The sequence below is a fragment of the Ixodes scapularis genome, unplaced genomic scaffold (assembly GCF_016920785.2).
Source record: "Ixodes scapularis isolate PalLabHiFi unplaced genomic scaffold, ASM1692078v2 PGA_scaffold7__128_contigs__length_106722199, whole genome shotgun sequence".
In the NCBI taxonomy this organism is placed as follows: Eukaryota; Metazoa; Arthropoda; class Arachnida; order Ixodida; family Ixodidae; genus Ixodes; species Ixodes scapularis.
In genome coordinates, this window is record NW_024609882.1 from 72,326,299 (window position 1) to 72,398,387 (window position 72,089).

The following is a 72,089-nucleotide window of genomic DNA, read 5'->3' on the forward strand; positions in this document are numbered from 1 at the left end:
ATATAATGAATTTCACATAATCTGTCATAGCCGATCCAATCAGCCATTCTTCTTAAAATAAAAATGTGTGCGCTGCTTAACAAGTTGTACGAATTGAGGGAGCTTGCAAACGGAGCTTATATAATGAACCGTCTTAGACGCCTTTTCAACGGCGTCTTCTTTTTAACAGCGTCAGCGTAAAACTTAGATGCATTTGAACTCGAGGGTGTAGTATCACTCAGGATAACGAAGTAATTACGTACCACCGTAAGTCCAACGTAGGTGGTGTAACCTGGCATGACGTAAACTGCATCCGTAGACAGCATGGGCAAAGTTCCGTGGTTGTGGATCGAAACCGAAAACCCCACGTCTAGAGTGGCAGGCAAATACTCCTCCTGCAACGCATCTAATACGATCTCCAAGCCTGAAAATGTTACAGAGACAAAATTCAGAACACTCCGCGGTGTTTTATGCGCAATGTCATGAGTAGGGATACGTATATGCGGTAAATTTTAATGAACTCCACAAATTAACCCCGAGACGGTTTTCTCAAACACGGCAAATATGCACCAAAAAAAACTAATCAGAGCTATCCCTGAATTAGAAAAACTAAAGCATCTTGGCGAAAAAAAAAGAAAATCTTCATCTAGTTTTCTTTTGTGGTTACTCGGGACAGTACAACGCACAAGCTCTCCTGTAGGTTGCTACTTACTTGAAACCACACACGTTATCTCGCTCCCGTTCCAATCGGTACGGGTACGGGTTCCCAGGATACGGATCCCGTGTATATTTTATCACGACTGCGGATTTCCTTCCCGTTTTATATATTCTTCCAAATCAGAACCGATAAACACCGATTTTCTGTTCGACACTGAGAATCGACACGGAAAGCACCGAACTTCTGGGTGAAAAAATCAACCCAAAATACACGAAACCATAGCCAAGAACGATTTGAGAACTCCTTCGGATTGTGCTGGTTATGATAAAATAGAGTTCTCTTCAAGAGAAACGTCATGCCCGGCACTTACAAGTTGCAGAGTTGCAGACATCGAGTCACCTATTAATGCAGCTTTACATTATAACGGAAGCAAATTCCTATTTCGTGAACGTAATTAGCATGGCATAGGAAAAGTGCAGAACGTGGCAGAGTTGTTTACGTCCAAATTACCTGCGCTGGATTAATCACTTAACTCGATGCTGCACCATCTCAAATTGTGCATCCCCTATGTCCTCGAAAAAAGCAGGTGGGTCGGCTTCTTACCTCGTATGCGTCGTGCTTCTTACCTCGTAAAACGCGATTTCTTGTTTTATGGTTTTATCGCCACATCCAAATACCCCTGCCAATTTTTTTCTTGTACTCTTCGGTGCAAGACAGACAGTACAAAGTATTTTCTTTATTTACCCGGCTATTCTGCATTTAAGATTAAGTCTCACTGCAGACAGTGCTACGATCAACTAAATATGCTGCCCCGAAGGGGAAGCGGAATTGTGCGTTTGATTTCCCCGCGAAGCGCAGATATATATTCGTCGAATGTGATCACGTGGTTTTAAAGCATTTACGCGCTGCATAGGAACGGAACTGTGGCTGCTCAGCGCAGCTGTACAAATGCACTGTGTTAGGCAGGAACCGCAGCCAGCTTTCAAGGGAAATCGTTGAAGCGGGGAACATTACAAAGCTAGACGATAGGTGTGTCAGCTCATCAAAGACGACGTCTAGTATAACATCTAAGAAGACGACATCAAGAACGACTTCTAGGACTTCTTTACAGACGACGTCCTTCGAAACAACGTCAAGAAAGAGGTCTAGGACAACCTCTAGGACAACCTCTAGGACGCTGTCGAGGACGACGTCAATAAAAATTTCTGGGACGACCTTTAGGACGAGTACGAGAACGACACCTTGGACGACGTGGAGGACGATGTCAAGAACGGTGTACAGGACGACCTCTGGGACTACATTAAGGACCACGCCTAAGACAGCGTCTAGGGGGGCGCGGACGAGGACGTCCTACAGGACGACGCGTAGAACGACATATGGGAGGATCTCAATAGACGTCGTCCTAGATAGACACCTAGGTCGACGCCGTCCTAGACGTCGTCCTAGGAATACTTCTAGGACGCCTAGTCGTTTAGACGTCTCCTAGGACGTCGTCTAGATGTCCTAGAAAATGACGACAACAACAACGTTTAGAACGACCTCTAGGACAACCTTAAGGACAACGTCTAAAACATTTAAGACATCAACAAAGGCGACGTCGAGGACGATTTCCTAGAAAGCGTTGTTTTTATTTTTGACGACGTCCTCTAGGACGTCGTCACGAACGACGTCTAGCACAATCTGTAGGACGATCTTAAGGACAACGTCTGGGGCGACATCAAGGACGAAGTCAAGGACGGCTTTAAAACGGCGTCGAAGACGATGTTCAGAACGGCGTCGAGGACGATGTTTAGAACGACGTCAAGGACGTAGCCAAAGACGGCGTCTAGGGCGACCTCGAGGACGACCTCAAGGTCAACGTCTAGGTTGACGTCGAGGACAAAGTCAAGGACGGCGTCTAGAACGACGTCGAGGACGATGCCAAGGACGGCGTCAAAGACAACGTATAGGACGACCTCGAGGACAACCGGCCTTACACGTCCTGCGCTTCAGCACGGGAATTAAGTACATGATCTTGATTACGTGACCTTGCACTTCAGCCACGGGCATTACGTGACATTCATTACTTAAGGTACATACGCACATTCGCTTTGGGACGCGTTTCAGTGCGTTCCGGCATCCTTGCGTTCTGGAGCGGTCGCTTGCGGAACGACGCACGCTGGGACGCAACGCTCGGTAGTGCGACGCAAGCGAGTAGAGATTCGCTCGACTTTCTGAAGCGTTGCGGTGCGTTCGACCAATCAGAAGCCGGGAAACAAGAAGGGTCAGGCGCATGCGCAAGAGCGAGCCGTGAGTCATTTTGGTCGACGAACGAAGGGTCCACGTGGGTCCACGGGTCCACTGCGTCCGGTTTTTTATTTCGTTTGGTTTGCGGAACGCAGTTTGCAGCGTGCGAGCGTGGACAGGACAGCGACGTCCGTGGCAGCGTGTGCGGATCAGGAGGCAACGGAGTAAAAGGAGCCATCACCGAAGCAGGAGCGAAGTAGATATCGCGCCCACATGTGGCAGGGATGTCGTCGACGCAGGAGGAGCATCATCCCGGCGGTGGATCGCGCAAGTAGGGGCCGATGGGGTTCGCTGCCGGCCCGTGCCCCATACCCGCGAACGTAATCGAAGGACAAATTCTACAGTTGCTCAATTTCGAGCGCTGAGATCCTCGGTGGAGACTGAAGAGTCGCCGCCATACCCGTGCTACCGCGGAACGCCGCCATGTTTGCTAGGGTTGCTCAACGGGGTCCATTGGTATTGGTTAAGAGAACACGCCGATGGCTAGCTTCTATTGGTTGTTCGCTGCAGTCGACTGCCTTGTAACGCAGCTGTGACTAAAAGCTTCGCGCGTGCGCGTACGCGCTGCGCAACGCACCGCAACACCTTTCTGCTACTGAACGCACCGCGTCGTAAAGCGGATGTATGTATGGCCCTTTAACCTTGAGCGTGGTTGGTCCTAAAATGCTACCGCTTTAAAAAAGAACTAGACTCCCTCGCATGACGTTAATTTTAGATTTGGCATTCTAGTAGATATAAAACGATCACGAAAAGTTTTTTTTTTTCTTCTGCTTTTGGCTCCTAGTTCATGAGAGTACAAAAAAGACATAGACCAAATGTGATTACACTAAAAGTTCTAGTCAGCTCTTTGTGTTTCTTTTTTTTTTTATACATGCAACCTTAGAGTGCTTGTTTTATGCGTACGCTGTTACCTTGTGAGTATGCAGATGCAGATGGGCACAGCGCCGTCTGCGTCGGCGGTGCGCCCGTCTCATGCAAACACGAAGTGTGGCTTTCCCATGAACATTTTAATGTTTATGAGTCCAAGATGGCGGACCTACGCCACACTCTGATCTTCCTTCGGGTATGCGTATAGAGGAATTCTACTATAGCAAATTAAGCAGCTCCAAATATGCTCCATCCCCGCGCTCGTCCTCGTTGAGCGTTCGCTATAAAGGGCTAAATCAAAAATGATACCTAAATGCGGTGTTATCCTGCACTTTTTTTTCCGTGACCAGTTGAATTATAAGACGCACAAGGATGTTGAGTGACGTGACGGTGCACTTTTGGCTCTGCTTTTGGAACCGCAATGGCGGTTGGACGTTTACGTAAAATGGAATATATACGGGCCCCCTCAAACCGTTTCCAAATATTTTTTGACTACGTCATTAAGAGTTTATTCATTTTACTATTTTTGTTGCCCCGTTTATTTCACCTTATTTTCCTACTCCTTTCCATTTTCGAAGTTCGTTTTTCGGCGCTTAGAAGACACTTACTGCCGACAGTTAGAGCTGGACTTCATCTCCACGTTCCGAAGACGCAGGTGGTAGACTCGACATGGCAAGCTCTCTTCCTACCGTCGCAATACGCGCATACAGATTGTCACACATCATCTTGTTTATACTGATAGACAAGTTACTTTACAGCAAAATATTATGGCGCCTTAACAAACTCATTTCGCCGCTGTGGACGATGGGTTTGTTAGTACTATACACCGCTAGCATGTAGTTTTTAGCGTACACAAAGCAATGATTGCACTGAAGCACTCCCCTACAACGCAGATCTCCATGTCTAAACCTTCAGAAATAGTACTTGAAATAAAGATTTCTAACTCAGCCGCGCAGGCTTCTGTATATCTGTAATAGTAAACTAGAATAAAAAATTGTGTGCGTGCCTGTCCCTGTGTGTACAAATGTACTACTGTGTGTGTATGAAAGACAAAATAAAAGTATAGTTTGTGTGTCTTTGAAAAATACCAACGCTCCTCCTACAGGGAAAGTAGATTCGCCATTTTTGTAGTCAGCAAAAGCGTTTTACGTGCTTTTTAAACAAACATTAAACTGCAAGCAAAACATAATATTTATATAAGAAACAAAATTTAAGGGCGCGAGGGAACTGGTGTACACTGGTGTATACTGATCTTCCTGCAGCAAGCCGAGACTGAGCAGATATGGCGGTTAACACCTAGAGAAGAAAATGAGAACGTCTCAAGCACAGCTGCACAGGTAACATTTAGATGTATTGAGACGCTCTTCTTCTGTTCTATAGGGGTCAAATTTCATATTTCTTCAGTTTCGGGATTGCTTCAAATTGTTCATTTACGCCTTCTTTTCTTTTTGGATAACATTTCTGAATATGAATTTTACCCGCTATCTCCAGTTTCTACACTTGCACCGTAAAAAGTCTTGTGTGTCAAACCTACGACTTTCTTTTTTTTTTTTGGCTTGCAGAGTTATAGGTTTTGGCTGATCCAAGAATGCACTTACCTCGCAGTCTCCGGACCCATTTACAACCATTCTCATCCCGCATGCCTAGCCAATTTGAAAAATGCAGCCTCCTATATCATGAACTTGTATCCTTCCTGTGCCGTTTTTTATGTGTTCTACTCGTGTAGCAACACACACTCGTTTTATAAAAGAGCATTATCGGCAGTGTAGATAAATGTCCTCTCTATACGTGGTCTAGACTGTGCAGCAGCGAGATACATCCCTATTTTGAAAATCATACTAAATCCAGCTGTCTAAAGATATCTACACCTTTTTTTCGGTGAGCTTAGGAAGAAGAAAACAGTAAGTCATAATAACCCTGTAAACTCTGAAGATCAATGTAGTTATTAGCACAACACGAATGTGATCTCGCCGACAAGCTTGGAATATTTACACCCAACAGTGCAACCTGTCACGAAAATCGCTCTTACGATGAGACGTGGCAACTCGTGCAAGTTGGTAATTCTGTCGAGCTGATTTTGACGAGTCGCCACCGCTTGACCTTGTTCTCCAGGAATCTCTGGAGACTAGCTTTGCTCTTTCCCGTCTTCCTGTCCTTCGGTAGAAGCATTCTTTCTGTGTTCGAGTACGCGGGTTAGATTCGGTGCCTACAGAAGATAAAATGTAAACTAATCTTTAGCCTAATCATGCGAACCACTTGCCAAAGCTACACTTCCACTGAAAGACGCCAAAGCGACTGTAACACACAAAACAACAAAGAATAAGCTTATGAGTAGGTACGAAACTGGCCATATAATTGTCACTGTGCCCCTCACAAAACCGTCGCGCCGGGGAAGCCTCAGTAGTACCAGCTGATAAAAAGAGTGAGTGTGGCTTACGGTCATCGGGCGACGAGTCCTTCCGGACAACAAAGAAGTCCGTGTTTTCATCCTCGACACATTGCAAACAATAGCAATTGGCGAAGCTCAATCGCTTGAAAAATCTGTAACAAATAAAGGATTCTTGACAACGTCGAACTGGCAACGTAATCATCCATGGCTCCTAACCAGTGTTGCAATTATTTTCATAATGACAAAAAAATTTCACTTTTTGACAAGTAAAGTTTCATGGAGCAGGTGGTCGCCAATAGAGTATCCGAAGTACCGGAGCATGCCGAACTCTCAGAGCGTCATACCTCGGCAAACCTCACTCATGAGGGCCCTCACTCACCCTCATCTTCACAGGTGAGGTGAGGGTGAGTGAGTTTCTGAACCAGGAAAATTCATGAGTGTGAGGGTGAGTGAGGGCCGTGAGGGCCGTGAGGGCTGTGAGGGCGGTGAGGGCCGTGAGGGCCGTGAGGGCCGTGAGGGCCGTGAGGGCGGTGAGGGCCGTGAGGGCCGTGAGGGCCGTGAGGGCCGTGAGGGCGGTGAGGGCGGTGAGGGCGGTGAGGGGTATGAGTTCGTGAGGGGCGTGAGGGTGGTGAGTGGCGTGAGGGCCATGAGTGCGTGAGTGGTGTGAGGGCGGTGAGTGCGTGAGGGGTGTGAGGGCCATCAGTGCGTGAGGGCAGTGAGTGGCATGAGAGGCGTGAGGGCCGTGAGGGCCGTGAGGGCGGTGAGTACATGAGGTGGTGTGAGGGCCATAAGTGCGTGAGGGCGGTGAGTGCGTGAGGCCCCCTTCAGATCGAGCATCTTTCTCAGCAATTTTGGTGGTAATGGCGGGTTGTTCTCTAGCTTTTCCTGGATCGACACGAATTGCTGAGATCGGGTCCGGCTCGAAATAATCAAGCAACTCGGAGCAATTCGAATGCGTTTGAAGCGGCTGCATCCAATCAGGGAGGCAAAATTTTCACGTGATACCTCGTGCCGGCGATGATGACACCGAAAGACTTGATTCTGGTTTGAAATCGATCGTTTTTTTTTTTTGGAAATAAACTGTTTCAGATAGGTGCATTAGTATTCTTAACGAGATTTAAATGCATAAAAACACGTTTATAACGCGTAATTGTGTCTAAATAGTGCAAGAAAAATAAAATTTTATGATGACGATAGCAAATTGCAGCAATTGGTTGCTGCGTGTGATCGCGGGCGGCACGTGTTGCTGGTGTTGCGACGTAAAGTTTCTGGCGAAATCGCCCCATCTGAAGCTGGCCTGAGTGGCGTGAGGGCCATGAGTGCGTGAGGGGCGCGAGGGGTGTGAGGGCCGCAAGGGCGGTGAGGCGCGTGAGGGCGGTGAGTGGCGTGAGGGCGGTGAGTGGCCGAAGGGCGGTGAGTTGCGTGAGGGCGGTGAGTGGCGTGAAGGCGGTGAGTGGCGTGAGGGCCGTGAGGGCGGTGAGGGCCGTGAGGGCGGTGAGGGCGGTGAGTGGCGTGAGGGCTATGAGCGCGTGAGGGCTGTGAGGGCGGTGAGGGCGGTGAGGGCCGTGAGGGCCGTGAGGGCGGTGAGGGCCGTGAGGGCGGTGAGGGGCGTGAGGGCCGTGAGGGCGGTGAGTGGCGTGAGGGCCATGAGGGCGATGAGTGCGTGAGGGCCGTGAGGTTTAGTGAGGGTGAGTGAAGGGCTGAAGGTGAGTGTGACTGTGAGGGTGAGGGTGAGTGAGGGGCTGTAGGTGAGTGAAGCTGTGAGGGTGAGGGTGAGTGAGGGGCTTAGGTGAGTGTGGCTGTGAGGGTGAGGGTGAGTGAGGGCGACCTAAAATGCCGACCTCTGCAGAGCGTAGACGTTACACTGTTATACATAAGCATGATGAGCTTACGATTGCGGATTCACCGGTAAAACAAACGACAAACACTGCATGTAAACAATCCAAGCATGCACTGTGAAGACATTTTTCGGTGCTTCGGCGTCCTCAGTACCTTCCAAAATATTTGGTTCAGGAAAAAGTACCAGGTTCTTTTGTATTGTTTCATTTCTGCAAGCAGTGTCTTTCATTGGCCCGCTTTTAATTCATTCCGAAAGGTGTGCCTCAGAAAGCATGCCATAAGAAAACGCATAATATTTATATAAGCATGCCTTAACATGAACTTTAAGTCATGTTCTAGCGCTACTGTGCAGCCATTAAAAACCTCTCAAAGCTTACCTCTTGAGCTGTTATTATGTAAAATCCAACCAGCTAGTGCAAAGCCAATTCGTCGAAGGCCACCATGCAAAGGACAACTTTCCGAATAGGGCAACTCGGCGTTGACCGATTCGCAGATAGAGACGCTTGTCAAAAGTAACAACCAGGCAAAGAATAATTGTTCACATATTGCACGTAAAAGCTATCCAGGTGAAGTTTTTGTATAATATATTCCCTCTTCGGACATCTATGCTTCGATCTTGCTTCTTTATCTTCCCTTCGTATAGAATATTTTCCAAATCACAAGGTAGTTCAATAGTGCAATAAGCTTTCATCTCGAAATTTTTAAATAAGGATACGCGTATAAAGGCGATTCAACCTAGCTGAAACCATATAACTGGTTATAATCTTGATTTAAAAAAGGGGCCACCAGTGGATTCTTTTACGGTTACTTTTCTGCAAATCGATTTAGTAGAAAAACACCTATCGCACAAAATATACTTCCGCTAGCTCCACTTCGACGATTTGGCTAAAGAGATACGACCTTTACGAATTTTTTTATCGATGAGTTTGCCGTCTACAATCTAGACTAGACATTTCTGCTTCACGACGTGGGGTACTACAGCCTGGCAGAAACCTACCGTCTGTCGCTGCAGTCTTGGTCATGAAACCGACATCCCATCAGTGTGTCCTCGAACTGATGAGCCATCGTTTCAGCCTCCGTCGGCTGTTCAGTATTCGCCAGTGCAACCCACGCCATCAAGTCATCCGTCGCGTTTTTAAGGGAACTGTCATCCAGAGTCTAGAAGAAAAAGGCTATCCCCGTTAAAAGTGTACAAATTAATAATTTTCGTAAAACATCATTGTCTTAAAGTCGTTTAAAGTGTATTGTACACACACATCCTTGGGGTGTCACGAGGCTTACATAGCCAACCGACAAAACCTTAATTTATCATTCACTTTCAGCCTTTTTTGTGTGGCCCTTCTTCATTGAGACACATGTACGTCGTACATTAGGCCCATAATTAGAAAGGGATGCGCTCGCTTTAAATGTGTATTGTTTGTGGCACTCAAATGCAGAATTGTTATTCTGGAAGCCGCGAGACACAATTATAAAAGACAACATCAAACCTTCTTTGTTCAGGGTCTTAAAAATACAATATGTTTACAGCACATTAAACAGTCCTCAACTGCCACAATCGAAGAATGATTTCTTTAAAAAAAATATGATACAATATAAGGCTTAAAACTTTGCTCTCCTCCTTCTGCCAATTGTTTATTATCCAGCAATTAGCTGGTTCTCTTATATAAACACAATTACTATGTTTTATCGGGAATTATTTTTTAAATTGTTTCTACCGGATCTTGAAAGCAGTAACGCCGAAAGGGCCAGAGGTGGAAAAGAGATAATTAAAACACACCGCTCAGGAAACTTAGCCACTAGACACAAAAAACTATATGAAAGTTTTTATTAAATTTTATTTAAATACCGGAATGCGCAAGAAAATCTTGTAATTGCCACCGTAGACGTACTTTTCATTCTTCAATTTATACATGTCCCTCTTATCGCACTCCTTGTGATGATTAAGGCTTGTAGGAGCCAGACGTTTTTAACTATTGTTTTAGCTGTTATTTCACTATTTTTGTGTTTAAGTTGAACTGTGTGAATCTTCAACAGAAACGGCGCTGACAATTCATCTAAAGAGTTAACACTTGTAAATATATACAACTCTGCAGAATTTAAAAATGGACAATAATTTAAGACACCATGTATTTTACCCTTGACTCAAAGATCTGCTCAGGAGTAGCGCCTAAGTTTAAGACATATTTATAAACGTGCCTGTATATTTTAAGACCCATATCGCCGTTAAATATATCTCTCACGCCTAAGTATGTCCAATTTAAGCAACAGATGACTAATTTTTCATTGTTCTTGTTTGTGCTGTCCAATAATAATAATATAAAATCCAGGCAAACCAATGTTTTAAAAAAATATTTGAAAGGAGACCTACGAGGTTTTCACTGCATACGTTGACGTCCATCCCGGAGTGATTGAAGGACCATGGCCCATCACCGTCGCAAAATCGTGACTTTTTGACGATATTCGCGTTGCAGAAGGTCACGTCGGGAAACTGGAAAAACTCACTGACGTGCTGATCGAACGAGACGGATACTTCGTAGTTGAAGTAGTCTCCTAGCACCGACCTCCAACCGACCACCGTGTAGAAAGCAAACGACGTCATGGCGGCTAACCAGACTAGCTTACGCCAGTAACTTATCCGCGTGTCGAAGAAGACCTCTATGCCCACCACCGGTGGAAACCTAACCAGGAGGTTTCTATAAGTTAGCGAAATAACCTTCAGAGGGCGCCGAAGCTGACTCCAAGCACGTCTCAGAATCGGCGTACGAGATAACTTCCTTAACATATTTGTTACCTCTGCCATGGCAATTTTTGTTTGTTCGAAGCGTTGAAGCTTAGATCAATCGATAATTTTTAAATGACAAAATAAACAACGTACCAACAAGTTACACCAAATCAGTTAAAATTATCAGATCACTACTGGCAACTATCCTTCCTAGTAAGCCGCAATTTATAATTAACTTCTGTTTTATTAAGCAAGACAGGCCCGCAAAAAATTTGTTATCAGAAAGGTCGGTTGGTGAATTATTTTGATAATCAAATATACACCGGACCCTCTCTATATCAGGTCAGTCACAAAAGTTTCTAGCAGTTCTTGTAAACTCTCTATATAAGCAGAGGATGTACCTGCACTAAAAACTACAACCACATCAAATTGAAGCGGAAACAAACAAACTAATATCAAAATTTCCCGGAAATGTGAACACTGCTTTGCTGAAATGGATAGAACTTCCTATCATCAATCACGAACAACGCTTTCTATGTATTATGCTTATTCCATGTTAAAGCATTAAGATTTCAGTTGGCGATATGTTTATCGCGTGAAGCCAGGACGCCTTTTTAGTGAACGCCTGCTCGGCCTTCGAGCTGGGAGTTCCAGTGAATGCACCCCAAGGAAACTAATTTGTTTCCTCCCGAAACATTGTACATACACGCTTGGCGTGCCCCCTGTGGGCGGACGACAAAGACGAAATCTAGACATAGCATGCAACGCGTTTCTCAGTTTCGATTTAACAAAGTTTCAAAACTGCGCGATTTCGTGAGTGATCTTTTTTGTTTATTAGAAACCCGTTCATGGTTGTTTCAAAATTTTGTGGTGTTGCCTTTTAGCAGCGGCGCAGGTACAGACAAGGTGGCGGGAAATCACACCATTTCAAACTCTTTCCGAAAGCTATCCAGTATCTCTGTCTGCATTAAACAGTGCTGGTACAAAACGGGAAAATTGTTCGCCCTTGTTTGTCAACCCTTTTATTTTCACTCCCACCCAATGACAGGGCAACAAGATAAAAGGTGAGAAAAAAAGAGGGAGATTAAGAAATTAAACAGAATGGAAGTCATGAAGGAAATTCTGGAAACAAAGTCCACCTTCCAGCAATATCTGGCGCTAGAAATGCTGCGCTCCTTTCTGATTTCTGATTTCTGACTTCTTCGTCAGCGTGTTTCACAGATGGCATTGTCCTCATTCTTACGACACGTGAATAAAATTTGAGCAATACCTGCACCAGCCTGTTCATGGCCTCAAACTCACATAGTGCTTTTGACACACTGTGTAAGCGAAAAGTGCGCTCATGTTATGCAAGTCAGTTTACAATGACATAAAATGTAAATTTTACGCTAGAGGCCTAGAACACACATCGGGAACCACTAGGTCATCATTATAAGCATAAATAAATAAACTGACAAGAGTAGCACGGTGACACGCCGACTTTGTTCCGAACATTGATGCTACGCACCAAACCTCTCGGAAAGACGGATGTTTGAAGCATATGAAAGAACTGCTGCTTGTTCCTGCATGCTAATTGGCTTTAGGGGAGCGCAGACCAGGTACACGTATCTGAAAATGAGGGGAAGTTAAAAGCTCAATACAAGTTGTTCCTGATGGCTGGGGTTAGCACCTTACAAGTATAAATGTGATCATTTGTAAGGAAAACCACAAAGCGTCAAGATCGTAAATTAATTATGTCTAAAGTTGTCAAAGGTACCTGTACCCGCACGTATGGCCTAACCTTCCAAAGTGCTGACAAAGCGACAGGCAGAAGGACACGGCTTTGAGTACTTCAGCAAGACTTGTTGTCTCGTCGGTTCATGGTACTGAGTAAGGGTTAATGCGCAAATACAGAGGACGAAGACGAAGGAGTGGACAAGGAAACTGCAACTTTCAACTACTTTTTTCCGCCACCAAGCGACAGGCAAAGGTTCAGAAATAGCATGTTCAGGATGTTCCTTCTGAACCTTTCACGGTCGAAACATTGACCTAAACCTTTTAAACCTTGTCTTATCGAAGCTTGGACTTTGTAGAAACCTGAAACCTGAACGTTTGAAATTTTCTATCAGCCTGAGCATGCTCCTTTCGAATCTTTAGCGGCCACTTGGTCGCAAATAAAATTAGTGTAAAGTTGTGCTTGTTTTGGCCAACTCCTTCGTGTTCGTCCTCTGTGTTTGCGAATGCACATTTACTGAGTTTTAAGGTACATATAATAATAATAAAATAATAACTTTATTCATCACCACAGATACACGTGGTGAATGGGAGGCCAGAGAAAAAGCTGCATGAGCGCAGCTTGACGAAGCTCCCAACCCCCCATTCAGCAGCTGCGACACGACACATAATGTATTTACAATGAACATTTCATTTTTTGTGCATTTATATTTGATCATAAGTAACACATGCACGATCAAGATTTAAGAAAAAAACAATTCGAGGATATAATTCTTCGAAAGCTGAAAAACATCTACATTCCGAATAAAATAATCATTTAGTAACATAGGTAATGTGTAGCTCATTTTCTGCTCACCAAATTTGGTTCTGCATTTCGGAATCTGCCAAGGCTGGCAATGTCTAGATGAGTAATGGCAACTTTTTTTCTTTTAAATCAGCAAGTTGAAAAATTATATCGTTACGTTCATGTGCCGCATACTTATACGAGAGTGTCAGTCGATAATCATGCATTTGATGTATGTTAAGAATTTTGTAAATTTTAAACGATGGTTGTGTTGGATGTATGTAAGGAACGTTTGCAATTATTCTTACAACATTTTGTTCGAGCAAATGTATTGCATTTAAATTTGACATGGATGTATTGCCCAGAACAAGTTACAATAGCATAAATGGGAATACAATAATGAATTGTATAGCACCCTTTTTACACTCGTGGGAAGAACATGTCTATGTTTATTCATAGTTCCTACTACCTTTCCAAGTTTAGCACAAAGATATTTATTGTGATCATTCCATAGCAATGTTTCAGAGAAAATAATTCCAAGCGTTTTAATACTGTGTACAAATTCAATATTTAAAGATCCAAAGTTGAGGGGTGTGGAAAGTCTCTCACCCGAACCACGTGGTCGGAACATGACTGCTTTTGTTTTTGACACATTAATGTCTAAGCAATTTATTTCTGACCATGGCCTTCAACTTTAAAAGAAATACTTTGGCTTTATTTCTTAGGCTCTCCTCACAACTGTCTGAAAACAATATGCTAGTGTCATCCGCATAGATGATATATTTGCAATTTGGATCAATGTTTACTAAGTCATTAATATATAATATAAAAAGAAGGGGCTCTAGGGATACTTCCTTGTGGAACTCCTGACAATATGTTCGAAAGGGTTAATTTTTGGTCATTAATTACCCCAAACTGAGATCGAAATTGTAGATATGAGTTTATAAGTGCAAGCGGAGGATCTCGAATATCATAAGCAAAGAGGTTTCCTAGCAAAATAGTGTGATTAATGCAATCAAAAACTTTGCTGAAATCTATAAATACTCCAAGCGTCAATTTCTCCTCTTCGAAGTTTCTAAATATACATTCTTTCTGAACTAATAATGCTGCTTCTCTAGACCAATTTCTCCGGAAGCCAAATTGATAGTCTGTTATAAGAGAATGTTTGTCACAAAAATTTACAATCCGCGAGTGAATTATTTTTTCTAAACCTTTCGAAAATACTGGAAGTATATATATAGGACGATAATTCCCTAATTCATTTTTGTTTCCAGTTTTAAACAAAGCTATAACTATCGCAACTTGCATGCTTTCCGGCAAAGTACCAGATGATAGGGCGAGGTTGTATATAAAAGTTAGTCATGGGGCAATGATATCAATTGCGTATTTTACTGGTCTAATTTGTAGATCGTCTACATCACGGCTCCGAATATTATTGATACACATGATAGAGGAAAATACCTAACTTTCATCCGTTGGGAATATAACAGACTTGGACGTAGTTCAACTACTCTACTCAAGCTACTGTAGTTTAACTACTTTTCCGAGTAACTTGGTAACTTTCAATTTCAACTTTATTTGGGTAATTAGTAGCTTAATTTAACTACATTTTTCAGGTAACATCTTCTCAAATTACCAACTACTTTCGAAATTTAATCCTGTTTTCTTTTTCATCGCAAAAGTTTGAGTGCAGAAATAAATAAGACGCTGGCAGATTAAGTGGTATTCACGAACAAGGGGCCCCCCACATTCCGTTCCCACGCACTTACACTCGGCAGCCCTAGAAACTGCATCACAGGCGTCCTTGGGCCAAGGCGGGGACGAACCGCCAAAACATAACAACGGCGCGCGCGAACGTAGGCAGAGTTGCTCAACAAGCCTTGGTCGGGTGTTGACCTTATCCGGTAATGCACGCAAGCGCCGCGCCTCCAGCTCCATCCGTGAAAGACGGGGCACTCCGAGGGCTGTTGTTGTTTTCATGTTGTGTGCCTTTAGTGAGTTCTGACTCAAGTGGTTTGCGCCACTGGAATGACCTCGCAGCTGGGCGCCTGTTCCCATCGTCGCCTCGTCGTCAGCGCATACACCCTTGTAAAGTCGGACTCCCCCGCGCACAAGCGCAGACACGGATAATCCGTTCATGGGAGCACGTTGCAACTTCCAGCTGCAACTGTACGAGCGCCGGTGCTTCGTCACGTAATCCTTCGCGGCCTTCCGACCTTCCACGCCAGGGAGACCTCCTCTTTGTTGAAAACGTTTTACTTTTCAGTCGTGTCAGGCGCGTCAGGATACCGTAGTCACCAACAAGGATTTCGAGTCACCCTTGGGAGATCCTTTTGTTGGACCAAACGTCAATGCGAAAAGCGATTCTTTTTTTTTCATTGGCGTAGTTATAACATTGCAACGAGACGCGCAGTCGTCCGGATGATCTCATCGTCGTTGCGCGAGACTTGATCCCTTGACGGTCAGGTGCACTCGCTCGGCGTAATCTCCGAACGTCGTGAGAATGAAGAGGGACCAGTCATAACAATCTCAACTTGCTGAAGAAAAAAGAAAAAAAAAGAGGAGAGTTTGTTACAAAAGACCCTCTAGCCGAGGCAAGCCTCACATGTTTCGTCATGGACACCAAAGATGCCGACACTCGCTTACCCAACCCTGCACAGCCTGTTTCTGAAATTGAACGCTGTCTTTGCATCCAGCGCCACGGTGGAACGTCTTTTTAGCTTGACCGAGGACGTCATTAGAAGGAAAAGGGGAAAACTCTCCGATAACAACTTTGAAAGACAATTGCTTCGGCGAGCGAATAAACTATTTTGGAAGTCGTAAAATGACTACATTTATTTCCAGCTCGCAGGGTTTTTTACTGATCAATACTTCTGTTCATTTTGCTCCCACAAAAACAAAAAGGAACTTCGAAAGTAACTTCAAAGTAATTCGCTACTTTTTTAGAGTAGTTAGTAGTTTACTCAATTACTATTACAATGCGTAATTTCTACTCTACTCCAACTACTTTGGCGTTGATACTCAGTAACTTAACTTCACTACCTTTTTGAGTAATTTGTACATGTCTGGAATATAAAGAGCGATTCTGGAGTTGATAAGATATTTTTTGACGCTTCTGGGTGCTGCTACCTATATTAACAAAAAAATTGTTGAATACATTTGCAAGATTCAATCCATTAAGAACTTCCCCATTATGTTCTATATTTTCAATCGGATTTAATCAGCACGAGGTAGTGAAACGCTCTTTATACGTTTCCATAGTATATCGGCCTTTTTTAGGCAGTCGGCATCAAAAATACTGGAATAATAATTTTGTTTAGTTCTTTTAATTTCCGTGGTTAATTTATTTCTGTAGTCTCTAAATTGGGCTAGCACTATTTCATCCCGAGTCGCAAGGAATAAATGATAAAGTTCGTATTTCCTACGTATTTTTTTTAAAGAGTGCCGATGTCATCCAAGGTTTCCGTCCTTTTCGAGCAAGTTTTACGGTTTTATTTGGAAAACAGTCAAAATATATATGTTTAAACTTTTCTATGAACTTGTTATAGGCACTATCCGCGTTGCCAGTATGGAATACATCTTCCGGATTTGTGTTAATTAGTTTATTTCGAAACATGCGTAGTGTGGCTGGTGTAATGTTTTGGAATGTTATTGTAGTTGTGTCTTGCTTACGTGGTTCACGTGTTGTGTTGACGATCATAAATATGGGCAAATGGTCACTTATATCTGAAGCTATTACGCCAGCCTTGACTTTTTCCTTTTTATGGTTTGTAATAAACAAATCATTTAATGTTGATGTAAAAGACGTAATGCTAGTCGGGTAAGTTATAACATTCGAGAAACTATTTGCCGCTAACAACAACATCAATTCAGCAGTGCTGGGGGTTTCCTCTAAAAGATTAATATTTAAATCTCCGCTTAAAAAGAGATAATACTTAAGTTCGTTTGCATAACATAATAACCTGTCTAGAAAAGCAAAACACTTCGCGACTTTGCCACTTGGTGGCCGATGTACAACCGAAAAAATGTGAGGATTATGTTTTACGCACAGTACTTCGTAATCATCTGTAACCAAGGTATAGTCCTCAATAATTTCACAGTCCTGGTTTGCAACTAGCATGGCGACACCACCCCCACGCCCGGATGCCCGGTTATGATAAAAATGTTGATCGTGGGGAAGAATAAAAAAATCTGCTTCGTCTTGGTATCAGGTTTTAGTGAACATTATCACGTCAAACGTGCATTGAAACGATTGAAAAAGAAACCTGAGATCGTCAGACTTAGATCTAGCCGATCTAACATTCAAGTTGAACAGTTTCAAAAAGTTACAATTCTTTTTATTTACATCCTTGCGGATATCCTCTGGTAAAAACAAGTCAGCTACTGCCATTTCGAATTATTAAAATGCAATCATACCATATCCGTGAATTTTTACTTTTAACAAATCTTCACGAGATCGTCTCCGTGTTCAATCGATACAAAGTCGGTAGTTCCTGATTTGCGGGCTAGGATCTTCCCATTTCTTACCCATGCAAATTTCCAGCCGGCATCGCGTTTCTTGGCAATAGTCTTACCAAGCAATTTCTTCAAAGTTGGGCACGAATGTTCGTTTATAAAAACGGGTGAGTCTTCGGGAAGTCCCAGGTCTTCGTTCGTGATTCGTTTTGATCGGGCCTTTGCAAGCACCCTGTCGCGCTTTTCCCTGAGCATGAATTGCACGACAATGTTTTGCTTTCCGCGCTCTCGTGTGAAGATTCGATGACAGATTTCGACGTCCGCTGTATCAATCGGTTCGCCGATTGTTTTTCCGAGCTGACGCAGCCTTTCGTTCAGATTTTTGTTTGCTATTACTGGTACTCCTTTAATTTCAAGGTTGTACGTGAGTGTTGCTCGCATTGTACAATGCTCATTTGGCTTGTTTTCATTTCTTTTTCAAGTGCTAGACACCTAGCTTTCAGCTCTTCGTTTTCTTTTTTTAGTTCGTTATCAACCATAGCTCCACTTTCAAGCTTCTTTTTGATACCTTCGAATTTGGCATTTATGAAATCCATACTGGACTTCATTTCCCGTATATCGGTAAGGAGTTCACAAATTTCATTGCGGAAGTCTCTCTCTCTAGTGTCTCTCTCATCAGTTTCAATTCGTTTTTCATTTCATCTCTAAGTTCCGCAAAAATTTTCGTAAGGTCTTTCGTCATTGTTACAATGCACACCTTGTTACAGAAAACACACAAGTGCCAGCAGCGAAGGCAGTTTTCCGAAAACACAAAGATACATCTCAGAAGTAAAATACGAACCTGCAAAGGATCGCTTTTTAAAAAGACGTGCCAGGTGCCGTCGCGGCTGCCAAATGATGCGTGTTGAAAGAACTCTTCTTCTTATAGCGCCAACGGCGGCGGGCGATACTGTAGAGCCAGCCAATCCAGGCAACGCAAACTTCCAAGCCGGGATACCGTCTAGCCGCGGAAGAGAAGCAGCACTGCCGTCCGCCGGTGACTTGCAGAACCTGCTGCTACCCAGGCAGTCGATGATCGCAGGGTAGCGGAATTATCTCGATAGATGCCGTCCAAGCAATCTGCAAAGGAGCGTTGTCTTAGGAAGACGTGCCAGGTGCCGGTGCGGCTGGCAAAGAATTGCTCCGACTCAAAAAAAGTGTATTTTACACGTGAAACCAGACCTCCAATAAACTTGTCGTAATAATTTAGATGTGAATTAATTTCTCAGACTTATAAAAGAAACTAAATTATTTCAGAACGCAGAAGATGGGATTTTTACATCGTGTCACGCGGATTATTGTGTCGCTGTTCAAAGGTTTCTGAAATCTCATTCTCATCGCAAGCTGTCTTTTATTTTCTTCAAACGTAATAAAATTCATTTTGTCATAAATACAACATAAACAAATCGAGCCTTCAGCATCAGCAGCGTTGCACAGTTTACACCAAGCGACTGTAGCCCCAATAATTATGTAAAATCAGTAGAGTGCGTGAGTTTAAAAGCGAGATAAATAACTTTAGAGACATTTAGCTTGCGGCATGATCATGGCGAATCATATAAGCTCTTATAAGAACCATATAATGATCTTTTTAAAATTCTCAAAATGTTCTTCCTTTCTATGTTGGAAATATGTTGACCGAAGCTTTAGTGTATTCGGTAAAACTACTAACTCCAGATATTCTGTGACTTGGCGCGAAATAATTAAATATATTTATAAATGTGACTTGGAAAATGTTGCGTGTGATAGGCGTGAGGTCTCAGGTACCTGCATATTTAATGCCCTGCACCAGTGTTGCGGAGTTGCCGCTCCGGAGTTGGAATGATTCCGGAATCATTCCGAATTTTCCCCACCCCGGAATGGAATGGCGGCAGCGTTGAGGGGAATGGAATGGGAATAGAATTAGATGCCTTTTGCCCGGAATGGAATGGGAATGGAATGGGCCCGAGTCGTCTGTGCGTGTGTTTGCGGTCAGCGAATTTAAGCCAGTCAGGGAGCCAGTTCCTCAGAAATAAAATGAGCGGGCGGGAAACAGCTAACCCGCGTATAGCTTAAACAGAATTATACGCAAAAAAATGCAATACAAAAAAGAAGCGTCAAAGCAAAGAGCAGAGGGGGGAGGGAAGGGGGGGGGGGGGGGGTTTGCGCGTTTCGCGCTGAAGACGGGCTTTATTGGCGTTACACGAGAGCGAGCGAAACTATACTTTGTTTCAGCTTCGGTCCGAGCGCGGCCGATGTTATGAGCCAAAGGGCCAATCAAACAGCGAAAAAGGGAGCGTCATGGCGTATTCTCTGCACTTGATAGGACTAGCCGGCGGAGGAGTACGCACAGAGAGACGGCGAATACCGGCTGGTCCTATCAACAGCAGAGAGCACGCTTTGACGTTGTGCCTCTTTCGCTGTTAGATTGGCCCTTCGGCTCATAACATTGACCGCGCTCGGACCGAAGCTGAAACGAAGTATAGAAACCAAGCACCAAGGAAAAGAAACGAAGGCATGGAGAATACACGCGCGTACAGACTGAGATCTGAGAGCGGGGGGCGACCCATAACTCGCAGAGCTCTGATAACTCGTTGAATCTCGCGCCGCCGAAAGATGATCAGTTAATAGAGAGTTTTAGCAGATCGTTTTTTCGCCCCGATAACGACACCCAATAACGATACGATGCATGCCCAAGGCCGCTGGAGGGGAGAGGAGGTATCGTTATCGGGTCCACAAAACGATCTACTAAAATTCTTTATTGTTTTCGTATAGTTCGAGGAGCGTTGTTTAGCAGGTGGCCAAACGTGCTGCCTTCCACGTTCATTCGCGCGCACTGCTATGAAGTGCGAACTGTGGGTTTGCTTCGGCAATAAAACAAAGTTAGACTCACTTCTCTTCTCCTCTTGCGCTTTGCTCCGACACTTGTTTTATTATTCTGCATTTTTACATGCAAGTTCGCCTTTTACTTGGTCTTTGTTCCGATGCTTGTTTTCCGTGTTATAAGTTTTACATTCGAGTGGGTTAGGGTTACAGGCAAGCTAGCGGATTCCCGCTCATTTCCTTCGACTTCAGACTCTGCCTACCTTGTTTCACCTTGTGATGTGCCACTGCGGACGCTACGAGTCACCCCAGGCAATCCAGCACCGTGAGGGGGACTACACGCACGGCGCGTTGCTGCGCCCCAGGGTCAAGCGACACTCAGAAAGCACTGGATTGGTTTCGATGGCTCTCGTGCTGTCAGTTGCGGTCCATCGTAAGGTGAAGTAGATTGTCGTCACCGCTCTTGTCGCGTGACCGAACTGACTGAATTTGCAGAAAGACTGTTTCGTGACATGGTGTCTCGTGCTGCGCCGCAAAGGTTGCACTTTGTCAGATCTGTTCCTTCCTCTGTGCATGGAGTCGCTTCCAGCAGCGTACTAGCCGTATTGCTATGCGGATATTCGAAGAATACAGTACTTCATATAGCTTATGTGTGCGCCACGCACGAACTCGCTATTTTATGGTCTTATCAAAGAAACACGCTGGCCGCGTGTGTCCTAGAAGACAAATGCCAAAAAAAGTTTGCCAAAAAAAATTAGTGGATTTACGTTTTGCTGTTTGTTGCGAGCAACAATGGTCGAAAGACCGATGTTTTAAGCAAGCATCGACATATCAAGGGGCTTTCTCGATGTTTCCAGTACAATGTAAACTAACACTTTGTGCCACCAGCGCTCCGCTTAGTAAAATCAGTGCTTTTTTTAGGCATTTTGCATTTTGTTGCAATTGTCTATGCGTTTGATAATGTCAGCTTTATGGTGCTTATGCCGGCAACACAATGTAGCTGTCAAGAGCCAATTTTTACGTTTAGGAATTAGAGGAATGGAATGGAACGATTCAGCCATTCCAGGAGTGGAAATGGGCCCAGTGTCCCCATTCCTAGGAGTTGAAAGGAATTGAATTATCGCAAACTCTAATTCCCCGGAATGGAATTTGAATGGAATGAGTGTGCCCATTTCGCAACACTGCCCTGCACCTACCATCATTTTAGCGGCATTTGAAAGAAATCGTCGTTTTACGAGAGTTCTGGAAATACAATTTTAGTTTACCACACACTTAACAGCACCTGATGGTGCCATTACTCAGACTTGATCTGCGCAAGTTAGGATAAAATATGGTGAACGTACGTGGGCATTTTATCTACCTCATATCTTCAACAGCCTACCATACCCTCTTTTGTACAATGTCGAGACAAAGCTTTAATATGGGATACGAAACTGAGAAAAGTGAAACTTTCTTTGTTTTTGTTTATTTTCTAGCAATCTATAATATAACGTTTCGTTGCTGCTGTTGTTATTATTTTTTTGTAATTTATAAATTTAACACACCAAAAACAAGCCCGCTTAAGCCCTGGGGCTCAAGACGGCTTGTTTCTGTGTGTTTGAAGAGCTCTACTATTTTTAAATGCATTCGACCCTTATTTCTACTGGCTGGGCTAAATTCTTTTGGACAATACAGGGTAAAGTTAGTGTAAGTTTTCCTATCGGCCCTATTTATCTATGTCATGATTGCGCGAGAGTAAACGGTCAGACCATTTTATTTACTCTCAGAGTGTCTTACCGTCCCAGATGTTTCAATTCTGTTCGTAGCTCCCATAAATCTGCATATTAAAAGCCGCAAAAAAAAAAAAAAAAAAGTCAATAGAGATAATAGGTCAAGTTAATTTCTCAAAACAGCGTCAATCGGGTTTTCAGAACGTTTTGCGTTCGGTTACCATCGAGCAAAAGCGTTGTGTTCGCGTGGAGCGCGGATTGTGCACGAGCCCGCAGAGCCCACAATCCGTAGATGCACAATGCACGTAAAGCCCCCACACTGTGGGTAAACTGTCCGTGCGTGTGTGCAATCGACATATCGGTGGTGGTGCGATAATGACTTCAAACATTCAGAATTTTAAGTTTTTTTCGTAGCTTGTCATGAGAGTTATGATTATCATGGAAGTAACTGAAGTTTATTTACATATTTAGAACACAATGTGCATACAAAAAAAAACTGTTCTTCTTTAAAACGAGGTTTAACAGAAATTATTTTTGCGCTGAACAAAGGTTCAACACATCAGTTGCGTTGTATTATGTTGAACGACGGTTCAACACAACACAAATACAATAAATGGGGTAAGTCAGAACTGTCAGATCGAGAGCTGTAGGCTAAAGAATTACAGACAAATATCAATCAACTTTTAAGTTTGCACCAAAGACTCTCGCGGCTATGATGTGCTCTTGAGCTATGAAATGGTTTGCCCAATAATATTATTTACGAAAGAAAATACGATATTTTATTTTATTAGTTACGATATGGTTTCATTCGCCTTAGGTTTTTCGGAAAAACGAATATTAAATTTCTAATTTGATATAGACATATCACTAATGAGCCATCGAAAATTCACAAAAAACTCGAAATCTATTGTGTTTTCACATATATATATATATAAATAACTCACGCAGTATTACGCATTAAGTTTTGTTTTCAACAAACAACTTTGCGCTTTTGACTACAGTTGAAATTTATAACCACATATCAGGTAACCGAGCAGGTTTTTTTTTTGAATAGACTGTTGGTTGGAGTTTAACTAACACTAAAAAGCAAGTACCAACTTCTTTACAAATTAAATCTAAGCACAAGTTATACAAGAGCCCCCCCCCCTTCCCCCCCCCCCACCCTCCCCAAATGATCAACGCCTAAATAGGAGAACAATAAGAGAAAAAGATTATTATAAGGCATTCGGATTTACTGTAAACACTAAGATATTATCCACACCAAGTTCAAAGTGACAATCAAACTGTGCACCCATTACTGTTTTTTTATTCAATTTGACAACCGCTCATGCACCTTATATGAGCCCAAAATCTTATGTTTGTTTTTACAGTTTATCAAATAGTAATTTCACAGAAACAATCGTTGTTTTTTAACACTGACACAAGCGCAATTTGACTGCAAGAACACTATCTGAAAAAAACAAAAAGACTAACGGTTTGTTTTCGGACGCGTCGAACGCCTGGTCGAACGCGAGCCCTTCCCGAAGGCTGACGCGGCCCATGTGTTCAATCTGTATTTCGGACGCGAACAAGGTAGATGACGCAAAACAGGTCCCGTCTACACACCTCGATATTTAGGTTGCGTGAAATGGTGGCGCTCAACAAATATTTAGTCATCTCTAGCCCCCTCTAAAGTAAGTTTCTTGGATACTGAGAAAAAATCAAAGCTTGCGTAAAAGAATCCGCAAGAGTAGGTGGATATGATGGGTACTTCGACCGGCAGTCCTTGGTGTTGGACGTAGAGCTTAATAGATACCTTTCGCACGAAAAAAGGAAAAAAACGACTCCCCGCAATGGTGCGTTCAGGACCAGTCAGCACCATTCTCAGATCGATGATTTTGCGAGGTATATACGTGCCCCAGAAAGTCACTTCGGAAGAACAGGCTAATTTTTGTGTACTTTTTCCTCTACCCGGTAGTGTTTTTTCGTATATTGTAACGTAATGGCACGTCATTTTTAATAACGACAGCCAGTGACGATTTAGTGAGCGTAGAAGTCCTAATCACTTATAATTTTGCTGAGGTCAACGTGATTGCAGCACTCGCTACTAAAACATCAAAATAACAAAGTTCGAAGTGAGGGTCGCGAAAATAATATGCCCCGCTTTGCATTCCTTAAACTGTTCGAGACCATAGAGAGCGTACCCGCCCTCAAGTGGCAATTGAAAATAAAATGCACTTGGTATGAAAATGTTTTAGGAAATTTGGGAATATCAATAAAATTTAGGTGAAACATCTCAACTGCCGCGTGTACACTAACGATTCATCCTAATCTGGACGGTCCGCAAAAATCGGTTTCTAAGCGTATCGTACTGGGATTTACTAAAGAGGTGTCCGAAGGTGGTGCATTTACTTATTGAGAGTAGGAATTCATAATATCTCTGGAGTAAAAAGAAATAAATAAAAAAAACTTGGTTTCCCTGTGGAAAATGTATGGCTAAGCGTTTTTTCTTAAACCCATAAAACAAATTTGGTTATTTTGGCGCTCATTAGGACTTAAAAAAATAAATAAGTAAGAAAAATATAATTAGCCTTCCGACTATTTCCTTAATTGGACTCAAGTAAATACCACAGTGACACAAAATGTTATTTAAGGGCATACATGCAAAGTATTGGTAAAACAGATTTTTGATTTTTCGTGGGTTGCTCATGTGTGTCGATCTTAACACAATTTTAGTCAGAGCTACGACTATCTAGGGCACCTCTGTAATAAATCCTGGTGCGATACATTATGCACTTGACTTATATGGACTGGCCAAAATAAGATCAAAGCGTTAGTGTTCAAGCTGTATACAGACCAACCTAGATTTCATGCAGAGCGAAATATGTTTCACAATATGTGAGAACAATCAACGTGAAACTTGAACTGGTGAAAGAATCTAACTTGTCAGCATTAGCTCTAAATATTGCAGAGATAGCCACTAATTGAGATATTAAAATTCAGGATGTGGAGAAAGTCCCCATTATATTTGTCAACTCTCATCGGTCAATGCGATTTCGAAATCGTTCAATAAAAAGCCCCCCCCCCCCCCTAAAAAAAAGAAAGAAAGCAAAGAAAGAAAGAAAATTTATGACACAAAAAGCGCCGAGATACTCATCTTAGCCACCCGTTTCTCAAGCTGTCGGTGTCTGATGTAGAGGCTGTTCATGGGACGAAATATTTTGGTGTTGTGGTTTGAAGCATATACGCTCAGAACTGGCTAACGATTATTTTCTGCCAAGAGGCAATATTTGGACACTGAGGAACGCCCGATTATTAACGTTCAAAAAGTGCCTTCCACCCAATCAGGATCCCTTTTTTTTTACAGACAATTAAACGTGGAGCTGTGGACATTGACAGGTTATTAAGACACGCAGGGCGTGCTGGTTCCTGAGCATGCTATCATCCCTTCGGGACCAGTGTGTTTTACGGCTTTATTCCATAAAAAGGACAAAGAAGGTGTCACAAAATAAAAGCTAAGGGGTGCGCAAATTTTTCTGCTTCTTGCTCAGGGGAATTGCGATTATATCAAAACTTTCAGCTCTTATAGGTCGATTGAAAACGAATAGGGGGTAGACCTCGAGGAATTTAGCATTGAGGTCTATTTACTATCCTTCCAATCAAAGCCAATCATAACTCGGCGTCATTCTGACGCCACCTCAACCTCCTGCGCACGAAGCAGACGACTTGCACTCCGCATAACGTGCTGAGTCACGCCCTGCGATTCTTACGCTCTCGGTGATTATAATTTGAGACATGCGATGCCAAAAAAACAATCAATGGTACCGCGACCCACGGACACTATTGTTCACGAACAACCATATTTATTACATCCTTATATTTAGTTTTATGTATATTTATCGAATCAATCGCACGTATAACCAGAGGCCTTCAAATGCTTTACTGGCCAAGAAACTTCTCCGTAACTCTAAGAGAGAACTTGGCAGACGACAACGCGTGGCGCTAGAGTCGAAAAAAGGGGGCTGAGAGCCGAAAATGTAGCCGGAACGACTGGAAGTCTGGAAACAAGAAAGGGAAATCGAAATTTTGAACCCATCCGGAATGAGAGAGTGGTGACGCGTTGTCGCACTGACAGCGTTTCTTGTTAATTTAAGCGTCTACAGCTCTGTACTCTTTGTCAAATTATCAAACTTTCCTTTCTGCTATAATTTTCAAAGTAATATCATTTGTCATTCCTTACTCTGCCTTAAGATGCGTTCTAACTACCACGATCCCCGCCTAAATTCAACACCTTGAGTACCCAACAAATAGAGGCACTGCGAACTCGTACATTTAATAGCCTGGGTATTATTCGCTTGCAAAACATTGTTTTCTTCTGAAAACAACAAAAGCTTTATTTGTGAGTTTTCTTGTTAGAGACCACGAAACACTATTCGGGGCTTGCATAAAGTGATCATTAACAGGCTTTACGAGGTGTCGGAGCATAAGAAATTGTCTCTCGAAAATTACTTATCGTCGCAAATTTAAGGGGGTTGACTGAGAGCGGGGTGGCCAAATGAAAATGCCCCCCGTGGGACAGTGGCGCCTCTGCGGGCAGTGTTCGACGCTGTACCTAACTTTGACTAAAGTTTCGTGACCAGTAGGGTGTTGAAGGCACCTGATATGACGTCGAGCTTTGATTTTCACTCACGTATTTCGATGTGTCAATGGCCATGTACTGGACGGCATTGTGCAATTTTGCTCCAGAGAGGAGGCAATCAGAATGCTTTATCTACAATTCGATGCAGTGACGTGAACAGTGCTAGAAAAATAATAAAACTTGAATACTGGTCCTAAACATGAACACGCGATTTGACATCTTCAAAGATTAGGCATGCGGTTAGCGGAGATCGCGAATAGCACATCGCATTTTGTTTTCTCGACATTTTAATAAAATATGTATACTGTATTTTCCTTTACAGACTAGACCTGAGTGTTTGAGTATAATTTTTCGCGTGTCTCTTGAGCGTTATGTTTTGAAAGATATATTGGGGAATTATGATGTTTCTCTACCGGTTATTACACGACACTGCTACTTAAGTTGAACGGTTCAGAACTGTCTATTATCACTATTTTAGGGACAATTTGAACGCCTTCCTTTAGAGAATCGGAGAAATAGAGGTACTACTCCCAAGCCGCTTTAACACTACAAATCAGGAGTTCTCACAGCCTTCAGAACACAGAGAGCGACGACCATCTTGCACAATATTCCACGATATATAGCACAATTGTTGTGGACGCCATCATTTCGTTTTGCCTCTTGTTAAGAGCCTCAAGTCCTAAATAGTACAAGTTAAAATAACAAAAAAACATATTGATTTTTTCAAAAAAGAATTCTTATCGGAACAGCAAATTTTGTGCAAATAATATGCAAGTTTTATACAAACTGCCGCCACGGAGGTTCTCAATAATATGCGCTAGCATTCTGCGCAGCCGTTATATACATGGTGACTGCAGTCTCTCAGCACTTTTCCGCGGAGTTAACATTCCCGAAACTCCTCTTCTCCCTTGTGCAAGCGGTTCAGGTTACTTAGCCTGTGCACGAAGGACGGCGGCGCACAGAATTACCCGGTTATAGAGAGCGACGGCGTGATATAACACCTAGAAACCAAGGTGCAGTGGTGGACAGCGGGGCTTAATCGCGAGACACATGCTTGTCAAAACCGACTGATCTGACGTGCGAACTGACGGATAAATGGCTGCTCCGACTTGCCGCACTCCACAGTTCGAGACAAACATGCTTCCGACGCGTCATTCCGTTCAGCTCCGCCCAGTTTTGGGTATCATTCTACCGGGTGGATGGATGGATGCTAATGGCTGTATTTATAACGACCTTCTGGGTTTTTTAGAACGGCTATGTTATGTTTTTAGGGGACCCAGTCTGAAAACCTAAAATACTCCCTTCGACGTTCGTGGTTGTTCTGAGTTTACAGCAAACATACTATTTTTATTATATTCTATTAAAGTGTGAGTGTCTGAAGATTTTAGGTGAGATCACTTTTCTGCGCAGCATCAGTTACTCAGGATGGACCGCAGAAAACCTTAGGAGCCATCAGAGCGATTCGAGTACTGCGTACAAATCATGTGACTACGCACCCCGCGCATTGCTGCGTCTCTCCAGATGTTCACGTGACATTCACATGACAGTGGAATGGCTCGTACACTCTAAAAAGTGCCTGCGCGTCTACTTACCCGCAAAACACTTAAGAAGCCAATTTCTGCGATCTACGAAATCAGCTCAGCGAATGATGAGGCGGAACATCTGTTTAGACCTCAAATTTAGGTCTGTGCTGTGGCATTACGCAATGCAAGCATGACACTTTGCATTGCGTAATGCCACAGCGCAGACTTCATTTTTAGGTCTAAACGGATGTTCCGTTTAGACCTCGCAGAGATTGCCTCTTTGAGTGTTTTGCGGGTACGCAGAAGCGAAGACATTTCTTAGAGTGTAGTAGCCGCTGTTGTCCATTGTAAGGTGAAACGGAGTGTAGTCGGGTTTCTACGGTCTCAATCGGTCCCAGAAGGCCTGCTTGCTATGGCGTGCAAAATCAGCAGATCGTTTTGTGTGCGCAGGAAAAGTCAATGGCGTCCGTTCCCTTCACAACAACGACTCGCGTGACGCACCCACGCACCACTAGATCCGCCTCCTCGGCGACGTAGCACCTTCTCTCCCGATTGGTCCGAAAGTCATGTGACAACATGACGTTCACGCCATCCGTTGTGCCATTGGCTGCGGCCCTCCTAAAATCGGACAGCAGTGCGGCGAATATGTGGCAGGTTGGTCGCATGCCGGTCAACGAAGACCTCGCCTCCGAACATCCTTCCGACAGTTCGCACCTCGGATCGGCCAGTTTAGACGCGCTGTGTCTCGAGCGTAAGGTGTACTTGGGCGGCCGGCGGGGCGTCGCGAGGCGTGGTATACGGGCGGCCCAAGGCGGGTTAATATTTTGTAACGAGCTGTTCGCACATTTTCGCCTCGAAGCGGCGTGAACTGGAGGGGCAGGGGAGGCAGGGAGGGAGTCGGGGCTTAACACGCGCCCCTGTGATACACACGCCGTCCCTCCTGCGCGGAGCGGAAATCGGCGAAGGGAGACGTCGACGGAGATCTTGGTTTGCTTGGTGTTGCGCCAAGGCGTCGCTTCCTATAACCAGCCAATCCAGTGCGGCCTCCACTGTTATGCATCCTATTGCCAAGGCTGCCGAAATGTCCACCCCGCCACCACCTTCAGGCACTTACAGAAGGTGTTTCTTAGCCAGTTTCAACAACCAGTGGGGCCGTGGCGCCATCCCATGGAAACGTTGCGAACTTTATATACGTGTGCTCGAAACCAGTCCAAGGTCGTCGGATGTACCAAGCCACTAAGGCTAGCGCATTAATAAATGTTTGATCCGAAATTACTCTAGAGATAAAAAATTTAAAGTCAAATCAAGGAGCAGTTTCATCAATACCGCTTTGCTTACAAGATGCACGGGTTTCCCTGTTTCAAATGAGAGCACCACGTATGCGTGACACCAGATTCGCGTGATGTGTAGCATCAGCGCATGCGCCCTGCCGGCAGCAGCGCCACCACAGCGGTGTGACACAAGAGCCGCACGTTGGTGTATGCAGAAAAAGAAACCGAGGTACCGCGGGCTATTTCCGGGAAGGCGACGTTGGCTGCATAAAATGCGTGCAATTTTGAATCGACGGCGCTCTTCATGTGAAAGTACGGCTTTCAGAATCCGAGGGGATGCATCAAAACGCATGCATTTTCTCCCATTTTTTTAGCACTTTTTCCAAAAAGATGCAGACGAGCCCACATCTCTATAGATGCATCGGGTGTACATAAGGCCGAGAAACAAGCCAAATCAAAACTAACAAAAGTAATACACTTAAAACAAACAAAAAATCTTTAAATGGGCCTTGCGTGCCATAAGTTCAGTGACAGGATGACGGAATATGAGCAGTAAAACTTTGACAGGGCATCCATTTGTAAAATAAATGTATATATGGTATGAAAAAATATCGTTTTTTTTAGCTCAGTTTTTCGACTTGTTTTTTTTTTTATTATGCACTTCTGTTTTATGGACACAGTGAGGAAATGTTTCTACGGGCACCTTAAAGTGCTTCTTTTATTCTATTTTTTGTGTTTAAAAGTAGAATCCCATTTTCTCACGCGTCAAGAGACACCCTTAACTTAGAGGGGGATGGAAGGGTCACAAAAGCCCTTAAGCGCTTTGCACCTGTTTATCTCGTCTTTTTGTGGTGTTTTATTTTATTTATTTTATTTATTTAGTAATACTGCTAATCTCACATGGAGATCATAGCAGGTGGGGTACAAGCATAATGAAACACAATACACAAAGTCAACTGTACTTGCACTCACATCCTCCGCTACACAGTGACAGACAGAAAAAAAAATGAAAGCCGTTTACAAATCCCTGTAACGCCGAATGGACTACTTCCAAAACCGACGCGCCCCAATGCGGCGAAATACCGCGCAATGCACTCTGGGAACTAGTTGGCCACTCAGTTTCGGTTTCGACTGAGCAGCTTCATCTCATGCTATCACGCCGCGACCGAACGCGCTGCTTGCGTTTTCGGTTGTCTGACTTTTCACGAACGTACAATACACTCATTCTCGAGCGATACAAAACGAAGACCGGGGCACTTTCCTTGTTTCCCGAAACACCGGATATTGTGCGTGCGTATGCGAACGTAGTAAGTCGTGGCTTAGTCACCCCGCCCCACGAGTGCATGTTTGAGCTCAATTTCAATAATCCCGTCTAGTACTAGTGAACTAGAACTGAAATTTGTTCATATGGAGCCTTACACGTATTATTTTTTTTTGCCAAACGTCCGTTTCTTGTTACTTCATTGGGCGAAAAGCAAGCCGCATCCTCACAGAGTATAAAAGTTGAGCCCAGCGTTTACGCATAAACGTTTAAGGTGACGCAATAAATTCGACCTCACTACTGCACAAAATTGCTATGATGTCTTCCTCGTGTCATCATATATCTCCCACTAAATTTTATGCTGATAGAAGATTAACTTTTCGCAAACGCTGAGATCGGCTAGCTACGACGGAGGCCCTAACAAGCGTCCCCTACTCCTCGCTAAGCCTTTTTGCACGAGTTTTTACTGACGCCCAAGATCTGTGCCTGAACGGTGTGTCTGAAATTATCTCGGCATACTCAGGCAGAAAGAAAACAAACACATAACAAATATTATGGCCATTAGCAACCGTCAGATGCGCTTTCAATTCGTTCGAGCACTTGTCTGAAGAATGTCGCACCGTGCGCCGGACGGGCGTGAACCCCTGCGCGGTGCGCATAGGGGTTCATGCCCGTCCGGCGCACTTCCGGCGAACGGTGCGACATTCTTCACACAAGTGCTTGACTTGCTTTCTTAAAACGGTCTGTATGTGCGAATTTGCCTATATGATTGCAGGATAACTCTGCGCATACGCGATGTTGAATATTAGTGGAAAGCAAGCGGGTGGGGACTTCACTTCGTGCAGTGCTGCGGGTCAGTAAGAGATAAGAAGTGCGTTAAAATTGAGCTTTTCAGTGGCGCCTCCAAGGTTTACCTCGCATACTCAGGCATATTAAGAAAAACACTGATTGCAAAAGGTAATATTTTGTCTATGGACGCAAAAAGCAAACAAACTTCCTGATCAACAACACTAATGTAAAGGCGCGAGCTCGGTGTATGCGTACTAATTGGTTGCTACAGCTTGTTGATTCGTACACAAGCAAGATCCCCGAGCTTCGCAGCATCGAGATTCCCAGCACTGGCTCGTCCACATACCTCGATAGGAACGCTAGCAGGAAGGCTCAAGTACGAAAATACAACAAGCATGTGTTAAGGCAAGCTGTACGTCTCAGGCTTGTGCTAAAGCTTCGAGGTCTGGCAATTTAGGTTAGTTTAGAGACCACAAATGACGCTCTCGGGACCAGAAAACGATCTCTTGTTGACGTGTCGATCGAAACCGAAACCATGCCACCCTCCTCCCTGGCCAACTAGTTCCCAGAGTGCAACGCGCGCCGTGTTGCATGCAGGGCTTTATGGAAGTAGTCTATTGGAGCGCAGCTCTTGAGGAGGAGTAGGGAAGGGTACTGAGGGGGGTCACGTCACCTGCGGGTAGTCACGTGACCCCGGGAGGGTCACGTGATCTCGGGGGAGGGGGGTCACGTGGTCTCGGGGGAGGGGGGGAGGTCACGTGGTCTCGGGGAGGGGGTCACGTGACCCCCCCCCCCCTCCGGTTACGCCGACGCAGACGGCGACGCCGACACCGACGGCAACGCCGACGCCGACGCCAACGCCGACGCCGACGCCGACGCCGCTCAGGCTGGAAACGGGCCCCTAAGAGCTGCGCTCTAAAAAGTATTATACTAAACGCGCGGCAAACAAATCAAGAGATCCCTGCTCAATTGTCTCTTGGGGAAGCTCGTTCCACTCTTCCACGGTCCGTGGAAAAAACGAATATTTAAAACAATTATTACGAGGCATGAATGGAACTATGGAAAAACTATGTCTTTGTCTCGTAGAATAGCCCTGTGAAAAAGTTATATAATCTTGCACATTAATTTTATAATACCCATGAATAATCTGATACAAAAATTTTAATCTGCACTCCCGATTTCTTTCAGTGATCGGCTGGAGGCCAGCTCTTTGGACAAGATTTTGTACTGATGTCCTCCCATATGAATTACATATGAACCTAGTGTCTTTGTTCTGAATTCTTTCTAGTTTTTTCAAACTTAATTTTGTAAATGGGTCCCATATGACGTTACCGTATTCTAACATAGGCCGAATGATAGTTTTATAAGCTAGTAATCTCGTGTCGGAGGTGGAGTATTTTAGAGTTATTTTCAAAAAGAGTTTACGAAGAGTATTCGAAGTAACGTAATCAATATGCTTATTCCAGCTGAGACGGTTGGTTATCCAAATGCCTAGATACTTATATTCTGAAACCTCTACTAGGCTGTGGTTCCCTACATTATATTTAAACTGGAGGGGCTTCTAGGGCTACTTTTTGTGAGTTACTGACATAAAAACACTTTTCTCATAATTTATGCACATCTGCCAAGAGCTACACCATTTATCAATCAAATCTAAGTCTTTGTTTAACCTATATTGATCACTATAATTATTTACTTCGTAATAAACTACACAATCATCAGCATAAAATCTCAGTTTAACAGAAATATTATTCACAATGTCATTAATGCATAACAAAAATAAAAGAGGTCCCAGAACTGATCCTTGCGGAACCCCCGAGCCTACAGCCACCTTATACGACGAAGTATTGTTAAAGTCTACGTATTGCTGTCTATAAGAAAGGTATTCCACGATCCAATTTACAAGTTGATCATTTTTAAAAATTTCGCGTAATTTGGTTGCTAACCTGTTATGCGAGACCTGGTCAAAGGCCTTCGCAAAATCTAAAAAAATAACATCAATCTGATTTCCTTTATTTATGGAGGATGCAAAGTCATGTGTCATTTCTACTAACTGTGTGGTTGTGGAATAACCACGCCTGAAACCATGCTGTTTTTGTGTAAGAACGGCATCTCTTCAAGAAATTCAAAAATATGGTTATGAATAATATGTTCGAGTAGCTTACAGGACGTACAAGTAAGCAAAATTGGTCTATAGTTGGCGACGAGTTGCTTGTTCCCTGTTTTATGTAATGGTCTAATTTTGGCCGTTTTCCAGTCCTTTGGGAGGGAGCCTTCAGACAAAGATTTTTTTATAAATGAGAAATAAATACTTATAAATACACTCAGCGTACCACCTAAAAAATGCATTTTGCAAGCAATCGGGTCCTATAGACTTCTTTTCGTTTAGGTTCAGTAACATATTCAAAATCCCACTCTCACTTAAAACTAAATCTGAAATACTAGGCAAGCGTTCATGCTTTATACAGCTTGGCATACTTCCATTATCATCTGTAAAAATGGACTTAAAGTGATCATCAAATGAGTTGGCAATTGCGGTATTATCATTCATAACCAGACCGTCACTAATAAACATATTAGTGATAGGGGAGGACGGCTTAAGGTGTCTCCAAAACTTTTCCGGAGAAGTTCTAATAAATTGACTAAGTGTAACGTTAAAGTATTTGTACTTGTCTGAATACTTTTAAGTTTTTAATTTGTCCGACAACATTGATATTTTGTTCTTGATCGCAAAGAAGCCATTCTTTCTATACAATTTTCTTGCTCGACTGATTTGGCGCTTCAAATGTATTGAGTCGCGCGATATCCATGGATTATGAGGGTTAATCTTCTTAGTTTTACTAGGAACAAAGCGTGATATACAGCTCTGAACAAGGTTTTTAAAATATAACCACAGTGAATTGGTACTACAACCACTAGACAGAGAAAAGCTGTGAAATTTATCAAACTCAAAGTCCAACAAGTCAAGAATGGAAACGTCATCCGCTTGTGCAAACTTTAGAACAGTAGACTCCTTCACTTTTGTGAGCATATTTATATTAGATAACGAAAAAAGCAACTAAGAACCTCGATAAGGTGTTTTGTTGTTAATTTTGAAGCTTTTTTTTTTTTTTGTGCACCTGCACAGATTAGAGGCACCTCTTTGCTTTGAATAGTTGGTAACATTCGTTTGAGTGACATTTTTTTCGAATCTCACATCCGCTTCACTATACCTGATGCCGTCCGCAAAAGCAGGCGAACACATAACAGGTGCCAAAAAGATTCAGCTAGCGCATTGGACTTCCCCAGAGACCTTTGTTCGGAGAACGGTGTAGTTTACATGTTTAGAGTTTTTTACGCCGCATTTGGGATGGCGGTTCGCGAAAGCGTGGTTTTAGGCAGAGACTTTTTTACTCTAGTGCCCGTAAAAACGAGAACCATTTTCCAAAACGGGCAGTTTTGTCGTTGATTCAGCTTTTTGTTGGGCAGAAGAGAACTCCTGAGGTCATTTATTTTGTTTTTTTCTCTTAAAAAGCCTTTAGTTGGAGTGCCCAAATTATTTTAGACAGACACAAGTTCTCGAAAGGACTTGCCGTATTGTCTTATTACGCGCCCAGGTTTGGATTGGAGACGATATGTCATTAAAAGTGAAATCCTATTTTTTCTGTCCATTGCTAATTTTGATGTTTTTAAATGAAAAACATGTGTTTCCCAGAAACAATTCAGTAAGTTTGTACTTTTTTATTTTGTATATGACCATACAGGGGAAAAGAAAAAACGCCATGCTAAATATTTTGTGCTTCCTCATTTATGTGCATGTTCGCTGCTGGACCTAGTGATTCGACATCAATTCAATTGAAGAAATCGATCGATAGTCAAATATAAGTTTAAGATTTCGATCCCGAATAACAACTGGAACCTCCATGCAGCGTCAGGTGACTAAACACAAAGTAGAAACGGCGTAGCTATATAGAGAGGCCGGACCGAAATAACGATTTCCCACGAAGAAATTTTCCCGGCAGATTGGCGCTAAGCTGGCGGAGTCATCTATATACTCTGCTTCAACCTACGACGGACGTCACCGGACGCTACCGGACATTCCAGCCAATCCAGTGCTGTGTACAAATCACATGACCACGCGGCTCGCGGTTCTCTGCGCCCCATCCTGTAGGTAACATGACGCTCACGAAGGATTACAGTTCACTTTGAGGGCTCATAACTTCCTTTGCGGTCCATCGTTATGTGAAAAGGGCGTACAGTTGAATCGCCTTGCGTGAACCTCTCGCCCTGGATCTCCTGCGGAAGACTCTCTAAGTACGATTTCGTGTCTTCTGTATTTCTTTGTTCTTCACGAAGACGCGTCGAAGACGACGCGTCTTCGGGAAGGGGTTTGAGTCATCAGTCACGTTGAATAACGACCCTGTCCGATCCAGAGGTCTTGATCTGGCTGCGCGTGTAACGAATACGCGGGACGTCGCTGCCCGGAAATGAGCACGGGGACCTGGTCGTTGCATCTTCTCGGCCATGTCCTCTTCGGTATGGCGCGGGGTCCCGAGAGGCTTCTGGAGTGTTGACGTCACCACATTGAGAAGATCGTGGGGCTCTTTGTATCCGGGAAGTAAATAACATTATACAATAAACGATTCAATACTTCCTTTCACATTAGGGCCGAACGCAACTGACGTGACGATTAGACGGAGCCAATCAAACAGCACCAAATATGCATCCTCACGGCCCTTGTCAGCTTGGTGCCTTTTATATCACCTGCTAAACTAAACACGCACCGTGAAAAGCGCAAGATCGCGGCACAGTTACTGGGCATGATTTGTTTAGTCCATGACATCGGAAACGAGCAAAGGTGACGAGAGCCTCTAAGATGCACTTCCGGCGCTGCTTGATTTACTCTATCATAATATAGCCTCTTTTGCGGCCGGATTTTGGGGGGAGACAAAAATATAGAAACGGGATTCTGGCGTGTGCCATCTAGAGCATTCGTGCGCATGTCAAGTGCCTTGCTCGCTTTCCGAAGCGACAAAACATGCGCGTTCTGCGCTGTTATCATTGTACGCGTTTTTTTTTTTTTTTTTGTAATCTTTAGAGAAGTGTATACCTGTTTTTATGATAGGTTGGGCCACAGCAGACGAGGGCCAATATATTGTCCCTTGACACCTATTTTCATAAATGACGACAGACATAACGCACGACAATACATTTTCCGCGGGAGAAAAAAATGGGGTCTTTCAGTTCATTCTGCCGCTGCGTGGCGCGCCACGCGCTTTAGGCAACCTGCAACGTTACTCAGTCTGCGCTTCAAAGAAGGACAGCACTTGTAACAAGTACCACGTGTACCTAGAAACGTTAAGCTAATGGAGCCTTGCCAGAGGCGCAACCTGAACTCATAGTCTTTCTCTGCGTTTGTTCTCGCCTCCTCAACAAACCACGCGCAGTGAATGCGTCGTGACTTTGCACTTTTGTCCTGTGCAGAAGTGTTGGTGAAACGGCGAGCTTTGGCTGTGCTCTTTGTTACAACGACGCGAAGTATAGATGTTGCATGATGCCAGGAACCGTCGCCCACACGTGCTCGTCTGTTTACGTAATCCCTTTCTTCTTGATTCGAATACACACCGGAGGCGTAACAACTATGCAATGTTGTGAACGCCGTAATCCTGGCTGTATCACAAATTTAAAGGTGGATTTGGCTAGCGCCTGTTTTTTACCTATTGATACGTGGGCATATTAAAGGCCTGCAGAACGAGCTCTTGATAGGATAGCCGAATCAGCGCGCGCCGATAGTGCAAGATCACGAGCTGATGTGCCGATTCATTAAAGAAGTTCGGCAGTAAAGACTAATGTGTCCGTCTGACGGGGAATTTAATGCCGTTAGCTTTGTCGCCGGCAAGTCAATGGAAACGTCAACCTCAACCTGTTGAGACTTCATCCACGACGACAACGACACCTGTGTCCCACAGCCTTTAACAGCGAAGCTGTTTCTGGCTAGGGTTCCGTGGATTTTTCGCGTGCGCGACCAAAAACTCCACTCTATCACCGCACTCACGTGGCGCACGCGCCGGCGACTGCAGCAGTAGCTGTTCTAAAGGAAAAGCATAAAACAAGTGGCATCTTGCACGCATTCGTCAACGATTTATTTTGGTTATTTATTTCGAATCTTTTACACGGGGAAGGCGTGGGCGTGCGGCGCGTGGATCACCCTTTCCTGCATTCTTCTTGAGACTTGCGTTGCAGTTCTTCATTTTTAATTTCTCGTCGTAATGGGGAGGCCGCGTATAATCCGGACTCCCGAGAGCAACGGCGGGAACGGCAACGAGAATGTCAGCGGCGGCGGCGGCCGGCACGCGTACCTTTTGTCACGATGCCCACCGATGAACACAATAAATGTGTTCGTATCTTTCTTCAAAATTCTGTGTCACGTTTGTGTCTTGTGCTAAACAGCTTTGCTGGTCATCCATCTTCGCAGAGTGGAATGGCTCCCCATTTTTCAGGGGCAAAGCTCCCTAGGGTCTACTAGCCTTATCCGTCCGCCGTCCGTGCTCACATCGATCTTGCTGGTGCTCGTGCTTGTGAGCTCACGTGCTCACGAGCACGTGCTCACGTGTTCGTGTAGGGCAAAAAAAAAATGTTTCCGCATTCGACAGGATTCGAACCTGTGCGGGGAGACCCCAATGAATTTCTAGTCCATCGCCTTATCCACTCGGCCACGACTGCGGGACGAGTAGGGGGCTCTGAGATGTGGTAGTAACTCAAGGGCTGTGGATTTCATGAATGAAACGTTGCATGTAGCCGCTGAACGTCTATACAGGAGAGGGCGCTGCGGTTAAATGCGTATATAATCGCGTTAAACTTTGCAAGCATTGGCTCAACTTTTATAGACGAGAGGACGCTGCGGTCAAATGCTCAAATGCGTGTATAACCACGTTCCATACCACACATTCTCTTTCTGACATGGATGAAAACGAACGCAAGGTTCGGCATGCTGCGGCTCAGCGTCTACGCAGACAAGCACCACCCACCAGAGCTTCGCCCCAAACAACATCCTTCACCACGTGGATATGCGGTCATTTTTTTTTAACCAACGCATCAATAAGGTAGATTGTGAGATTGTCTTCTTATGGCGCGAATTCAATCGACGCAACCTAACCATCCTGTAAATTGCAATACTCCAATCACGTGTGGCTTTTTTGGCCCTTAAAAACGCGACAAAACACCGCGACACGACCTTTATATCTGAGGTCTAAAAATAGGGGGCGTGTCGCGGTGTTCGGTCGATCTCTTGAGGGCGAAAAAGACCACGCGTGAATGTAATTCGGGGTCTATGGTTTATAGGACGTTTAAGGTGCGTAAATTGACTCGCGTCATAAATAGGGTATCTTAAAACTCACCCAAGTGCCCATTTGAGACCAACCTCCAGGATCAAGGAAAAGGATGACACAGCAGTGTCATTCTACGGTTTTCTGTAGGTTGGCACAAATACAAAACACGCGTCCATAATGTTGACCATAGAGCACATGGCCACTAAAAACGCCGCTTAAGGTTATGTTTTTTTGTTTCTTTTCTGTCATCGATGCTTTTGCGAAATTGGGCTGCACATTCTCAGACCATGTGTCAAATTTGTACCGCGCACTCAGATATTGTATAAAATATCTGAGCGAAATACGACCATCGCGCGTACAAAAACGTTTACAAAATACATCCACCGTCCGCACTTTCTATATAGAGAATATGGACGATGGACGTATTTCATGTTGCTGGCGCCGTCGGGCCTCAAGAACACGGGAAGAAGAGACGGTCATCTTTCATCAGATCGCCAGAGGCAGTCCAAAGAAAACTAGAGCATCTCCATCTCCTCCACTTTGGAAAATTAAAAACTGCGAAGAAAGTACAGGTAGAAGGAATATAAAAACGAACGAAGAAAAGGCTGGGAGACAGAAAGCGCTAGAATCATCGATCTTGCAGATTCTGCGGGCAGCTTGCTCGTCAGTAGGAAAATAATGCATCTTCCGTCGCATCTTGGAAGGGCCGGTGAACCACGCAAAAAGAAAGCGGGGAAAAAAAGTGTTGAAACCATGTATTGTCAGTGAGAGTTTAAGAAACCCGGGGTGTGATGAGTTCCGGGCATCTTATTTTCGCTCTGCAGCCCATCTGATTGCGGTATCATCCGTTAAGAACTCCGAAGAACGAATCGCGAAGCAAGGATCTAGATGATACGCCACACCGTGCGTGTTTTAAATTGAAAGCATCAAATCATTTTGTACGGAAGCCCCCAATCTCAAAATGTTACCCTTTCGTCCGCCCGTCCTCGCGCCCGTGCATTTCCTGCTAAATTTAGAGGGGAATTTTCTGCCGCTTCGGTGGCTCCGAGGCAAAGCGCCGGTCCACGGATCCCCAGGTGGCGGGTTCGAATCTCGGCCGAGGCGCTCGCAATCTGAAGGAGGCCTATTGCGGAGACGCCGTGTAACCGAGCTTTCGGTTGCACGTCAAGAGATCCCCTGGTGGTCGAAATGAATCCCCAGTCCTTCGCTCAGGTCGCCAAGTGCCCGTCGTTGGTTTGGCACGTAAAACCCCCAAATTTGTTTTCTTCGTTGTTTAGCGGGGTTTTCGACATCATATGAGATATATACACCAGTTCAGTTTCCCTGTTAAATATAGCCGGAAAATTGTTATCACGTGACTTGACATAACGAGGCTTGCATATCCATTCATTTTCCCAGTCTCTAATTAGCGAGAAAATGGACGTCACGTGACCTTTACAGCAATTCAGCTTTCAATCTATACTTCGTGGGGAAATTGATGTCACCTGACCTGACGGAACGAGACCTGCGGACCAATTTAGTTTCCCCATCTACATTTAGCGGGACATTGGTGTTACGCGCCCTATTCACCAATACTGTTCCCCCGCTAGATTTGGCGGGGAAATTGAAGTCACGTTACCTGACATCAGAAGACCTAAGCATTAATTCGGTTTTTTTGCTAAATTAAGCGAAAAAAGTGATTTCGAATGAGCTGACACCACGCGACGTATTACACCAATTTAGTTTCCCGCTTAATTTAGCGGGAAAATTGGTGCCGCGTGGCCATTGTACCAAGTCAATTTCCCAATTGAATGTAATGGGGAGTTTAATAGAAATAGAGGTTCTTGACTCGCCGAAACGACTGTTTAATACCTTCTAAACAAATATAAACTATCGCTCTTCAAGTACCGCATGCAATGCATTATAGCTCTTTGGATATGAATGTCACTGTCAATTTGTTTTAGGCTGTCAATGGCTATAGCGGCAGAAACGTGAAGAAATTCGATGTGTGGCGATACCCCGGCGGCTTATTGTGGAATTTCAGAAAACCGTACTCAAAATGTTTTGAGTATACGCAAGAAAATATAGAGTCGTCTCATATGCCAATCTAAAACGGAGTTCGGGTTTGGCACATGCGTAGTGCTGAAGACGCTATTTTCGCTATTATGCAGAGCTTTTGCGTACACTGTTCTAGAACTCACTATTATCAAATCTTTGTCAGAGGCTGCAGCCTTAGCCGATAACAAGGCTAATGAACAAGTAAAGAAGCGAGAATCGCCAACTTACTAAGCCCGGCCCTGCTTTAATTTCTTAAACAGAAAGTGACCCTTCATTCATTCATTCACTCATTGATTCGTTTAATTTGAGTGGCTCGCAAACTGTATGATGCCTTTTAAGTGGTGCACTTTCCAGTTTAGTATGCAACAGCAGAACAATGATATGACTAGGAAGAGAAACTTTAGAACAATACAATATAATCAACAGAATTTCAAAATCAACGCACGGCATCAACATTATCAAGGCTCCTATTCGTAGCAATATGTTCACAATGATTATACATTAATTGTAGCTGTGCCATGGGTTCTGCTTTATGCAAATCGGAAGGATAAAGCATTGTATGCGATCTCCAAGAAATCCGAGGAACACGTAAGTAAATGCGGTTAAGTATTTGTTTATTCAGATACCTACAGCGCCATGGGGCATTACAGTAGGGCATTACAGTAGGGGGGAAGTTGGGAATGAAAAACACAAATAGTTATACAAAGGTTAAAAGACCAATATAAACAAGCCATAAATATTTTAGCATGGTTACAAAGTGCAGGCACATGAAAATGCGGTCTATTAAATATGAACTAAACACTAGGAGGTTAGTGTTGAATAAAACATATCATTAGGAACAATGTTGACTATCAAGGTTTGCAAACCGTTTCAATCCCGTATGGTTTTAGAAAAAAAATGTGTTCATAAAGACGTCAGTTCTACAGCGGATTTCCTTAACCTTATAAACATGATCCTTTCGTTGCGATATGTGATCTGGCGGGTGAAGGTAGGTATTTCTTTTTATTTCAGTCCTACAATGAAATACGTTATTAAAAAAAATTCAATCGAAGGCTCTTCCTTCTAAAGCTTAGCTGCTTCCATTCCAGGCTTTGTTTCGAACAAGTCATACCAAGTCGCCTGTCATAATTGTTTAAATCAAAACGGGTAGCCTGGTTCCGTATCCATTTAAGTTTGGTTATCTGAACAGCAGTGTGAGGGTCCCATATAGTGCAAGCATATTTTAATATTTATCGGACATGTAAAAAATAAAGTCTGTTTAAGAAACGTGGTACAGGCTTAAAATAACGAGCGAGGAAGCCAAGCATTCTCGAGGTTTTAGAGACAGTAAAGCCGATATGCCTATTCCAACTTAAAGTTGAGGTTAGAAAGCCACCGAGATATTTGTATTCGTAGGCTACAGTGAATGACTCGTCATTAATAGTATATGTACTGAGGGACGGAACTCATCTCGTGAATGGAACGTGGACAGTTTTCTTAAGATTAATATTCATTTCCCACAGTTTGCACCAATCGGTAATTGCATCTATATCCGCCTCTAGAATGTCGACACCATCACTTGCTCGTATTTTTCAACAACAAAAAATTCAATCCTCTGCAAAGAGACGCACTGGAGATGACACAACACCCACGATATCATTCAAATGCAACATAAGCAACAGCGGCCTAAGGACGGATCTTTGCAGCACTCCCGATGTCGCGTCAACAGATTCGGACTGGCAACCATTTAGCACAGCGTACTGTTTACGAAGAGACAAATTGAGATTGATTCAGATGAACCAATTATTGCATTTATGACCTTGTGCAGAAACTTCAAAGTTATATGTCTCATTCTTCTGTTATACAATCTATTCAGTTTCATCAGTCTGCATACTCTATCATAACTGTAGTAATAATCTAAATAAAAGTAGCGGTCAGAAAGTCCACGCATGAATTTTCTTTAAACGTGCTCGATGATACATGAATTCGTAACTCTAATATAATTCCACACTACCGAGGCGTATTCAATACGACTACGCACGAGTAAGCGAAACAAACGTAAAAAAGCAAAGTGAATTCGAAACATTTCTTGTCACACGGGTAATGGCTGCCAATACTTTAAAATATGCATTCATTATAGCAATGACATTGTGATTAAAATTAAATGCAGGAGCCATATACATTAACAGATCTCAAATCTCAAAGACACAAGCAATAACGTTGTCTTCAAACGTATGAGGAAAGCTGACGGTATCACGCTTTCTCGAAAATGAAATAATTTTTGTCGTCGTCTCATTCAAAACAAGCCATTCAAAGAACACCACGCCGAAATTGAACCTACGTCACGCTGTAGACGATCCACAGTCCTTTACCTATTACTCTCACTTAACAACTCACTGTCGTCAGCAAATGACATTAATCGCGCGTGTTTAATGGCGGAAAATATATCCTTTATAAAACGTTAAACAACAAAGGAACAAGATTGCTGCTTTGTGCAACACTCGAAGTAGATAAAAATAGAGCAGGTAAGCAGCTCGACGCGCCCACAAAATATGCCAGATGAGGTAAATAACTTTCAAAAAGCCGATAGTACTTAGAACACAGACCGTAGCTGCAGGGTTTTCTCAGGAGCAGCTGATGATGTACTTTATTGAATACTTTAGTCATATCAAAGTGCACGACATCTGCTTGGCTTTGGTATATGTACAAGTGGTACCGCATGACCTCAAAACTGCTTCTTAACCGAACCCCAATCCCAAACGTTTGTGTGTCTGTCCATGAGGAGGGCATGACGTCAGCCACGTAGCTTTCCCAAGCCATCCACCCGTGTCGTTCGCTTCTTTTCCATCCCCGTCGCCAATTTTACTTTCAGATGTGAACAACACGTGACCAGTAAATTTTACATAGTTGCGTCAGCGAACTGAGTAGCAAGAGGTTATATACTGGTTTTGTTGGTGATCGTGGCAGCTGACTGCGCCCGCTGCCTTTTATTTGGTCGTGCAACAATAAATTCAGGATAGTACCTCTTTTTACACCACTACCGTCGTGCAAGTGGATACCAGCGTTCTAGCGATGCGTGTAACTTTGATACGCATTGCAAGAAACATTTAACCATGCAACTGAGCTTGACTTGGGTGTTTTATTAAAATGTATCATGACCAACGCCAACTCACTTTGGCTTGTCGGGGGCACATATACACCTGGCGCGACTGTCGAAGTCATCAGATTTACAGCCAACGAAACTGCACCTTTGATGAAGTCCACTCACCGTTGCAGCAAAGGGCCAAAATCCATCCTTCGCGCTCTTCGGAGGCTCTCGGAAATCTAAGAGAACCATTTATGAGTTCACGTTACAACGAAGTTCAGGACGTAATCCAACAGGGGCGCTAAGGTGAACGAAACTTGTCGCGGAAGATATCTGCAGCCGTTCACACTGCAAAGTCCCACCTTAAACTCAGAAACGCCACACGATGACAAGGCGAGCTCGGCTCGTTCTCTCGCCATGGTCTGTGGTCCGCCCATCTGCGTCTCGCACGTCTCGCAGGTCTTGCCTGAACCGATGACCAACACGCACCGTATCCGGGCTTCGATGTTTGCCCGGTAAAAACGTAAAACCTTCTTTATTTATTATTTATGAAACTCCTGCAGCGTCTGTTAAGGTATTTTTTTAGGGGACAAGCAATATTGAAAAAAATCATTAATCATTCACTCGGTGAAGGTGCATGACCAGCGAAGCTGTTTAGCAGACGACACAGACGTGACACAGAATTTTTTAACGAAGCTACGAACTATCGCCGTTCCGAGGAGCCTGGGGAAATCTTAACACTCGCGACGGGACAGGCACCCAGCGGGAAGTAGACACGCGCGGCGGTACCGGCAACCCGGGAGAGCGGAAGGAAAGAAAAGTAGGCACGCAAGAGCTTAGAACGACGACAAAGAGACCGCGGTGCGAGCATAGACATGACGGAGGGGGGGTTGCACAGCGGCAAATTTTTGAGGAACCTTTATTGTCTACATAACGTTCTACAGGTCTTGAATGTGGTTTCTATTAATAACTAATCTACTGAAAATATCTCCAACTCATGAGACGTATAAGCTTTAGCGTAGAATGAATCGATTTTGCATCAAATTCGGAACCTTAGTTTTTGTTGACGCACACTAAAAATCCACGAAGCCCTAGACATAAACAGCTTTTGTGTAAAAAATGTTTCTGAATTTTCAGCACAAACTAGAACTCGCGACGGACCGCGACGGGTTGATCGCTGTCCCTCGTCTGTTCATCGGTGCCTGGCGGCCTCGCCCGCCTCGGCTTCGTTTCTCCCACGTAAGCTTTACCGGGTGGAAGCGAGAGCAACGCAACGGCCCCTTCCCATACAACCAACCGCCCAACTCGCCTGTGACAGGGTCACGTACACCACACGTGGGTGCAAGTATTGTTTAAAATTTTTATGGCTATGCATCAAAAAATCAAGCGATGCATCTGTCCGTCCGTCCGTGCTTTTCCCGATAAATTTAGTGGCGAAACTGTATTAGGAATAGCTCACTCCACGTAATGTGATGTCACGTGACCTCAAGTCACGTGATATATACACCAATTACGTTTTCCCGTGTAGTTCGTCGGAGAAATCGGTGTCGCAGGACCTCACTTCACGTGACATACATAAACTGACTTTGTTCACTAAATCTAGCGGACTTGTGATGTCACGTGACACGAAGTCACAGGACCTGACGTCACGAGCCTTTACACCAATTTAGTTTCTCCGCTAAATTTAGCCGGAAACTTGACGTCAAGGGACCTTATATCAGGTGATATACACACTACTTCAGTCTGGACGCTAAATTTGCCGGAGAAATTGATGTCTCATAACCTAAGCATCTTCAGCTTCCCCGCTAAATTTAACGGGTCAAATGACCTAATGACAAGTCACAGATTCATCAATAAAATTTTCTCAGCTAAATCTAACAAAATTGACATGTCGTGATACGCACCAATTTAGTTTATCCGCTAAATTTTGTGGGAAAACTGACGTCACATGACGAATGCACCGTTTTCCTGCTAATGCAGCGCGCAAATTGATAAAAAAATAAAGGTTCTTCCCTACCTGAGACGATGGTTTAATTTCTTCTTAGCAGTTTTAAAGATTCCACCTTAAATTCTGTAATTCATGCATTGTAAGACTTCAAAAACAAAGGTGGCGGTCAATTTTTTTTTATTTTTTTTTTCATGGCTTTGTTTTGTGTAGGCGATTCCGGAAAGCTGGAACGTAATCTTAGTTATACACGCACTCCGTAAAGATTACTGTGAAAAACACTGCTCTTATCTGCTCTGTCAGGTGTAGTTAAAGTTTTCTACTGATTGAAGCGGAGACTACATCTAATTTTGGGTACCTTGTGGAATGCATATTGAGAAAACTAATACAAGTAAACTACAGAATGAATTTTAACATTCAACAAAATATTTAAAAAAGAAAATTCCAACCTTAGCTATGACATCACTACAAAAACACGCTAGAATGTAATTGTGCCTATTGTTTCCACAAAATACACCGATATATAATGATCATGATGTATTAAGGGTAGATTACGATAGATTACAAAATCAAATGATAAACTTATATTCCCCAAAAATAAGTGTGCGATTGGACACTAACCGTGACGTCATCGTGTGAAACCTCGTGCTCTGCGCCCGAGTTAACCCGTTTCTTTGACTTGAGACGCTTTACAAAGCCCTGTCATGTGACGTACTTCAACACCGTAGACTGCCATGCTTGACTTTAAAACGTGCTGAAATAATGTTCATGAACAGTCACCGACAGCCGAAAAACGAATCCCCTTGCATCTTAATAAAGTTCTCCAACCAATGAGATTGGGCATTAGCTGATATCCAGGTAGCACACTTCTTGGCCAAAAAATAGGGTTTTTTGTATGGGAAGTTTGGTCCTTAAATGGAGACATCAACGAAAATTAAAATATACCCTTCATGTTCAGAAATAGGCTGAATATAATCAACAATATCCGTAAATGGCAATCACACGTTTGTAACTTGAGCCTGATGGCTGTATTTTTCATTATAAACGGCCCAAAGTGGCGAGCACTTGAAGAGCAGCCAGCGGAGACCACGCGACTATCCTCCGCATTTGTGACATTGATTGTCTCGGGACGAGCAAAGCTGCGGCGAGACTTACGTCGAGAGGATGTCCTAGCCGTTCCAGGCACCGAAGTGGCCGAAGCACGCCAGCGATCGGGCCACCGCAACTAACCTCAAAGCTGCTTCTGTATGAACTTTGAGTGACGGGTTAACCTTCTATATTTTTGTAAGGGGAGAATAGCGACGTCTGGTACACACAAAAGAGAGTCTGGGGAAGATGGATGTTCCTCCTTCCCCTTTTCTCTCGTGGTAGCCGGAAGCGAGACAATTAAGGGGGAGAAATCCCGGGGATTTCTCCCCGGCACGCGCGCATCACGAGACGAAAACACGAGGCTTTTTCAAATCGCAAAGCCTGACGTTTTCATCGAGGGATGCACGTGCCACGGAGAAATTCTCGGGATTTTTCTCTCGTGTCAATACCCCTTTATCGTCATTACCTCTCAAGGTTCCTAAACGGGCATTACAGACGAGGTGGTAGCCACATTCATTAGGTGATCTTTGCTAATTGTTTAATTCGTTTTAAAATTCCTTTTCGTGTCTTTTTCAACAAGAGGTTGGCGTGTCTGATGTTATACTGCTCCATTGAGCTATAATTGACCAAAAAATACGCCCCGAAATTTCGTTGTAGTATCACTTTTAAAGCACCAGCGCAGCACACTTGTAGAAACCGCGGAGCTGATTATCTATGAATGCGATAGCATTCATCGTTGCACACAGGGGCAGGTTCCTCGCTAAATTTAATGGGGAACCTGAATTTGTTTTGAGGCCCGGACGTCAGCTCACCTTACCGTCAGGTCGCGTCAGGTCACGTAACGGAGAACCTAAATTCGTGCATAGGTAGTGACGTAAATTTTCCCTTCAAATTTACCGCGGAAAATAAATTAGTGCATAGGTCACGTGATGTAAATATTTCTCGAAATTCAGAGGGTAACCTGAATTGGTGAATAGGTCACGCGACGTATATTTTCCGCTAAATTTAGAGGGGAAAAGTATTCCAGGAGAGAATTTACAAAGCTGAAAGTCTTGAGAGTAGCTTAATAATGCTCACGCGTTAAAGGCTCCAAGGGGCAAAGGTAGGGCAAAACTTGACCTTTTTTGGCTAAGTACCTAATTTGTTGGAAGCGTGCTACGAGCCGAAGTCGAGTGCTCAAGCAGTTCTCGTCTCCCATCCATGAGCCGCGCTCGGCTGTAGTCGGGTGGGTGCTTTCGATCTCGCAAATACGCCATCAAGCTTTGCAAAGTTAGACTGAAAGAAATAGTCGCCTTTTATCATCGAAAGTGCATTGCGACCATGAAGCTTCTCAATCAGGGGCGGTCTGTGTGAGTATAGTTGGACCGAACTGGGACCAATACTCCACTATAAAGTTATGAACATTCCAACCTGATATCGTTTTATAAACCTTTTAAGGAGTATGGAGAGGCGAATGAAGGCGAGGCACCAAGACGAACGGCTCTTGGAAGCAAATGGCGGCAGGGCATTTACGCTCAACATATGTCTTGAGCGTTCCCAGGGCAATGGTTGGCGGAACTTATAAGAAACGCCAAGATGCACCAAGCATAAATTTTATTAAGGGACTTTAATTTTAATAGGCACCATAACCCCCTGTGGGTCGTGATAACGGGATGTTGTGAAGTGAGGTTCGCAAATAGAAACCGAAACTGTGACCAATGGTTTCCCAAGATGCTTTGCGCAGAACAAGGCCGCTAGGATCGCATAAATTTCGCAAGGTGTATTTTATCGATGGGCTTTATATCTGCCCGCACCTGCTCGCGGGCAGGCAACGCAGAGGAGCCGTTTCGAACGTCGCTCTTTCATGGAGCTTGTCAACTCAAAGTTGCATAAGGCGATGATAGGCATCACGACAATCCTTGAAAGCTACACTCTTAGAAAAAAGGGTCAGTATAGTCCTCCCTAAAGGGAGGAACGCTCTTGACACATATGTTCCTTCAGAAAGGGAGAAACTTTCGTCCCTTAAGCAGGGGAGGAAAAGTTCCTCCGTCGACTGCATCTCATTATGGCGGCCACGAATCGAGCAAATCGAGCTCGGTAAGGCTTAACGAGAACACTAAGTCTATTGCACGAAGCGAGAGGAGCAGGAAATAAAAACGGAACACGAGCTTTCCGCGAACTGTATTTATTCCCGAAGTTTCTTTACCCCTGCAGGTAAAGAAACTCACGTTTCGAAAGCATGCAGTCACTCAGTCTTCTCATCGTCAGCACTGCGATGTTCAACGGGGACAACCGGCACTCAGTTCGCGCACTTTATGTCCTACCTTTGCTATTCCTCGAGCCACAATTCCTTCGTCAACCGTTGCGTCAACCGCACATCACGGAGGAGTGAAAATCATTCGCCCGCAAAACCAAAAGCCGCTCTAAAAAAAAAAAGCAAATCCGAAGCAACCTCTTGGCTTATCTCACTCAGCACGGTAACACGAAATTATGGCGTAGCCGCGTAGCGTAAAAGGATGTTAAATCGCTTGCCACCAGATGGCAGGGTCAAGCAGAGTATTCGCACGTAGCTAGGCTAGGTGGCGCTAGGTACCGCCCAATTCATGTTTTACAAAAAAAATATTTTTATTTCCTTACGCCACAATTGCGTTTCCTTTTCTTCGGAATCTCTAACACATGTAGACACGTTGCGCACACTACAAACATCAGGTCAACATATATTGAACGCATACACAGGCATCCCACATACAAACATCAATACAACAGCACACTACCCCGATCACTACTACCGAGCCCTGCGTTCCCGTCTTTTATAGTGGTCGTTTTGAACGTACGGAATTTTTCGGTGACTCCCTAAGCAAAAAAAAAAAAATATTCCGAACATGTTCATTTTTTTCCAGCAATGTCGTACATCTGAGGCTATCTTTAATGGCTCAGGGGATGAATCTCTTATTAAAAAGAAGACGCTCGATCATGCCATAATTATTTGAAACCCAATAAATCGAGCCGCTCGAATGTGGTTCCAAGTCATGAGTTTGTTTTCCCGCATGGCCCTTCGTAGCCAGTATTTATATTGTAGTGTTCGTTTTTCTATTTGTGCTGTTCGCGCAAAGCTGCGATTGCCGTCTTGAATTAATCTCTGTAGAGCGGATATCCACTCAGCTGGAAGTGATGCTTCACGGGCACAGAAATCGCTTTTCGATCAACTTGAATGCAGTCAAAGCCGCGACTTCCGACAACTGTTAAGTGTACGGAGCTGCGCCGTTGCGTGCTCGAAAACTTCTAGCGCTCATCCCAGCGCGCCACTTAGAGGGCAGTTTCTACAGGAACCGTAATATATTTAAACAGTAAAATAAAGGATAGCGGTTTTTAGTTTTTTTCTCGATTTTGCCTGTCTTTTTTTTATGCTAAACTTCCATTATAAATATACGTACTTTCCGTCATACTTTCGTAGTGTTGTCTTTTCCCCAGAGCGCAATCGCTCTCGGGGACCGACAGTCACATTGGCCACTGTACGATAGGAGCTTACCTTTCAGACCAGCGTTCCAACATGACTATCCACACGTCGATCGACTGCACCTAATCCCTCAAGTGGTTTTAAACTCTTTAATGTAAAGCGGAATGTCATCCCGCGACACCCCGGCCCCTCCGATAACGGCCCGACCAGCGGCATCAATGCCCGACAGTTTACGTCATCTCATCTTGTTGTTACACCACTGATACGCGAACACACGGTCACATCGGCGATAATTCCAGACTTCAGTTCACAACCCACAACACTGCCATCACGATGTCGCTGACACGAAGAAATACAGAACCACTTTGACGATGTTGCTGACACGCAGAAGAATCACGTTGAACGCCGGTTGGCACTCGGCACGGGACAACGGAACCGAACTCAGCACGGAAGGCACCCAGGCAGCCGGCAGGAAAACCTGCCTTCCTTGGACGCAGTTCCCGCGATTTCCATAACGTCGAAAACGTCGACACAGTTCCTCGTGGTTTCGCTGCTGTAGTTCCGCGTGTGTCCCGCAAATTGGAGACGGCCGTCTTACCCAGTGTATGTAGCGCTGCTGGCACTGCTCCGGAACTTCGCTGTTTCTAGCGGCTTCGTTAGCTCGTTTGATAAAATTAGTGGTAAAAACGTCAATGCGACCGAAATGTTCTGCACGTTTGGACTAGAAGATTGAATTACAGGCGGCCTTCGCTGCCGCTGAAGCTCAATCAACTCAACATTAATTTATTAAACAACGTGCGCGATGTGCTCGAAAAACGAAACCGAAAGAAGATGGGTCGGGAGGGCGAAAGCTTTCTCCCGCCTGCCTGGAGGAGGAAAACGTCTCGGAGAATAATAAGGACTTTAATTTTCCTTTCATCGGTCTGGGTTTGTTTATGTGTGTTTTGGCAAGCCAAAAAAAAAAAAAAAAAAAAAACTTTACAAAAAAAAAAAAGAAACACTTTTTTGGGGATCGAACCGTTGACCACTTCGTCAGTAGCGCGATGTTCTACCCCTGCGCCAACTAAACAAGGAGGAACTCGCCCTCTTCCTTTCATCTGAACTGCCGTTCCTCCCTTCTCTGGGCAACTTGTCCGCGACAAGGAGGAACAGTCGCTTTTGCTACCTTTCTCCTCCCTTTTTTCTTAGAGTGTACCAACCGAACGTAACACAACAAACAAACCTCTGAGTTAAGGTACGCACAAACAAGAAAAAAAATCCATATAACGCGACATTGACATTCACATATAACAGAAATTTAGGCAGCGTCTGGAACCTGCAGCCGTTAAGTGCCATTATCCGCAACTCCAGCAACCTGGGGGAAGCCACTATCGATCAAATATGGCGGCCTAATACATGTCGTGCAGTGCCATGTGCCAGCTCAACGCACAACGGCTGGCGTATCAGCAAGCAAGCATAGGACTCAAAATGGTTTGCCCCGCTTTCTATCACCCACGTTTCGAACCTGCGGTGATGTGTTGGCGTCCGCGAGCTTCCAGAGGCTAAACTTCCGTTAACGAAGTGATGAGAGTAGTGCCCACTGTCCTTCCAAGGTGCTAATGAACGTTGATAAACGCGGAGTGTCTGGTTCAGGTGGTTGGGTAGGTAGCGTGGAGAGCAGCCTAGGAACAAGTTGATACTACAGTTACGACGGAGCCACCGGCACAACTGTTCTATGGCGCAAGCCACCGACAGCATATAATCACGCAAGCCACAAGACGCGAGCAGATATCGCGAAAGGACCTGTTCCCGCCAAAGGCAGTGTTTTCCCGCTATGTGCCGTACGTTGTGGAAAATATAGAAGAGCCATTCATTGCCATAAGGAAATAATCGTACCTTTAATAAACACCGTTTGACCACGCCATCGTATGTTTACTGGGCGGGCGTTTTGGGCAGGCGTAGTAGCTCTCGTTTGAAAATATTTAAGGACACGCGTGCGTTCCAAGCTAAGTGACTCAGAACAGTCCACAATTTTTTTCCTGTTTTTTTTTTTTTGTATCTTTGTCTCGTTTTTACTCCTCACTTTCTGGTAACGCTTACTTGATCAATCTCACTGATTAAACCTACAGTGGAAATTAAGGTGCAATTTCGGGGGCCGATAATTTTACTGCAGTGCAGTAAACACTATAAGAGGTGGTCTGTTAATGTTCAGAAACGTAGGGCGTGGGGGGACACGATCAAATTTTTATCCCTCCACAGCCAATAGGATTCCAGCATTTGCCGATCTGAACACAGATGAACGAATTACGAGGCAAGAAGTGCAAATTGTCTCATAAAATGTGTGGGTTTGTACGAAGGTCTATACACTTTTGCGAGTGGCATTCAAAGAGCCAACAAGCAACAATTCGGTGTGTAGAACTTCGTTGGTTCCATTGCTCACTCTTTTGTTCTATAAAATTGAAAGAAAAAGATAAGACGACTAGGGCCGACAGAAAAATAATTGTTTTCTTAGAAACGCAAAGAAGTCAGCCTGCATTTATTTGTTCAAGACATACCACTTGCGCGCATAAAACACGCCAATCACAAAATTGAATTAATCACAATAAACATAAAAGAAGGGTCGGAAACAATTGCCTTCACATTTCTTCGTAGCATCAATCACTGTCTGACATACTTTAAAAACAAAAACAGCATCGCAGCATACGTTTTTTTTTACTGGTCAACCGGTAAAAAAAGAAAAGAAGGAAAGAAACAAATCAAAATCAAGATTATAATGAATGACAAAGTCTGAAACCATAGTAATCGGAAGGACATGTTCCTTACTTCTTAAACTCCACGGTTTAGCAAAATCCCCAATGCGATAAAAAAGAATGACACGAACGCAGAACCACTAAATTTGTCGCGACCGACAAACCTTGCAGGTGAGGCTTCCGCCAATATTTGAGCCTCTTTCAGGGCCTGGGACTGCGCAGTCAAATCAAATAATCCTCCATCTCTCCAACTAAATTTCGCTGTTTTTTGTTTGTTATTGTTTTGTGCTGCACCGTGTCGTTCTTGTCAAAGCGTGGACTGATTGTGTCGTCCGACTTGTTTTGCCTCTTTTTTATTTGGTCTTCTCTTCAGAATCAAATAGACTTATCTTGAACCCTTCTGAAGAGGCTTAAAAAGTGTTCGCGTTATTGCGTGTATTTTCTTTTTACCATACTGTTGTCAATTTGAAGCATTTTTGGTTCGGGTATTCCTCGTTCGCTTAATGCAAAACGCCGATCGATTTAACGGCCGGAAACTAGAACATCAAAGGAAAAAGAAATGACGTTTTTCATTTAGGTTTTTATTTTCGTACATTTCAGAACTTACATGGGAGTTGTTCACTTTTCTTTTTACTTTACGGGCTCCATTTTGCCGACTCTATTTTCAGTTTGATTCCGCGTATGAATGCGCTGGTTTAATTTAGTCACTTTGGCCGTTTTAACAGGACGCCGAAACGGGACTTTAGAATTTGTTACTAAACGCAAATTACTTCGCACCCTGAGTATAGACCCTTTCAGGCAACATTTCAAGGGCGCCGCCATCTTGACGTCACGTGACCCTGCCGCCATAGCCGCCCTTCAGTTTCTCGCCGTTCCTACGCGTTGTGTGCTGCACCGGCCGCTACCGGAGCTTTGTTTTCGCGTTCTTTTACGGTCCGCGTTGAAATCGTGTGTTTTATTTAGATCGTTTCGATATTTCTGGCTTTCATTTAATCATTTGATATCTAGATTTCGACATACCTCTTGTATTTTCTTATATATGGAATAGAATCGGACTGCGAATGGATCGACGATAAAAGATTATGGCTTCATCGAGACAATGTAAGTTCATCCCATTCTAACGTTTTTTCTCGCTAATAAAGGGCAGTCAACACCATTCCGACAAATGCAAGTTTCAACTGACGCAGTAAGGTAATCCAGTCGTGCTTCTCGCTGCTTGTGCGCGCTCGTTTCCGTAAAGCCGGCCCGCATGTAAGCGATTTTGCGTGCGACGAGACGAGCGACGGCGAGAACGACGAGAGTCAGCGACAAAGATTTCTCACTGTCGCCTGTTGCATCGCTCGGTGTTTTTAATTTCTAGAAAACGTCGCTCACCGTCTTGGTCACTTGCTCACGTCGCTTCTATGCGATTTGCCTCGTCGCGCGACTGCCCGAGCGACAGCGAAGCGAGTCACCATTGCTTGTCTCGTTGCTCGGAGAATCGCTTGCATGCGGTTTATACTTAATATCGAGGCGCCAATGGTTCAATGCTGTGTGCATGGAAATTAATTGAGTATAAACCGCATGTAAGCAATCTGGCGAGCGACCAGATAAGCAACGGCGACCCGTTTCGCTGTCGCTCAGTCAGTCGCGCGACGAGGCAAACCGGATGGAAGCGACGGAGCAAGCGACCAAGACGGTGAGCGACGTTTTCTCGGAAATCCTAAAACCGAGCGATGCTACGGGCGACGGTGAGAAATCTCCGTCGCTCGTCTCGTCGCACGCTAAATCGCTTACATGCGGGTCGGCTTTACGGAAACGAGCGCGCACATGCAGCGAGAAGCACGTACGACTTGATAGCCTTACTGCCTCGGTTGCAATTTACATAAGTCGCAATAGTGTTGACTGCCCTTTATTAGCGACAAAAACGTAAGAATGGGATGAACTTACATGATCATTGAAGCCTCGTAATCTTGTATCGTCGACCCATTCGCTGCCCGATTCGATTCCATAAATAAGAAAATACAAGAGCTGTGTCGAAATATAAATATCAAATGATTAAATGAAAGTCCTAAATATCGAAAAGGCTTAAAGAAAATAGAAGATTTCAATGTGGAACGTAAAAGAACACGAAAACGAAGCTCCGGTAGTGGCCTGTGCAGCACACAACGCGGAGCAAAGGCGAGAAACTGAAGGTCGGCTATGGCGGCCTGGAAAGCGCGCGAAGGGCGCGCCGACTGGTGGCAGCTCGAGTAACTGACTCGCTGAAAGCGTCTATATACCGCTCCATTAGGGTCATAGCAGAGAGGGTAAAAAGAGAAAAAAAAGTGCCCTCCCCCTCTCACCCGCACCTCGTCCGCTTCGCCGAGTGGGCTGTACCTAGCATCCGGCTGGCGTACAAATTCTGTTTAAAATCGCGTCATTTTGCTAATTTCAAGCGCAGATGCCCAGATTTTGGTATGACAGTTATCGTGTAATACTATGCTAGATAAAAAAGCCTAACAGGGTCCAATTGCGCTGTTAGCTGCGTGCAAATAAAAAAAAAATAGGGAAAACTGTGTCACATTGGCCGGTTCCTCCGGCGAAAAGTAAATGCGGTTACTGTACCTTTTTTACTACACAAAGTTCGTACTGGTGGAGGCCTTTAGCGACCATGAGTGTAAGTCTGAAATAATAAATAAAAACGTGCTCCCCTGCCGCAATACGCGCAGTAGTTGAGGGTAGTACTGCCGGCTGACTCAATTGCTATTTAAGTAACGGAAAAAAAGATATGCTAGTTGATTATTTACCGAAATAGAACAACAGAGAGGTCTAGGCTGATTTTGGAGTAGCCATAACTATTCTACAAACGTGAACCACTTCACAACGGCAGCCACGAGCGAGAGTTCGATGTTCGGTACAGCCCGCCGGTACAGCTCAAAGATGGAGAATGGCAACCTCTCGGTTTGTCGTCTGCTACCGGAGTCGGGCGCGTGCCCTCTCTCTTGTTTTACCCCGCCGAACCCTCTGAATTTCCCGGATGTATGGAGAGGGCGCTGCTGTCGAACAAAATGGTGCCGCAAAGAGAGCGCTAAATAGAACGGTCTATACACCATTCAAATTTTCAGAAAACAGCAGCCCAGCCTGCGATCTCCGTAGCCAAGCAGGTGCACGTTCGTCACTTCGGAAAGCGAGCAAACCACGTGCCACACGCACTAACGCTAAAAACGGCCCTGACCAGAAGCCCTATTTTGAAAAGGTCTAGAAGGTCTGGAAATAGGAATGGATGAAATCGACGCTTTGAATGTTTTGTGTTTTAGGACCGCGTTTCATAGAATGCTAATCCAAGATGTCACATTTCTGAAAAAACAAAATATTTTCTTATCGTCTTTAACAGCCGAAGCACCTACGTATTATTTGACTCAGAGCTGACGCATATTAAACAATTTGGAAAAATGTGCTACATTCATCTTTTTTTATTGGTGCATCATCTTGTGCATAATTGCTTTAATGGCAATAAAAAGTCTTAAAGCTAAATAGAGAAATGCCGGTCATTTGCATTTCGTGTAAATATGTTTTGGGGTCTCAAAGGGAGGCAACACTTTCCTTGTAATGAGAAGAAATTATTAAGGATATTTTGAAGAATTACAAACAGCTTATGTTTCCAACAAATTTACAGAATATATACATAGCTTCCACTGATACCACTTGGTCAGATATATTGGGGAAAGGGCACGTTAATGCGTGTCTTCCGCTGCGTTAACTAGGCGCTTCTAGCCTTCAGAAAGAAGGGTGGACTGACACCCCGAGGGAAGTCATGTATATGAAGGGTGTTTAATTTTACTTCGAACAATATTTTAAGGGGGTTAGATTTAAACGAGTTTTGTCTTCACCATGCACTTGTGAAGCTCAGCGGACGTTAGAACAGGAAGTAATCGTCGTAGTGATTTGGCTAATTAACTAAATTTGTTAATTAATATTTTATTTTTTGGTATTAGGGGTTATGTTGCAATTGCCACAGCCTACCATTGTGGTACATGAAGGTGGCCTGCGTCAACCTGAACAACATGAGGAAGAAATTCTTCCTCGCCTTGTACGTGATAACCCAGGCACGAGAAAGCTTTCCGACGATGTTGTCCTGTTCAGAAAGCAGCGAGCTCTGATCTGTCCACTTGCCCCCGAATCGGACGTAGCCGATGACGCCATATTAGCCATGTCGCGGAGCAAACGCGGCACTACTTTCCGAAAGCGGAGGTTTTCGAAAAGTCGTGCCGTTTTCGAAAGGCTTTCGAAAGCTGCTTCAGAAACAAAATAGTTTGCGAAGTAGTTACCGTGTTTAGGTTTTAATATTCAAAATTTACGTTTCCATGCTGGATTTGAGAACTGCGCTCAAAAGGGGAGCCGCTGGCCCTATCCCCAATGGCGCTTGGAAGAGCCATTAAAATCAAGTCGTCCTTACCTAAGACCTCCTAGAAACTAAAGCCTTCGCGCTTCATTTTGTTACGTCGGCTACGTAATTGCTCCTAGGTAAAGCGTGGAGAGCCAGCAAAGTCTCTTCACCGCCGAGAACCTGCGATGTTGTTGACGAAGCGCTCCATATGGCCCCTCAGAAATATGTTTTATTTTTCGTGTTTTAAGCACCGTCATTCCCGTTGCTTTCGATCTAAGCGGTGTAGTAGAAGTGTATTATAGGTTGTAAAAACTAAATCTAAGAAAATGAAAGATTAGCCGACCTAGCGATTCAAATTTGTCCGACAGCAAGCTGCTTGCAAGCGAAGAAAATTCAGGAACTGGCGAGTTTTAGAATAACGTCCGCAGTTTTAACGCTCACTATCGCTAAATCTAGCGTTTGTGTTAGCGCACGGTATGGAAGAGAGGTTTGGAATAGCGTTTCTCTGCCGCGACGAAAAACTTTTAGCATCACGCGCTTGTAACGTCACCACGATGCAGTAACCATTTTTATTATCACGCACAAAATGCTATAAATTGAGGAAAAAAAAGTAGCTTGGTCCAGAGTAATATTTTAGGTTTGTTTATATATGCAAATGCGACGAGAGCGGTCGACCGGGCGTGATCCCGTTGCGTCATCGCGGAAAGAGAGGTATCGAGTATCCTTAGCACACAGTGGCTTTGCCGTAAAAATGTTTGAGCGTCGGAAGCATCAAGTTGCCGGCGACCGTAGCCCACCTTGCTGGGACTTCCAAACCATTTGTGACGTGCACCACCCTTAAGAATGCAATGTATGTCGTCCTGTATTTAAAATCGTAGAAACGAGGATGTCGCCGATGTCACGCTCACGACAACCGCCAAAGCGGTCGAAGTGCCGCAGCCGCGGTCCTGGGAGCCGCCATTTTCCCACCGTGCTCGTATTGGTTCTAGCCATCTCCCCGACCATCACAGATCTTAATTGGAGGAGCCTAAAGACTCTCTGCGCACGCCCGCAGTTTTCGAAATATATCGTACGCTAAAATAGCGCACGCAAAGCGCGAAATTCGGTTAGCCTTCGGCGGATGCGCAAAGCCGATTGCGCTATTTTTTTTTTCTACGCAAAGACTTCGCGTACGCTATGATAAACTCCCCACCAGGTGCGCAATGGTTCAATGTAAAAAACAAAATGATCGGAAATGCGCAGTCGAAACGCTTGCTTTTTCACTGCGTTTGTCGGGTACCAAAATCTTTAGTATCTTCGTGTGTACGAATGTGAAAATCAATGCCTTATAAGTGCAGTGTGTCGGGGTGTCGGGAAAATTATCCGCAAGGCACAATGGTCCAACTCTTTCCCCTTTCCAACCAATAAGCGGCGACATTTCCCTTTCCAACCTTTATTATCTTGCTTTCCGGATTGCCGTTGGCAACCAACGGCAATCCGGAAAGCAAGTCGTCTGCTTCTTGCGCAGGAGCTGCGGTGAAGTCAAAACGACGCCGTGCTCTGATCGACTCTGATTGAAGGATAATGGGTAGACGTCAAGGCAAGTTGTCTTGAGGTCTACCCTCTATACTTTCATCAGAACCAATCATAGCTCGGCATTCTGACGTCAGCACAACTTCTGCCAAAGGAGCAGACGGACTTGCGCTCAGTATTACGGAGAGAAGTTTAAGGTACGAGTTTTGCGAAGCTATGATGCCTTGGCAGCACCGTTGAAAGTTGGGCGAGTTGTTTATGCTTAGTCATGAAGAGGGAAAAAGCGCCGAAAGTACAGAGGACAAAGAACCAGGAACACACAGACCGAGCGCTGACTGAGAACTGGTTTATTTCTGGAAAACAACATACCGGCGTGAAAACACGAAACAAACATACATCGTACCATCGCCCATTAGCACGTGTCAAAGCACTCTAAGAGCGCGATATTTTTATCGAAGAGCGCAATCGAGGGAGCACTGACGCACTTATTCTTGCACTTAAAAATGTATTAATCCTCTAATATTTCACGTGTCGCCTGCTGACTGTGCCAAGCGACAATCGTCGTCTTTTTTTTTAAAGAGGGAAGCACCCACATCTATCACAATGAATGGCCAAATTTTCCGATGCTGAGGATCTTACCGACAGTGCGTGTTTCTGAGCCTATCACTGATACACCTCCCTGATTGGCCAAAGTGCACTTTCCCACAGGACAACTCAAGTTTGTACACCACGCCGACAGCGCACAGCAGAAACTCGTTCTTAGGCATCTTACCGCAGCCGAGTTTATCCAGACGACCCCTATCAACTGGGGCGTCTATGTGCTAAGCTTGATAGGGGTCGTCCGGATAAACTGGGCTGTGGTAAGAAGCCCAAAAAAGGGTTTGTACTGTGCGTGGTTGGCGAGGTGTACAAAATTGAGCGCGGTTTATTATCTTCAAACAGCTCGCATTAAAAAAAAAAAAAAAAAGATAACAATAATTTCTTGCGTTTGTTGGGCGTTATGTCCTATATTTCACGACAAATAAATAGTTATTTTTGTATGATTCACCTTTTCTGTTCGTTCACTTTGTCAGGCTGGAATTTGCGTCAACCCTTTGGAATTTCATAGGTGAAAAACAAACGCTCAAATTGGGACATGTCCGGTCGACAAAAGCTAACACTGAAATTCTAAAAAAAAACGTACAGTTATACCAAAAGAACAGGTTACCAGAAAACAAATACGCCCTTGTATCCCAAACATTGGCCAGATGCACGAAAACTAACCTTTGTTCATTCTCGTCTTCTCCCACCTTCAAACTGAACAACGAATTCAACCTTCACGAAGAGGGACTGGTAATTTTCAAGACTGACCTTCCAAAAGCCCTACCCTATTCTTCACTTGCTCGTATTGCGGACAGCAACATCGAGAAGAAACTGTTTGTTAAGTTCGAACAAGGGACCTGGTTAGATTGAAACGTGCTAGATTATTATGAAACGCTCGTGCAATATGGGGTAACAGTACTTTTGGGTCGTCTTACGCCCACAACAAACATGAATATGGCAAAAGGCTGAGATTCTTAAAAGTGAATATATCCACAAATTAAACCTTGCTTCCCCTTGTATTCTTCTCCTGGTGTCCTTCCATCACGGCATTCAAATTCGTATGTTGCCATTTAATGGGATAGATAGAAAAAAAAACTCGGTTTGATCTAACTAAATATGGTTATTAACGAAATAGAATTGTAACATATGTATCATAATTCGTTCCATTCATAATTTGTAACGCAAACGAGTTCCTTTCTCATAGATGAAACTTGTAGAGGGAACCCATTCCAAAAATCAAAAGAAACGAGGAACGAGCTTTTGTTCCGTTTTTGAGGAACGTGTACAACGTTGATTTTACCATTAAGTCATCATTTTCTAATATTTTAATATTTTAAACTTCCAAAGATATCATCGTCTTTCTTTATTTGCCATCTTTCCACGTCCCTTTCATTTCTTTTTTTTTACTGTGTGGTTTGATTGGTGCGGTTCCGAAAAAGATCAGTGTGGCTTTATTCTACGGTTGCCAGTTGAAAGAAATTTTATGTCGTCCCTCGTTCCAATTGTCTTTTTCTTTGAGTGTTCCTTAATTCAACCACAACATGCTCCTAAGTCTACATCGTAATGATTATTCACGTCTTTTCGGAACTTTTCGACTCTCACGTCGTTCACTAATAAGATTACCTTGTGGCACTGCGTTTCTTTACAAATTGATTATGGATGCAATTGCCTTTTCTTTCCTTTTCTTCCTAGTAAAAATTTGTTCACTGTTCCTCAACAGCAAACGAAGTTTGGGACAATGTACCGTGTTAGTGAGAATCGTCACATTTTTTGACTAGGATTCAACACACGTAGATGTCCGACAATACATAGCTTGATTGCCCTGCTACGTTTTCAATGTTACAGAAAGTTTCTTTCTCATGTGGGTTAGCTACGAGGTGATAATGCTTCTTTGTTATTGGACTTGAGTGAGTGTACCCCTATTTATGTTTAACAGCTGTTTGGGAGCACGCCAAAAACGATTGATTGACTGATTGATTGATTGATTGATTGATTGATCACTTCGTGCTACTCGTCCTGCTCTAGTTCAGGAGCCAGCTTAAATGCAATTATTTGTTTTTCCAGTCTCTGCTCTAAATGCATTGTAAGTCCACAATATCGTATTGTTGAATTAAGAAAGCAAATTGTAACGACATTGATGTAGTCCAGGTCGACGTCACCAATGTGATTCAGAAGCTCTGTCGCCCAAGGCTGCAGTTTTGACCTACGTAGCTGGATACTGCGCCTCTTCGGCGGTGAGGACACTGAGTTAAGCGTGAATACTGCAGGCAATATTTGGTTTTGGAGGAGACACTTCCTCACAATGCACTGACTTTCATCATCTGACACATGGTTTAGATCGAAGGGGAACGCCATTTCTAGCACAACTATTCTCCAGTGTGGCAATGTACGCCGAAGTTGTGAACGCGCTCATGTCGCTCCACACACTGCTCAGTTCCTGTGGTTACGCAATTAAAAAATAGATGTCAGAGTTCTGACAAAAGCTACGCCGCTTGATTTTGAAGTTTATAACACTAGTGCAAGTGACCACGGACCTCAAGCGGTGCTTAATCACATTGTCACATTGTCGAGTAACACTTTTGCCGACAATGCGCACAAGGGAAAAAAATGAAAACGCGGTTCAGGATGTAAGGTGTGCGCCATGCAAAATCAGAGGCTGTCTGCCTTCTCAAAATGTTAGCCTTGTTTCAAGAAACTACGAAGGAACCTCGACATCTCTGCATATAGCCGCTCACTGAGTAATCGCCCCATAGGATAAACAATACCCTTTGTCACGTTCATTTATTTTATGATGGTTTTCTGACACATACGCAATCAGTCCTATATTACGTACTCTTTTGCATATTTCGCTCTCTTAAAACACACTTTTTATGAAAAAATGTAACCGCCTAATTAGGGCAACGTCACAAATTTTCGCACGTTTTCTTAAATGCAAAAGTGCCCGTACAACCTGTGGTGCGTTTTCAAAAGCATGCTGATACTTTTATCTTATTTTTCGAGGGACCACCTGGAAGGCGTTAGGCATAAAATACAATTTCTAATATTATTTTTTTTATCTGCGGTAGCCATGAGTATTAAAATGTTTTACGAAAATAAAATATTCATGACTGCAGGCAAGCTCTTCTTTTTTATGAAGATGGTCAAGTTGAATATTTGCGAAAAGGGTGAAGTTGCTAATATTTACCATTTCAGTGGTCGTAGAGTAGACCCAAGCAGCGGCGGAATTTGGCCAAGAAATGGCCAGTGGCTGTGGATGGTCTTGTGGCCAGTGGCCAAAGACTGGCCATTCATTGGCCAATGCTTGGCCGATGGCTGATGGCCAGTGGCCATGGGCCAATGGCCAGAGAATGGCCTGTATTTGGCCAATGGATGGCTACTGTCTGGCCACTGGCCAAGGGACCATTTACAGCCATTGGCCAATGCTCGGCCAACTTTATGCTGCTTCGGAGACAAAAGCCTACAAGTCAGGATATGAACGTATAATCATAAAAACTGTAATTCGAATATTCACATCGTCGTCATGTACGAGTGAGTAACATTCTTACATTATTTTCATTCGAAGCAGCGCGTCGGCACAGCAAAGCCCAGCACAAAAACAACTGTAATTTTTTGGCTCGCTGGCCTAGATGCGGCGACGTCACGGAGCGACGCGCAGGCTTTAGTTTCTAGGTGTTGCATTACCTCGGTAGCATATCCTTGGCGGGTCCACCTACGACACAAGGGCAAAGTGACTGAAACAACTTCGTCATTCTTTTCAGCGCCTTTGCATCCGCTTATATTTTTTTAAAATGTCTTTACTTTTCGTATATTGATGATAGAAGATCGTTCCGGGCATAGGTGTATTTCCTTTACTTTTACATTCATTTGATTTTCGTGTATTGCTGTAAAAAGTGCTGCACACAATATTTCTTTCGCGTAGTTTATAGGTGCCTATATCGTCAAAATTGTGTGAATATGATCTTTTTTTTACTACCTATGATTCTGTTAAAAGTTAAATGTATTGGACGTTTTTATTTTATTGTTATTATGCAATTATTTATCACGCCTTTTGTTAATATGTAATTTGCTTTGATATCCTTCAATGGTTGTTCTGCTGAAAAATTTGAAACACGCACCAGACCGCGTCATGCTTTTCTGGCGGCTTTTTTGTGGTGTTTCCTTGGCTTCAAGGCGATAAATAAAGAAATATATAAAAGTCGCTAACAACCCCCCGTAACACCGAATTAGAGCGCAGCTCTTGAGGAGGAAGAGGGAAGGGTACTGAGGGAAGTGTATACCTCTCCTCCCTCCTCCTCACCTCCTCATCCTGCCTGCTATTCCTCCCTCCAAGCGGCGTCGCCGTTACTGTCGACGTAACCATGAGGTCACATGATTATCGGGACGTCACGTGATCCTCGCGACCTCCCAGGGGTCATGTGACCTCACCGGGATCACGTGACCTCCGTGAGCTCACGTGACGCCATCGTGATGACGTCATCACGTTGATGTCATGGTCATCGTCACTGATAACGTCATCAGTGAAATCATCAGTGACGTCACGCGTTCCATAATACGCCGCGCGGTTACGCCGACGGCGACGGCGACGCTGCTCAAGCTGGCTCTAAAAATGTATTGAACTGTTTGTGGGCAGGGCTTGCAGAGCTCCTTTTTCTCTCAGTTTTTCAATCAGGCGAACAAACGCGAAAATTGATATATTAATATACAAAAAACACTTACATTTCAAGTATAATTTTAACGTGTCTAGACCCCAATAGTAATTGTAGTAAATGATTCAATGGAAAAATTACTCCTAAAACTAATAATTAGTTAGTTAACAAATTTTAGTTCAGAAGCTAAATTACTATGACGAATGTCATCATCCAATGGCAGCCGAGCCTGATAAATGCATGGTAAAGGTGTCACCCATCTAACATACTCCCTATTAAAGAAATCAAATGCATATATATTTATATTTGAATTAAGTTTAATCACCCTTTAGATACGTATAGCACCTCAGTGCAGAAAATTCCGGCATTTTTAAGTCAAATTTTATAGCATTTCAGTCGTCTCTGGCAAATTTATAACTTTCTTCTGCATGCATCGTTATCATCAGCTGTTCATGAGCACAAATAATGAACAAACGAATGACTGAATGATTAGACCAATCTCATCAGGAGTTGTGCGACGACACCGCTGCCGTGGTGCATTCTGGTACCTGTAGTTCCCTCCAGCTTTCAGGCCGCGTCAGGACGCGTTGCATACCTGGCATTTGGGAATTTTCTAGCTAGTACAAGCATTTTAATCGCGTGTTTACTCATGGTTTTCAGCAAGTGGCTTCACATTTTGTGTGCTAGTTTGGTACATTAAGAGGACTAGGCCAAACGGTATCCGATTTTGACTTCCAGAAGGAAAGCAGCCTTCAAATAGTGTGGCTATGAGGTAAACAGAGCCGGAAAAAGAGGAAGAAAAAAAGAGGTTTTTCCTATAGGTTTCGTAATTTGCTTACAATTTCTATCCTCTCATTGCACTTTAGATAAAGCGTGTAATATCACAAAGCATGAAACATAGTAGGGTGTGTCGGAGTGTTAAGTACGTTGGAACCTCCCTGAGCACTCGTACCGTAGTGGTCTATCTCCATTAGGACGTCTGCATTGCTTTGCGGCGGCCGTCTCTAATACTTTGTTCGATGTAGTTTGATATTTACAGTTGTTATTGTGACTCATTGTTTCGAGCACAATTGTGCTTCAAATGATTTGAACACCCACTAAAAAAATAGTGCTTCCCGACATGTATTGTTTGCAATGAAACTCACTTTCTCGAAAGCAGTCTTTACTTTTCCAACCATAACGTTAAAACTCTGCTTAATGCAATTGATAAGTGCTACACTTACCACCGAAAAGTAAGCAAAAACACCTCACCCATTTTCGTGTGGCATATTATGCCACGACTTGACTTTGGCTGGGTTTACTGATCCGTTTTGCATTACCACAAAGCGAAACCGCCGAAAAAAGCTTCCAGCGTAGCGCGACTGTTAGCAATCAAAGAATGCGCCAACAAAAAAAAACATTGAATAACAACTGTACACCACAATTCATTTCCGCCCAACTTTTTCAGGTATCTGTCATGATTGCTGCTTTTTGACAGATGCAAGTTGGGAAACACGTCAGGCATGGTCTTTCTGTAGATCCTTTCTTGTTTGTTCGCAGGCGTTTCTAAGTAGTTTATCTACGCCCTGTCGGGCAGGCTGTCAGCCAGGATGAAACAATTTTTAAAACTATCGCTCTCCGAGAAAGTCTATTTAGCTATTCTTACTTCATTACTAATAAACGTTATGCACGATCCTGGGCACTAATAAGCTCCGTTTCCCAGCAACAAATTTGATGCCCATCCGCGGTGCTACACCGAGCCGATGGTCCCTCAAATTTTTGTGTTCTTTCCCATTAAACTAGATGTTCACTTGTTTTTAGGTTCATTCAGGCGTCCGAGCAGCCGGAGTGCTCGGGTAGTAGCGCCGTTGCTTTTCCAGCGGCCACAGTGGAACTACTGCATGAACGACTCAATTGTGTCTGCAGACGCCAAAGCGAGTCTGAAAAGGTAAGACGACTGTAACTGTTTTTCTGCGCTTGCTGAAGAGCTAAAGCATCAAAAACAACACAATTTTAAGAGGTACACACAAAAAAGCCAATTCTTGTGTATATATTGCCGCCCGCAGGGCCTAGCAAGCAACGCTCAGTCACGGGCTTCTAGGAGATTCGCGTTCATTCTCGCACCCGACTTAAGTTTCACCCTGCTTCCTTGTTCTCGAAAGTGCCAGTTCATCCTCGCCCCGAGCGCGCGAAGCTCGAACATTCTTGGCCGAACTTTCGAGATAGTGACGCACTGTAGAAAAGTAGCTGCCTGCAACCCTGTCGAGTCAGTCTCGCTCTCGCCTCTGTCACGCGCCGAATCGCCGCCCGCTTTTCTGCTGCCTCGACGCTCGTTCTTTACTTATTTCGCATGGCACAAGTTCGCAAATTAAACCTTTATTTTCAGTTCACTCTTCGTCTTCTGGTCACCTTTATTCGTGACAATATTCATACAGCCGGAAGTTAGTTTGCCTCAGTGGACGTCTGGTGTCTCAGTTGTACCTGAGAAATTTAGCCAGCGCATTACAAACGCTACCATGGGATCTTTAGCATGCACCACAAAGTAGTGATGCACTACCGCACGGCGGTACGATGATCATCCCCGTCGAAATGGGCAGGGGTGGGGTTTGAACCCAGGATCCCTGGGTTCTGCAGCGTGAGATTTCGCTCCACGTGCTCCGAGCTACGAGGTACACAGATGACAGGAGATTTCAAGCGGATACTGGGGCGTCCCAATCGATGATGTACGATGATTTCCGCGCACCGCAGTCCTTCGCAGTCGGGAAGCCGGAAAGCGATGATTACAAGCAGCATAGCGGCGGCGCCACTTCCGGAATGCGCGCGCATCCGCAGTTCGCTTGGTTGCTTAATTACTTGATGAAAAAAGATATAGAGGAATGAAAAGCAAAAGTCGGAAAATTAGTAACTTTGGCATTTTGCCTAAGATTTCAAGTAAATTTAAAAAAAAAAAGTAATGCCAAAATTGGCGTTGGCTGTTTCTTCTCCACTCTGGCTGGCTATTCTTTGATCCATGAGTAATTCAAAAACCTTTTAATTTAAATACCTTTATATTTCGTACACTATTTAGGAGTATTTTAATTTCTCCTCTATGTAAGATAGATGCCACAAACACTTTTATAATTTACGTGTACAGGAAAACCGAAAACACAAAACTCCTGACAACCATGTGCGCAACTTGAAAATTCAAGACCCGCATATAGTGATTGAATCTGAGCGCATGTATACAGAATGTATACAGAGCGGATGTGTACAGAGGCACCATGACGAGGTTATATTCATCTAACATAAATTTTTAGACTTCCTTCGCGTGATTTGTAAAAACTAAAAGCTGTTCACGCAAAAAAAAAACTTTTTGAAAAAAAAAAAAAAAAAAAGAAGAAATTGGGGGCAAACCTATTCGGCCCTGTTTGTGTAAAAGACTTTACTTTCCCTTCAATTTAAAATTGTCTCCGCATTCTAGGCATGCTCTTGTTTTCTACAACTACGTGCCTTCCGTCTGCTGTAAAGTCTTTCCCGTGTCCGGTACCACTTTTTATGCATTCAAAGGGGGCTGGATTTTTTATTCTTCCATCTAAAGTTCAGAAGAATACGTTTCGTGAATAGGAAATAGTAACTTCGTTTGCCTAAGCTAGAAATACCGCGTACATACAAAGAATCTGTATGCCTTGAACTGCCCTATCTCGTAAAGATATTTTTATGTGACCTCCATATGTTTGAATTCATAAAAGGAATTTGAACGAGGGGAATGGGTTCTTTATAGAAACGGACTTAATCTTGTGTCGATTATTTTTTTTTTATGTTTTTTTTTTTTTTACATAGTGGACCTTATTTTCGCACAAGACGTTTTTTTTTTGTTTTTTTTTGTAACTTAAAGCCACATGATTAATTTATTTAATATTGGCCCTTGGAAAGTTGGCGGTACGTTCAAAATAAGCGAATGCAGTAAAGAAAAAAATTATTCTCACGCCGTTGAGATGTCAAATACAGAAAAACCTAAATAAACGCCCCTATAGTTAAAATTAAAGCCTTGAAGCTACAAGGTAAAGCAACATTCAGGGAAGAATATCAAGAAAATTAAAAAAAAACTATTAAGTCTCTTGATAAAACAAAATAGCTGTTGTTTGCAATATTAGAAGTTAAGGTGTTTGCAATATTAGAAGCTTGTGAATACTGACCATGAAAACCAGCAATCATACATACCATCACAATATTACCTAGTTAATGAAAATTTCAAAAAATTCCATAAAAGGTTCTTTCCGAAATGTCCGTGTATTAAAGTATCTATTCCTACTGAAATATCTCTTAACATCTTTAATTTCTAGATGAAAAATATTTTAAGTCCATTATGCTTAGCTTAAAATATGCGCTTAATTTTTTTATAAAGTTCGCAAAATGTACTCGTTTTGTTTGTGCTGGCGGTGTTTATGAAAATATAATTTAATAACCGAATTTTTTTCGCCTCAGCTAGATATTAATTTTACCGCACGACGCCGTTCCTTGTTGAAGCCAATATTCTGTCTTCATATTTATCTATCCCGAACATTCTGTCATCACTTCAACGTGAAACTTTGGCTACGGTGCTCATACATTGTATTAAAGTGAATCGGTCTTTTTTTTCGTTTAAAGCTCAATTTATTTTGTCTTTAAAAGATCTGTGTTTTCAGAGCCTATTTCGTTAACATCGGAAACAAGAAAACAGAAGCTGCAATGGTCATGGCCGCAGCTTATGAAAGTCTGGGCACGGCAAGTCCCGACCATCTCATTATAACTTCGCAACTACTAGGATTGTATGTAGTATTAGGTAATAAAAAGCGAGTAAACAATCACGAAGCAAAGCGCGTGGACACCAGAGCGTCGTAAATTTTTCCTTTACCTGTCAATACCTATATATTCCAAAAACAGAAACCAAAACAAAATTGAAAGCTGTGGAGCAGTAAAATTAATTAATTAACGTGTAGATTGCAACCTCGGTGAAACAAATCTCTTAAGCCAACATTTTTTTGTTGTTTTTCTTGACTGCAAATTCAGTGTTTTAAGTCCGGAGAAGTCAAGGTACTGCCGCACCTGAACTTTGGCCAAAATATGGGTATGTTAATACCCTAAATCGCCAAAATAAGTGACAGGATTGGGCTTCACTTCTGTTTGTTTGGATTTCTTGCAAAGATTTTGGGTCGAAAAATTGCCAAACAGGTCATGATGTAGAAAACCCGAGACTGTGGTAAAAGCAGGAAAACTTGGTCGAAGAAGAAAAACAGGTGTCTTTTTGACAGGTGTCAGATTTTGGCTACACTCCTGGTTCATCGGTTTATAGGACTTACCTTTGGCTCGGGACTGGCGCTTTGAAATTTATGTGGTGCTCCAAACAAAAAATATACACGAAAACGCCCAAGAAAAGAAGAACTGGCACTAATTAATGCCTCGTAAGAAAGCCGTATTAGGGCCCAGGTAGAACATGTCAGGCTTGTGCCACAATACACAGAAAGAATAAAACACATGAAGGACGAACACAGAGACACACAGTTCTTTCAATGAGCAACGAACATTTATGAAATGCCCATCACACTACGACCGGGAACTTCAAAGAATTGAAAAAAAGAGAACGAAAAATTAAACCAAAATAAAAAAGACGAAAATGCTCAAATTTAAAATAAGATGAAATTGCTCAAAAATTTTAAAATACAAAATTAAAACAATATGACATTTATGGAAATTAACCCCTAAGTAAAGGGGAAAAGGAAGAAGAAAAAAGGAAATTAACCCCTGAATAAAGGCGAAAGAAAGAAGAAAAGAAAGGAAATCAGCCCCTGAAATCGGGGAAACCCTTAGCAAAAAGAGGCCGTACTTCAAACGAAGTTGGAATATATTTAGTACGAATATTCGTTTTGTATTTATTCTGTATTATTTCGGCCGCATTCGAAATACGCGCGTAAGGTATTCAAAATACATCATAAATATGAATCAAAAAATATTTTAAATATACCAAAAATATTATCCCGTCACACTCAAGATGTTATTTGTGCATTAAAAACCGGTTACACAATTTTTTTTGTTTTCGATTTTGTCAGCAAATGGTGTCCCTGCGGTATTTGAAGGCACTACTAAATACATCTCACAAAGCTACATTAGAAACGAACACAAACACAAACACCATGACGCACTGAACAGCTCATTCACAGTCCCGTTGACTGCTCTAGAGCCTTATATAGCTTACATATTGAAGGTAATCATTTTTTCGATGACCACCTCTGCGCTTATTAAGGTTCCAAGTATTCGATCTTCTCCTCGGGAGTCTGTCAAAGGGGAAACTGTGTTTTGAAGTTCATGGACGATATCCCTGAGTAAAAGGCATTGATACAACTAATAACAATTCGGCGCAGTCCTTAAAACACTATCCACAGAAACGGCTCATAAAATACATGTTATTGCTTCTTTGCGTAGCACCACTCAGGACGAAGCGAATCAAGGCAGTATCTTCACTTTAAAATAGTGTAAACGACTTTATTTTCGTGAGGACCTAATTCTCGCAAAGTTCGCGAATCGCCTACATTTCCGAGAAATAAGTCCCGTGAACAATTCCGGCAAAATGTAAAAACATTAAAATTTATAATGCGATCCAAGCGCGTCGCGAAAATTAGAATTTGCGAATTATTCCAAAACTCAAACTTTGACCTAAATCGCGAAACATTGAGCCCGCGAAAAGAAAATATTTTACAGTAGTTGTTTTGCCTTTCCATTTTAGTAGTTGATCATTTGATATGGTAGTTAATATCACTATATTAAAGTCACTATTCGCATCACGTACAATGGTGAGAATACACGTTCAGTGAACTCACATTGTGCTAACAAAACCACGCCAAACGTATCTGTTCACAGCACCTGCTGAAGCTTTCCAGCATCAGCAAATGTTGTGGTTGTAGTTCCCGAACCCCGTTTGTGATTGGTGTGTAAGGAACTGATCAGGTGTGTTCTTGATAGAAAAAAGGAGACAATAACATGCTGATTTATCAGTGCGATGCTCCGCAATTCAGTTGACAAACTAATGAAATGTTGTATTTAGGCGCTTCAGTGTACTCCATATCTGCTTGAAGCGAACTTCCAGAAGGGGAGCTTTTCAATATTTTGGTAGTTTAAGTCAAACTACCAAAGTATTGCAGTCAAAAGGTACTTAGAGTATAACACAACAGTATTTACGATTTTCAGGTATTTTAAGAGTATTCTGCACGTATTTTTGATTGGTCCATTTTTTTAGGGTTGGAGTATATATTGCATGAATTTAATAAATATTTCAAGAAATATATGTGAAAGGTATTTTGTGCCTATTAATTTCGTATTTACATATTTCAAAACGCATGAAGGGAACTTCAAATGTAGTTTCATTAAAGGTACTTTAAAATGATTTTCAGAAGTATACTTTAGTACTAAGTAAAAAAAAAAGAAGTTTATATTTTTGGTCTATTTTTCATGTACTTAAAATTATGAACTGTATTTCAAATACAGTCAAATTAGAATGTGGTATATTTCAAACGTATTAGTTTTCGCTAAGGGAAAGGAAGAAGAAAAGAAAGGAAAAGAAATGAAGAAAAGAAAGGAAAGAAAGGAAGAACATGTTAGGCTTGTGCCAAGTTGAACGTTTCTCCCTCCTGCTACCTGGGAAACAGGAAGAAACGGATCAGCATCGATTGGTATATCCGAGCAGTAAAATCTCCGCAGAGTG